Below are 72,089 nucleotides of genomic sequence, written 5' to 3'. Positions count from 1 at the left end.
GCACTGTAAGGGTGGTCGGCTGCCTATAGCAGAGCTGTGCGCAGGGCATAGTTATAGACCTTGCTCTGCCCTGTTGTGCCCTGGAGTAGCTTTCTAACCAAGCAGACCTCATTTGCAGCATCCTTCTTAACAGAAAGTGGTATCACTACAATTATCAGAATCTACCTCTACAGGGCATGATATCAGATGGTTCCTGACAAAAACTTCTTTAAATAAAGATGCAAAGAAATTGAACCTAATTTTCCTGCATTTATCATAACAGGAAGCCATTTCCAGACGTTTTCTTCTCCATTTCAACAGGAAACGATATCACTACATTTCCCAGCATCCATCTCTACATGACGTGACCTCATTGGTTTCCGACCAAAACCATCTTTAAATTTAAAGAAAGCTAGGAAAGCACGCATAATTTTCCAGCATCCATCTCAATGGAAAGTTATCTTCTCTTCGTCTATCTCTGCAGAATGGCTTCAATATTTTAGCATTGAAACCATCTATAGAAAAAGTAGAGCAAGGCAAGCAGATCTTTTCTTCCCAGCATCCATCTCATAAAGACCCTCTTTCCAGATTTTCAAGCATCAATCACCATAAAAAGTGACACCACTACATTTCCCAGCATCCATATCTACAGGAATTGACCAACTGGTTCCCACCTGCCATTTCCTGCCTCAACTTTCCATTTCCCCAACTTTATCCAAATATTCAGGGTTAACCTCCACAATGGCATACCATGCAAGGAGCATAAGCAGAGGAGAGCGTCATATGTTCATACCTGGGTGGACGTAGTACTAGGGGTGGGCGGAATTTACAAAATTCACTTTCGCAAATTATCGCGAAAATGTTCAAAATCTCCGCAAACACGCAGAAATATCGCGAAGATGCGGAAGTTTTTTTCCCGCCCGTTAGCGGTATTTTCTGCGTGGTCGCGGCTCGCCAACTTACCCATGCGGATGCTCACGGGCGCGGCTATCTTGTTTTCACTTATCTCACGGTGCATGATCGCGAGAAGAAAGACGTGATCGCACGCCGAATGACGTTACTGCGGGCGCGAACAGTCGCGAGACAGCGCAAATGGCTACCAACAATCCAACATCTCGTGGAGAACGCGACCGGATCGGGAAAACTTGTCGGCGAACGCAGGGATTCAGGTAAGACGATCGCGCGCACGCGAGAATGTATTATTTTACAGCGCGAGCAAGCAAAAAATTTCCGGTAGAATGTGGATTGCGGAAATTTTGACATTTTCGCGCTCTCCGCGGAATGCAAAAATGTCAAATTATCGCAATTTCCGCGAGCGGAACGGAATTTTAGCCCAGGCCTACCTAGTACCCGAATCGCTGTTCAAGAAAACCAGCCTAATCCTGATTTAGACGTAAAACTTGTCCCGTGCTTACACAACATTTGACAGACACATGCAACCAATTAAAAAAGCTAATGCTAATAACCTCATTTGCATACCACTTATGAGAACATCCTATCCTTCAGAAACACATCTATGGGTGTGTGAAATTCGCATAATTATGTGAAATTTTGGCCAAATTACGCAAAGTTCAGCATACCAGTGTAAAATGCAAATCCGTTATATAGCACTATATTTTAGCATGAAATGCATCCTGAGGTCAATATCTGACTGTGATTGTGAAAAAAACAAGAGTAACACGAACAAAAGTCACTCGTCTTCTATTGCTCCTGAGCATTCACTATACATGTTTCCTGAAAATGGTGCAGAATGACGCATAATAGCGTAATTTTAGGAATTTCCAATAACAAGTGTAACGATAAATTCTCAAAATTATATGAATTACGCTAATTTAAATTTTGTCTAGGCCATCAGTGCACACATTGCAGTCACACATGCTTCAGTCATCTTGAACATCATCAGCAAGCAAAAACTAGATGTATTCCTTATCACCAAAACCTTTTACACATTCTCCTCCATGTTCACCATAGATGTTCTTATCCATAAAGGTCATAGCATTCAACACATTGCTCAAACACTCAAAACTCCCGCCCACCTCTTTCTACATTATTGGGTTCCTTCCCATTAATTGACAAAGAACTTACAAGATTATTATTAGGCAAAATTAAGTCTGGCTCTCCACTTGATCCAGCCCCCCCATCTTATTTCAGGGTGGAAATCCTATCTTATCCATGATGGCAGACCTCCTTTTAGTATCACTGAGCACTGGGATAGTTCCTAAGACGTGGAAACAATCTATTGTGAAGCCTCTACTTAAGAAACCCCAACTAGATCCTTTGGTATTGGGGAATTTCCGCCCCATCTCACTACTACCCATTTTGGGTAAAGTATTAGAAATTTCAATGTCAATAGTATCATTTAACAGGTCCTAGAGGAAAAAAATATCTTGCACAAGACGCATTTGGGGTTCCGTCCAGGACAAAGCAAAGAGATAGCCCTTTTAATTCTAACTGAAAAACAAAAAATTATACTAGACCAAGGGGGCTCCGCCGCCATTCTTCTGTTGGACCTAAGTGCGACTTTTAATACTCTGGACCATAGTATCCTAATTCAGAGACTAGGCGACATTGGGATCCAGGACCAAGCCAAAATATGGCTTACCTCTTTCCTAAGAGAAAGGTTGTTCCAATGCATGGAATCAGCCAATTGTTCTGCCATGGAGAACCTCAAGGCTCGGCTCTTAGCCCACCCTGTTTATTATCTACCTGACTTCTTTAGCACAAATTGTGCAAGAGTTCAGACTTACCATTGTATGTTACCCTGATGATACACAATTGTTAGTCTTAGTGTCAGAGGAAATTAACTCTAATCATCTTCAGCTGGTACCATTCCTGGAAAACATAGTCAACTGGGTGGACAACTCCAATCTAAAACTGAATGGCGATAAAGCAGATCTGATGTTCTTGGGCAACTGCCCAGGGCCATGGTCTAGGATCAGCTGGCCAGAGGACTGGGGTCCCCCCCATTCCAAAGTCTTCCATAAAATACTTGGGGATGTGGCTAGACCACAACTTTTCGGTGGAACTCAAGCCAAAAAACCTTCTGTAGTCTATTTTTCTATTTTGCGGATGATCCGTAAGATCATGAGCCACATCCCAGAGCAGGCATGGAGAACAGTGGTCCAGGCCCTAGTGATCTCAAGACTGGAGTATGGTAATTCCCTGTATCTGGGTTCACCCAAATACGTGGTCGACAGGCTACAAGTTGTCCAGAACGCCGGGGCGAGAATGCCCCTGAAGATCCCTAGACAGGAGTCAGTCAGATCCTCGTTAAAAAAACTGCACTGGCTCCCCATCCAATTGAGGGTCGGGTTCAAAGCTCTATGTACTGCTCACAGAGCTATGTGTGTTAGGGTTTCAGCCCTGTTAAAAACCATGGTCACCCCTTTTGTCCCTAATCGATCTCTCAATTCCTCATCCAACTACCTCATGAACACCTTAAGGATAAAGAGATCCAGATGGGGAGGGAGATCATCCTCATACCTTGCTCCAAAGCTCTAGAATTCCATGACCAACGAACTGAGACTGACCAGAGACCACAGAAGTTTCAGGAAAAAACTTAAGACGTGGCTACTTCCTTAAAGATCCCTCTTCCACACTTTGCCTTCTCTCTGTAGCGCTGGGAAGCCCTTGGGCAGCCATACGCTTTATAAATTCCATAAACAGGAGAGAGAGTTGCAGTCATATACAGGATATCTTGGCCCTGCATGCTTACCAACTCAATCACATCTAATTATTTTAAGCTCCTCTTCTGCTACATCCCTAACTTTATTTTGAAAATAGCCTCCTTCTAGCTGATCTACAGACCACCTTGGCTAAACAAGCACTTCATTAAAGAACTCTTACACCCTTTCACCTCTGCCTTCATACAAAACAGCGATTCAGAGATTTCAAATGCATGAAGGAAGCCTTTTACATAACTCAAGACACTGGAAACAAAACATCTCCTCAATAACTCCAAGAGTAACGGACTGGACCTCATCTTATCAGCTTCCCTAATAACCAGTGCTATACATGTATACTACACGTCAGCATCAAGTACAACCAAAAAGAGGAAACATATCCTTCCACTCCATCAAGAGATTAATCTGGAAAAATCCAAGAAGAACTAAACAGCCTGTGATAACATTTTAAGCCCACCAGTGGATTCAATACTCCCCTCAATATCTGCAATGCCACTATGAGAACGCACGTTGAAAGGTATATTCTTTTAAAATCCCAATTAAAAACGCCAAAACCATCAGCACCCTTTTGCACTCAAGAGCCTTACAAAAGAGCATACTATGAAAAAGGAAAATAATTTGACAAGAACAAAACTCAGAGATAATCTCACCCAACTCAAAACAACATCTCGAATCATTGTTCCAGCAACATTCCAGCAGGTCTGGACTGGGATAAAAAAATAGCCTCTCTCTCATCTTCCTCTCCCCTTGTCTTGCTTCTATCATGCCTGCTGTAAATACCTGTGGAAATGGGTGAAAGTCCCAGAGGAGTCAGCAGCAGCCCTCTCCATTTCAAAAATGGTCTCCGGTGGCTACAGTTTCATACTATAAGATCACCATTGGTGGGCAATTAACAAAAGTAAAGTCTTAAAATGCATGCCATAAACCTCTTCTGCACTGAGAAGATTGAATAAAATCAGATTCAACTACATTACTACTTCTATAGCCCCCTGCATCCAGCTACTTTCCATTGCCGCGCCACCAAATGTACCTGTTTTAATCCATTCTCATACAAGCATCTCTCTAATATCTTGAACTCTCCAAAACCCCATTAGATATCAGGGATAATGTAAAGAAAATTGAATTTTCTCAGCACGTACAGACATCTGGGGTAACCTCCACTCCTAAAGCCCTAACAGTCTTTCTGCCCCTGACAACTGGCCGTCGATTGGGTTTGGTTAGAAATTGGGTTGTGGGTTTACTGGGGTTAGAGCCCTAGTCAAGCAGCAACCACAATCCTAGTCAGGGTAAAAAAGAACACAAACCCTAAATTAGCCTGTGCCCACCCTTTGGTAGCTGGGCACAGAGCAGTCAAGCTTAACTTCAAAGAGTCAAATAGTGAAAACAGCACACACACATATTTCACACCGGCCTAGAAACATAGAACTTAAAGTAGTCAATAAAACAAGACCAAAACAACAATATTAGAGGCATAAAGTGTTTTACCATAGTCTAGACGGCTCTTGATGAGGGCCTGGGATACCTGTTTCCTGCTGTTGATGGGGAGCCACATGAAGATCTTGCGAAGCATGAGTAGCGAGTGGAAGCAGGCTGAAGAGATAGTGCTGACTTGATGTTTCATGGTTAGTTTACTGTTGAGGGCGATGCTGAGGTTGCTGGTGTGGTCTTTTGTAGTGTGGGTGGGTCAGAGGTTCGATGGTCCCCAGGATTTGTTCCATAGGTTGGTGGGCTTGCTGAAGATGAGGACTTCGATCTTGTCTGTGTTGAGTTTAAGACAGTTGACCCTCATCCAAGCTGAGATGTTCTTTATACAGTTGTGGAAGTTGGTTTTTGCTGAGGCGGGGTCAGCTGAGAGTGACAGGATGTGCTGGGTGTCCTCGGCATAGGAGATGAGCTTGATGTGGTGAGATGTTCTTAAGTAAGATTAGGTCAGCTTTGCGTTTAATGTAAATATAACTTTCCCTGTATTAGGAATTAATTTTATTTAGTTGTACATCTGTATATTATGAATTAGTCTGCAATAGGAAGCTGAACACTGAAGTTGAAGAGGCTTCAACAAAGTCAGGTATACTGGCCCTCAGAGCAACCAGTGAGGAACAACACAGATCGGGTCAGAATTTGATAAGCAAGTTTCAACAGAAGGCTTTCACTTAGTATTACAGTGCTACACAGTTGGCCTTTTTACACAGCATTCAAAACGTATGTTATTACTTGCAGGTTACCAGCTGAACAGCTACTGTAGATGCTTCTTTTGGTTTAGGACTGTTAACAAATAGATCAGATAGTTTAGACCCCAGCCCAAACCCATTTTGATCGAGGGATCGGAATTATGAGCTGTGCTGACTTTTTCACAACTCATAAATACCAAGTGTGATACAGTTTGAACCTCCTTAAATTTCGACAGATAAATGTAGTGGAATTTAACTAGAAAATCATCATTTTATTTCCCAGGCGATGAAGATTTGGTGTGAGAAGCACCAAGTCCATATGTTATTTGTTATCACTCAACATGCTATTTATATCACCCAGTAAATTAAAAAATTCAATGCTTTGGCTTTTGTCAGGTGCAATAAGTATTGAATACCTCTGGGGAGCATTCAAAGCCATGCCATTAATATTCCCAGACTTTCATCTTGATTATGTTTAGTTCATAGTTTCTGGTTCTACCAAGGTTCTTCATTTCCGAGTAGAACTCCAGGGTTGTCGGTTTTCGTCTCAAATTATAACATAATACAAAAGGCAAAGGTTGTTTCTTGTATTAAAATCCATGTACAACTAGCACTGTGCACAGTGCTATACCCACAAGGACAAGATAAGCCTCTTATGCAGGTATATTACCAGATAAGAAATTCAAACATTGACTGTGTACATGTAAACAGATCATTTTTAAAGAAGTAATTGTTGCATATCTTGTTAACATTTTCACTGCAACCATCTCAAGTCCTCCTTTACATCATATACAGCTCACTAGCAGCATAAGAGGCAAGGTCTGTTTCTGTCTTTCTCATTCTCCATTTCCCCTGCTTATCAGTGTTGCTCGCTGCCTGTTAATTAGCGGTGCCATTTGCAAGTGGGTGAGGGTGTGAAGGATCCATGTTGTTCCTGTTGGACCAATGATGGTAGCACGCAGGGCAGTGCATCTCACACCCTAATACATGCTCTGATACCAGCCTATTCAAAGATGTTTCTCATATAAGCTAGACAAGGCACTGCTACTGTCTGGGAAGGCTGTCTATTTCTTATTATAGCGACATTGGAAAGAGAACTTCACCTTCTATCCTTGTCATGATGTGCTACAGGTGCTCACCTCCACTCTAGTTCAGCTATGGTCATGTCCATTATTGGCTCACCCTTCCACCAATGCTCAGGATCAAGCCAATCAAGATATTACCCACTCTGTGGACCCCAGTTGTGTGCTGCCCAATAGTGACCCCATTCATCAGCATACATTAAAAATGCCCCAATGCTGGCACAGTAAAAGCCTTGTCAATAAGCCATATTTAAGTGGCAGACTACAGTGGGAATCAAGGGTTTGCCTCTGGACTCAAGGACCCCTTGCAGGAATTAAGGATCTTACAGTCTATGAAAACCAATCCCAGGGCATGACCAGGTACTTTACTTTTCCCATAGTTGATTAGAGGAAGCCTCTGCTTGGGCTCTGCTCTTCATCTGTGCTCCTATTCTTGGTTTCTCCTCTTCATTGGTGTTCCTGCCTCTCAAGCTGACCACCTTCAACCCAGATGCTGTGTTCCTCCTCTCAAAATTCTTCTAATTGAGCTTCACTTCAAATTATTTTCCCAAATTTTGGGAATTCTTTAAAGAAATTTCTAGCATACGTGGAACTATTTAATCTCTTCCAGTGCTGCCTATAGAGAACCCGCAGGCTTTTGATTAGCTAGGGAGAGTTAGATTTATTGAGAACAATTTGTATCTTGATCTGTCTTTGCACTTACACACTACATCTCTGCTTTGCCATTGCACTGTAACAACAGTCTCTCTACAATGCATCTGTTGCGAGAGTGGTTCATGGGCATTTATTTAGGTTTGGTAGAATGGTACCATTAATGTGAGTGAAATTCTGTTAAAAAAAAGAAAAAACTGCATGTGATTAAAATTGATGTAAGGGCAAAAATGTTCAGTAGTCTTGTGCTATGTTTAGTATAAAGGAAGTACTACTCAGGAGAGGCACCAGAACACCAGAACTCCAGAAATCCATTTGATGAAACAAACTATGCCTACACCTCAATGATGTCTCTTCTGTGACTTCTCCCACATCCCTATTACTTTGTTCCCTCATTGCCATCAGCATTGAGCATTGTCTTGAATGTATTCAGAACTGCTGATGAGAAGGGAAATGGACCGGTGGGTTTATCCTCACTATTGCAACAATGTTTGGATCAATCGATTAGTGGTAACTTCAGTCTGAGTCAAAAACCTAAGCCTATAGAACCTTGATGCCTGAGCGATAGGGATCCACTTCTTCTTGACCATACATCACATGTTCATGACATGGCCTTAGATGATGACAGTAAGAACTTTCCTGCCATAGTCATTCAAGTAATCATATAGACATTGACCCAGACCCTCTGCCTATAGAACCAATGCCAAAGGGTAAAACTGGAAAGATAATGTCTGGGGAAGAGTCCTGGTCTTCATCAAGTTCAGCTGTACCCGAACCTCCACATAGACCTCTGTCGCAACCAGCTCGCCTCCTGACACCTAACCATGTGCCCTGTCTTACTATTTCACACCCCACGGGAACTCCTCCTTTGGCTCCACCTGCCTTCATTATGGCTCTACATGAGCACTTCCAAGACCTTAGTAAGAAGTTCACCAAAATGATGAACCAATGTCATTTACAGTTCTAGTATCTACTAGCTGCATTAAACCAACAACTCATCCAAGGTAGCCTTTATACTGTCACATTTGGGGAGGGCAACATTACTTGGTCTAAACCCCTATTCGAGTGACATTACCTTTTGCTGTCGAATGCTACCACCCTCAAGGAGGGTATGAGAAAGGTTTTTTCAAACACATACATATATGCAAAAGATGGATAATGAAACATGTACTGTTAAACAAGGGAATAATGATCTCTTTTCTCAACTACCCGCTTTCAGTTCAGCAGTTGCAGCAATTAACTGTCCGGAACTGAAGCGTTCATCTCATTTATCAGGGCCTTTGCAATGTCTTATTAGACATCATGGCACAGTCTGTGGATACTCCCAACTCCTGTGATGACTTGTTCAGCTTAGTAGTGAAACTGGGTCACAGGCTTGGAATGAGGAAAGGAGACAGGACTAGGAGTGACCTTAAAGTAATTGTCATTCATCAGGACCAAATGGATAATCAGCTGCACCCCTTCACTATTGGGTCAACGCCTTCACAAATTCAAAGGTTGAGTGGTCAACTGACCAAGGAGAAAGAAAGAGAAGCATTGGAAGTGAGACTTGTGCTTATATTGTGGCAAAGCAGGACGTTTTGTTAAGGAATATCTAGAAGTGCCTAAATCAATCAAAGAAGCAGCAATGACACTCGATATGACCCTAGAGGTTCAGGAAAAAAACAACGCCCAATGGTAAGCGAGACTCCTCTGTCAGGTCAAGCCCACTATCTTCCTCTCATGTTCAGGGCAACATTTTGACCAAAAATAATGTCAACTGACTTACCTGTTATCTTGCCCCTGTCTACTCAATTTTAATAGTCATACAAGTCCTTCTGGGCCCTGAAGTAACTTAGAACTTCATGGATATTGCCTATTCTATCTCCTTAGACAGTCATATTTCTAAGGAACAGAAATCAGACAAATGTCACAGGGGATAATGATTTAATACTGTGCATCTTACTAAGAACCAGATCTTGAGAATTTGGAGAGGGAGAAGACCACTGATTGATGGTCAAATTGGCTGAGATGTGATCAGAACAAAGCAGGGAAGATGGCTCGGCATTTTGGATACCCTGATGGATGGAAGGCCAGTAGTAGACTGAAGCTGAAGGGACATATTACGTACCTTCTGAAGGTAGTGAGGCATATTGCTAGCATGTAAGATGTTTACCCAAAGAAGTAAGCCTTCGCTTTGCTAGGAACAGTTTGTAGGATGCTTTCACATTGTTAGCGCTATAATATCTGCGCCATTTCCATTGAAGCTTACATGTTTTTAGTTCTATTTTTAGTGCTTCAGAGAACCGCGGGTATCTGAATTTAGTGCGCAAAGACTTTATAAATACTGTTTCAATTGCCTAAACAAGGACGGTGTCTCTTTCACTTGGTGAAAATGATTTTGAAAATGTAACTGCAAGTGAAATTGAAGCCTTGGGGCTATCTAAATCTACTAAGGGGCAAACAGCATTTTTTTTGGTGGGGGGTGGTTTTGTGTGATGGGCCATCCTCTTACTGTGATGGTTTCAAATTTGCTTGAGATTTTGTTCAGCTGAACTAAAACACAGAATCTGACAAACAGAAGACTCCCAAAATATGAACAATAGATACTTGTGGCTGACAATGTCACACTTAGGCGATGCCGCATACTGAATCAATCAACAAAATAAACAGTGAAGTGGCGAAACAAATACACCCAAAATAATCATGGGATACATTAAATTACTCCTATATTGTGGTACATAGTCCCATCTCATTAATATATAGTTCAACAAAGTCGCATACCAACGCTTATTCCTTGTCATAACTAATATTCATTTCTTTAATTAGTTTACTGGTTGAGACCGTATATTCATTTTTCTTAATTAGTTCTTCATTAAATCAGCATAGAAAAATACAGTACAACATAAACAGAGATACATACATCATTATACAAAAAGATCATTTCTTAACCCCCTAAATACAAAGAAACTGTCCGCTTTCAAAGTTCACTGTGGTCCACTGTGAGGTAATCCTTTGCACACTTGAGGTACCGTATACACCTCTACATCCTTTTCCTGGTATGCATGTCCATTTTTAACTCAATATTTATAATTTAACGGATTCCTCCTTCTTCCTCTGTCTAGCCACCCTTTTTCCCTCTCATTATAATGTGTTTGATGGGGATGAAGTTTGGCATGATTGTCTGGATGTCACAGATTTATGCGCCAAGACCAACCCTAAAAGATTAACCTCTTGATGAGCCTGATTATGTACTTTTTGTGAACGGCTCATGTTTAAGAAAAATTGAAGGAACTCTGAGAGCAGCCAATGTGGTTTGCATTATTCAAGATGTGGCGGATGCTTTATGTCTTCGAGGTGTTACCTCTGCACAAGTGGCAGAACTGATTGCCCTTACGAGAGCATTTGCCTTTCAGCACAAATGAGAGTGACTATATTTACAGATAGTCAATATGGCTTTGGTGTTGTCCATGATTTTGGAACATGCAAAAGTGACTCATGACTCTATTCAACATTAACAGAACTGTTCTGAGTAATATCCATGATTGGTTATCCTGTTTTCATGGCAGTGAAGGAAGCCACTCTTGAGGGTATGTTTACTAGCTCAATGTAGTATGTATATATATATATATATTACCTACTGGCGGTCGCCAGTAGGTAGTTATAGTTAGGACCGTGTTTCCATAGGAAATCTCAAAATTCTATTTTGAATAACTTTGGCACCGGTTGACGAATCCTCGCACAATTTTCAAAACTAATGGGGCGCTACGCTCCGCTCCTACCCTGAAAGTCTCGGGGTGATTCGTCAAGCGGGGGCTGAGAAAAAAGGGGGGTCCCAAAACGCATTTCCCCATGCATTTTTCCATAGGACCTTTAGACACAGCTACAGCCCGAACGGCTGAACAGAGTTACTTGAAATTTGGCAGAGAGCTAGTCTACAGGTCAAGGATGTGCCTTTTGTAGGTTTGGTGTACATCTGTTCAGTATTTCCTAAGAAAATAGCATTTAAATCAATATATATATCTGTAAGCGCGCTCCGAGCGCGCACCGTAAGCTTACCGTACGCGTACGGTGCCGTGCGCGAGCGTGATTCTGATTGGCTGTTAGATCTTAGTAAACATTCGAATCGGTCGAAACCAGGAAGTGTCGGCCGCCATTTTCTCTCTCGCACTCTGAGGGGGGGAGGAAAAACAAAGTTGGATAACATGAAAAGGGGCAGGCTAGACAGCTCCTAACCACCTAGCCTTGGTCAGGGTGTCCCAGAAGGACCCCCAAGGCCAAAAATTAAATTTTTTTTTTTTTTCAAAAAACGCCGAATGCGCTTACCGTACGCGTACGGCAAAAAATTAAATAAAAAAAAACAAACTCCACATACCCCCCCACATATGTTATTACGGAACATTTAATAGATAACCTTTCACAACGAAGCGCATAATATGTCCTCCGTGTGCGGACGGTGCGCGAAGCGCATCGTGCGTACATGGCCCATCCAGCGTAACATGGGCACGCGGTGCATGTAGCGCACCACGTGCCCACCGTGCGTGCACGGCACTAACTGCGTAAAGTGGGCGCGCGGTGCGCGAAGCGCACCGCGTTCTCACTGTGCATGCACGGTGCTTGAAGCGCACCGTGCGCGCACGGAACGAACTGCGTGAAGTGGGCGCGCACGGCACGAACGGCGTAAAGTAACTTAGCATTTAAAAAACCGTACAAATTCACTGAAAAAACCATAGGTTTCACACACGTTATAGTTAGGAATTAGCATTTAAAAAACCTTGCAAATTCACTGGAAAAACCATAGGTTTCACACAAGTTATAGTTAGCTGTACATTTCACTCGTAAAAAAAACCAATGAAATTCCACGTTATAGTTAGTGCAGGCAACTATAACTCACGCGACCGCAATCCTCTGCTGATGCTAATACTGTATTTAGACACTTATTTGCCCATGTCTTCTTCCATTACATTTTAGCTATGCATATATTACAAATATTCTTTTTTCATAAAGACACATATATCATCAGCGGTCGCGTGAGTTATAGTTGCCTGCACTAACTATAACGTGGAATTTCATTGGTTTTTTACGAGTGAAATGTACAGCTAACTATAACTTGTGTGAAACCTATGGTTTTTTCAGTGAATATATATATATATATATATATATATATATATATATATATATATATATATATACTCCACACTTTCGTTCGCGGTTAATCTCTGCCACTTACGTGATGGCGGGCTGCCGGCAGGGTCGCGACCCCTCAATATCCAGAACAATAACAATCCTTCTTCATTCAAAGATTGCGCCGAGCCCCAATTTTCATTCAAAGCGTGCTTTATTAATTAAAGCAAGGACAAACAATATCCCCGACGCGTTTCAGAACCGTAGTTCCTTGGTCACGGGTCGTAAGACATTTAACGTGCAGCATGTGATATAGTGCAAAACATAATAATGGTAACAAACAAAGGACTACGGTGTACCTCGAGGTTTATGGTTACATGCGCCACCATTTTGGAATGGTTAGTAAAACACATTCAAATATACTGTTTGAGAAGCTCAATGTCATTAATAAAACAACAAATCACTGTAAATACGTACAGATTGAAACATTGATAATTTTTGAGGTACAATTCAATGAATTAAATGTTTAGCCAAAATAAATGTATTATTTTTGCATACAGTTAAAGAAATAATATACAGTTTTCTCGTTTGAAAAAACCAACCATACCCAAGTGGGTTGAATTAAATTCGCTGTGCTACCACCAATAACTGTAAAAAAATATTACATGATAAACTAACAATTGATATAGCCCAACCTCAAACGAGCATAGAACTCCATTAGGTGTTTATACAATCTCTAACCCAGTGGGTCCACGTGATATTAATGCTAATCCAGCCCAAGTGGGCTATTTATGTGATATATGCTTTATACAATGACTATTTATGCAGTATTACCCCAGTGGGTCGACATACTGCTAAAGATAAAGCCCTAATGGACTCCAATTTTAATTTCTGCTTCAAACAGTGATAATGATAACTGATGTGTCGCATAGTAATTCATCTCCATCAGCCATACACTCCGTCTCCTATTAAAATAAACCAAAATGCACTAATCAATACAGTGGTTCTCATAGACCTGTTAAAAGCACCACAAATATCATACAAACAGAATGAAATGACGAGATATATACAATTAAAAGAATATTTCTCTTTTACAATTAAAATACCACCAAAACAAAGATAATCAAAACAGATCTGCTAACATTGAGTTTCAGTTAATGGAAATATTAGAACCTACGGTTGTTTTAACCAAGATGGACTGATAATTCTTCATCTTTATTGATCCCACCAGGGGACATAGTTCCATATTTGATTATCAACCGTGATTCTAATCTGCGCAATTCTTGCGTTCTATTTCCTCCTCTTTCAGAGATCTCAATTCTGTCAAGAGCGCAGTACCTTAGTAGACTAATATCTTTGTTATGACATTCCTTGAAATGTCTAGCAATAGGGTACTGTCTGTCCTCATTGGTTATCGCTCTCATGTGTTCCAGAACTCGCAGTTTTACTTTGTTGATGGTGCTCCCTATGTAAATCAATTGACACGGGCATATCAATGCATATACACAGAAGTCAGACTTACAACTCAGATGTTTTCTAATTATGAATGGTTTCATAGTTTTAGATAAAAATATCTGTTTACAATTGGTACTGTATTTACATGCCTTGCATGTAGTACAAGTAAAAAATCCCTGAATCTTCGGTCTGCTGTCTGCGTCAAGTAGAGTATTCTTGCAAAGGACATCTTTTAAGGCAGGGCATCTGCGAAAAGTGATTTTGGGAAAATCATCTAGGTGTTCTTTTAAGGTTTCATCAATTTTTAGCACCTTCCAAAATTTATTCAGACATTTTCTCACATCATTTGCCTGATTACTGAACGTGGTGATGAATCTTATTGTTTCATCTTCTACTTCTATGTTGTTCTTGGTTTCAAGTAAGTCTGCTCTTTTTATTTTCGTAACTTTTTCACAGGCTTTTTTGATAACTTTTTGGGAATAACCTCTTTCCTCGAATCTCTTTTTCATTGTGTTCATCTCATGTACAAATGTGATTTCTGAGCTACAATTTCTTCTAGCCCTAAGCAATTCCCCGTAGGGTATACTGTTAATGAGATTCGCTGGATGACAACTTCCCGCATGTAAAATGCTGTTTCCAGCTGTTACTTTGCGGAATAATTGACTTTCCAAACGGTTTCCCACTGCCTTGACTTCTACATCCAAGAACTCAATCACGTTCCTGTTCATTGTGCTGGTAAATGTGAGATTTACATCATTGTCATTAAGAGATTCTACAAAAGCCTCTGCTTCATTTTCATCTCCTTGCCAAATGCAGAAAATATCGTCGATATATCTAGCCCAGAGGACGACCTGATGGTTAAAGGCTGTGTTGTTACTCGCCACCTGCTCCTCCCACCAGCCGAGGAAAAGTCCTGCATAACTGGGGGCAAAGCAGGTTCCCATCGCCGTACCTCGGGCTTGACGATATATCGTATGATCAAAGATGAAGAAATTGTTTTTCAGACATGTTGACATCATGCTTAATATCATCTCCGTGTGCATTAGATAACAAATTGGGCGGTCTTTTAAGAAATACCTGCAAGCTTCTAATCCCAAATCATGTGGTATGCAGGTATACAGACTGTTTACGTCTAATGTTAATAAAAGGTAGTTTGGTTCCCAAGTTACCTTCTCAATCAACTGTAAAAAATGCCCTGTATCTTTGATATAAGAGGGTAAAGCCTGTACAAATGGTCTCAGAAAGTAATCAATGTATTTAGAAGTGTTTTCAAACATGCTTCCAATAGAGGAAACAATGGGGCGACCTGGAGGAACATCCTTGTTTTTATGCACTTTGGGTAATAGGTACATCGCTGCTAGTTTAGGAAATTTATTATATAGAAATTTGTACTCATCAATGGAAATTAGATTGTCATTTCTCCATTCTTCCAATTCCCTAGCATATATTTCGTTACTACTTTCATAACATTTTCTGTCACTTTTGGTGTAACTGTTCACATCATTAAGTTGACGTCTACCCTCTTCTAAATACATGATCAGGGGCCAGACAACAACATTTCCACCTTTATCAGCTTTCTTAATAACTATCTGTCTATTGTTTTGTAGTTCCATGATAGCTATTTGCTGTTGCCTAGTGAGATTGTTGTTATATCGGATTTTACTTTTGGCCAATTTCTTAAATTCATTGAGTACACCTTTTTCAAATACCTCTATTGAATCATTATAAATCTGAGGTAAAAAAACAGATTTGGGTTTAAATCCGCTTTTACACGAAAGGTCAATCAATACTTCCTCCTGAGCTAGGCTGTACAAAGGGTCATCTACCCAATCATCATCCACCAATTCTCTTATCATGTGCAAATCCTCTATATCACCAATGGATAATATAGGTTCTTTAGCATGGGTTGTATGCAATATAGGTTTAACCTTGTTCTCATGCCATTTTTTTAATTTCAATTTACGTGTGAAAAAGAATAGGTCAATCCTACTTGTGGTATAATTAAACTTCATAGTTGGACAAAAAGTCAATCCTAGAGAAAGTACATCAATTTGTTCGTCAGTTAACAAACAATTAGAAAGGTTCAATAGCGTGAAGGTGTTCTTCATGGTGTGGCCGTTTTGCCCCTTGTCACCATTCCCATAAGGCTCTGTATATTTCCTTGTTGCTTTGCGCCCCGCTTGCCTCCTCTGGCGCCGCGACCTCGACCTCGACCTCTTGATGCCTGGGGACTTGCTGATTCTTGTCTTCCCCTGGCAATGATGTCGTACTCCCTTAAAATGCTGGATTTTACTCCCTCCGGGGTTTTACTTTGTATCACTTCTGGGAGTTCTGCTTCTTGTAGCTGTGGTGACGTTGTCGCATTGGTTTGAACTACATCGCTGACTACTTCAGTAACAGTGATTTCACGTACTTGGCCAGTGTTTGATGCTGTTTTCTCACGCAGATGGTCGAATTTCTTACCAAAAGTCAGGATTTGACCTAGTTTATAATCCATTTCATCGCGGTAAAATTTCCGCTGTTTTTTTATTTTAATTTCTTCCTCCGCTTTTGTTAAGCGTATTTTCATTTTCTCCATTTCTGTCTCTAATTCGTTGGTTGTGCATTTGTTTTTCAATGCTTCAGATAGCTTTTCTATTTCCAATGCCAAACGTTCTGTGTCTCTTAGTGCATATTTAATCAATAATTTGAGCATTACTGTGGAACATTCATGATTATTGGTCATCCATTCTTCAATTAAGTTAGGATCAGGGTCTTGGAAGGTAGGGGTGATAAAGATTCGTAAACCTCTTGGCACTCTTCCAAAATCCACATACTTTTGGAGGGCAGTTGCCTCCCACCATTTTGCCTGTTCCATTTTGGCTGTCTTCCAAAGTTTGTCCCATAGTTCTTTTTTATTTCGTGATTCATTTGTAATTGCACTCACTCCATTGGACACACCATCTTGACCATCTTTGGTGGGAATGAATAGCAGCTATTAAAACGTGACGGGCGCGTCACGTTTCTTTAAGCGTGCGAAGAAATTACATCTTACGGAACTGTTCGTATGACTCGTTCCATACTATCTAAGCAAGATGTTGGCAAACAGGGATGTGAGACGACGAGAAGCAGCGGAGCTGCTATTCATTCCCACCAAAGATGGTCAAGATGGTGTGTCCAATGGAGTGAGTGCAATTACAAATGAATCACGAAATAAAAAAGAACTATGGGACAAACTTTGGAAGACAGCCAAAATGGAACAGGCAAAATGGTGGGAGGCAACTGCCCTCCAAAAGTATGTGGATTTTGGAAGAGTGCCAAGAGGTTTACGAATCTTTATCACCCCTACCTTCCAAGACCCTGATCCTAACTTAATTGAAGAATGGATGACCAATAATCATGAATGTTCCACAGTAATGCTCAAATTATTGATTAAATATGCACTAAGAGACACAGAACGTTTGGCATTGGAAATAGAAAAGCTATCTGAAGCATTGAAAAACAAATGCACAACCAACGAATTAGAGACAGAAATGGAGAAAATGAAAATACGCTTAACAAAAGCGGAGGAAGAAATTAAAATAAAAAAACAGCGGAAATTTTACCGCGATGAAATGGATTATAAACTAGGTCAAATCCTGACTTTTGGTAAGAAATTCGACCATCTGCGTGAGAAAACAGCATCAAACACTGGCCAAGTACGTGAAATCACTGTTACTGAAGTAGTCAGCGATGTAGTTCAAACCAATGCGACAACGTCACCACAGCTACAAGAAGCAGAACTCCCAGAAGTGATACAAAGTAAAACCCCGGAGGGAGTAAAATCCAGCATTTTAAGGGAGTACGACATCATTGCCAGGGGAAGACAAGAATCAGCAAGTCCCCAGGCATCAAGAGGTCGAGGTCGAGGTCGCGGCGCCAGAGGAGGCAAGCGGGGCGCAAAGCAACAAGGAAATATACAGAGCCTTATGGGAATGGTGACAAGGGGCAAAACGGCCACACCATGAAGAACACCTTCACGGTATTGAACCTTTCTAATTGTTTGTTAACTGACGAACAAATTGATGTACTTTCTCTAGGATTGACTTTTTGTCCAACTATGAAGTTTAATTATACCACAAGTAGGATTGACCTATTCTTTTTCACACGTAAATTGAAATTAAAAAAATGGCATGAGAACAAGGTTAAACCTATATTGCATACAACCCATGCTAAAGAACCTATATTATCCATTGGTGATATAGAGGATTTGCACATGATAAGAGAATTGGTGGATGATGATTGGGTAGATGACCCTTTGTACAGCCTAGCTCAGGAGGAAGTATTGATTGACCTTTCGTGTAAAAGCGGATTTAAACCCAAATCTGTTTTTTTACCTCAGATTTATAATGATTCAATAGAGGTATTTGAAAAAGGTGTACTCAATGAATTTAAGAAATTGGCCAAAAGTAAAATCCGATATAACAACAATCTCACTAGGCAACAGCAAATAGCTATCATGGAACTACAAAACAATAGACAGATAGTTATTAAGAAAGCTGATAAAGGTGGAAATGTTGTTGTCTGGCCCCTGATCATGTATTTAGAAGAGGGTAGACGTCAACTTAATGATGTGAACAGTTACACCAAAAGTGACAGAAAATGTTATGAAAGTAGTAACGAAATATATGCTAGGGAATTGGAAGAATGGAGAAATGACAATCTAATTTCCATTGATGAGTACAAATTTCTATATAATAAATTTCCTAAACTAGCAGCGATGTACCTATTACCCAAAGTGCATAAAAACAAAGATGTTCCTCCAGGTCGCCCCATTGTTTCCTCTATTGGAAGCATGTTTGAAAACACTTCTAAATACATTGATTACTTTCTGAGACCATTTGTACAGGCTTTACCCTCTTATATCAAAGATACAGGGCATTTTTTACAGTTGATTGAGAAGGTAACTTGGAAACCAAACTACCTTTTATTAACATTAGACGTAAACAGTCTGTATACCTGCATACCACATGATTTGGGATTAGAAGCTTGCAGGTATTTCTTAAAAGACGGCCCAATTTGTTATCTAATGCACACGGAGATGATATTAAGCATGATGTCAACATGTCTGAAAAACAATTTCTTCATCTTTGATCATACGATATATCGTCAAGCCCGAGGTACGGCGATGGGAACCTGCTTTGCCCCCAGTTATGCAGGACTTTTCCTAGGCTGGTGGGAGGAGCAGGTGGCGAGTAACAACACAGCCTTTAACCATCAGGTCGTCCTCTGGGCTAGATATATCGACGATATTTTCTGCATTTGGCAAGGAGATGAAAATGAAGCAGAGGCTTTTGTAGAATCTCTTAATGACAATGATGTAAATCTCACATTTACCAGCACAATGAACAGGAACGTGATTGAGTTCTTGGATGTAGAAGTCAAGGCAGTGGGAAACCGTTTGGAAAGTCAATTATTCCGCAAAGTAACAGCTGGAAACAGCATTTTACATGCGGGAAGTTGTCATCCAGCGAATCTCATTAACAGTATACCCTACGGGGAATTGCTTAGGGCTAGAAGAAATTGTAGCTCAGAAATCACATTTGTACATGAGATGAACACAATGAAAAAGAGATTCGAGGAAAGAGGTTATTCCCAAAAAGTTATCAAAAAAGCCTGTGAAAAAGTTACGAAAATAAAAAGAGCAGACTTACTTGAAACCAAGAGCAACATAGAAGTAGAAGATGAAACAATAAGATTCATCACCACGTTCAGTAATCAGGCAAATGATGTGAGAAAATGTCTGAATAAATTTTGGAAGGTGCTAAAAATTGATGAAACCTTAAAAGAACACCTAGATGATTTTCCCAAAATCACTTTTCGCAGATGCCCTGCCTTAAAAGATGTCCTTTGCAAGAATACTCTACTTGACGCAGACAGCAGACCGAAGATTCAGGGATTTTTTACTTGTACTACATGCAAGGCATGTAAATACAGTACCAATTGTAAACAGATATTTTTATCTTAAAACTATGAAACCATTCATAATTAGAAAACATCTGAGTTGTAAGTCTGACTTCTGTGTATATGCATTGATATGCCCGTGTCAATTGATTTACATAGGGAGCACCATCAACAAAGTAAAACTGCGAGTTCTGGAACACATGAGAGCGATAACCAATGAGGACAGACAGTACCCTATTGCTAGACATTTCAAGGAATGTCATAACAAAGATATTAGTCTACTAAGGTACTGCGCTCTTGACAGAATTGAGATCTCTGAAAGAGGGGGAAATAGAACGCAAGAATTGCGCAGATTAGAATCACGGTTGATAATCAAATATGGAACTATGTCCCCTGGTGGGATCAATAAAGATGAAGAATTATCAGTCCATCTTGGTTAAAACAACCGTAGGTTCTAATATTTCCATTAACTGAAACTCAATGTTAGCAGATCTGTTTTGATTATCTTTGTTTTGGTGGTATTTTAATTGTAAAAGAGAAATATTCTTTTAATTGTATATATCTCGTCATTTCATTCTGTTTGTATGATATTTGTGGTGCTTTTAACAGGTCTATGAGAACCACTGTATTGATTAGTGCATTTTGGTTTATTTTAATAGGAGACGGAGTGTATGGCTGATGGAGATGAATTACTATGCGACACATCAGTTATCATTATCACTGTTTGAAGCAGAAATTAAAATTGGAGTCCATTAGGGCTTTATCTTTAGCAGTATGTCGACCCACTGGGGTAATACTGCATAAATAGTCATTGTATAAAGCATATATCACATAAATAGCCCACTTGGGCTGGATTAGCATTAATATCACGTGGACCCACTGGGTTAGAGATTGTATAAACACCTAATGGAGTTCTATGCTCGTTTGAGGTTGGGCTATATCAATTGTTAGTTTATCATGTAATATTTTTTTACAGTTATTGGTGGTAGCACAGCGAATTTAATTCAACCCACTTGGGTATGGTTGGTTTTTTCAAACGAGAAAACTGTATATTATTTCTTTAAGTGTATGCAAAAATAATACATTTATTTTGGCTAAACATTTAATTCATTGAATTGTACCTCAAAAATTATCAATGTTTCAATCTGTACGTATTTACAGTGATTTGTTGTTTTATTAATGACATTGAGCTTCTCAAACAGTATATTTGAATGTGTTTTACTAACCATTCCAAAATGGTGGCGCATGTAACCATAAACCTCGAGGTACACCGTAGTCCTTTGTTTGTTACCATTATTATGTTTTGCACTATATCACATGCTGCACGTTAAATGTCTTACGACCCGTGACCAAGGAACTACGGTTCTGAAACGCGTCGGGGATATTGTTTGTCCTTGCTTTAATTAATAAAGCACGCTTTGAATGAAAATTGGGGCTCGGCGCAATCTTTGAATGAAGAAGGATTGTTATTGTTCTGGATATATATATATATATATATATATATATATATATATATATATATATATATATATATATATATATTCACCGAAAAAAACATAGGTTTCAGGGGTGTTATAGTTAGAAATTAGCATTTAAAAAACCTTAGAAATTCACCAAAAAAACCATAGGTTTCGTGGACGTTATAGTTAGTTGAACATTTCACTTGATAAAAAAACCAGAGAAATTCGAACGTTATGGTTAGTAGAGCTAACTATAACTCGCGCCCCTGCAATGCACTGCTGATAGTGTCACATATTACATCACTTATGACATGGTCAGTGACATCACTGATGAAATCTCAAATGACATCACTGAGGACACCATCCAGTGAATGTGTGTTTCTGTAAAGTTTAAATATATTTTATATATGTTAATGCCAAGGTGTATTGAAGAATGAGTTGGTGTATAAGTGTGTGGGTGGAGGATTTAATAGGTGTGTGACTGACTGTATAAGTTACTGATTAAATGTGTCTTACTGAATGCATGTGTTAGTGACTAAACTGTGTGAATGTCTGTATCAGTCTCTCAGTTGTTGTGTAAGCTACTGCATGGGTTCATGATTAGGTACATGACTGTCTATATGTGTTACTTATTAGTTGCATGAGTATCTGTATGGGTGCCTCGGTGTTTGTGTGTGTGGGTGGGTGGGCAGTGTGTGACACTCTGCCTACAGGTGTGAGTAGATAATTTACTGGGTGTATGGGTTCAATAGTGCATGTGGAAATAGCTGTATAGGTGAGTGAGTATGTGTATCAGTGTGTTGGTGAATGAATGCATGTCTCACTGGTATATATGTGAGTAACTACAAATGTGAAAGGCAGTATATGTGAGTGTTGGAGTACATAAATGACTATATGTGAGAATGAGTAATTGTGAGTGTGGCTGTATAAATGAGTGTGTGCTTTTGTCAGTGATTGAATAAGAGAGTAAGTATATGTTAGTATCTGTATGAATAGGTTAGATGGTGAATGTATAACTGTATAGCTGAGTAAATGGCAGTGTTATTGATTCTTTACATGACTAGCTAGGTGTGTCAATAACTTTATGGATGAGCGATGGTGTATGAGTGTTTGTATAGGTTATGGGTACATATAATAGTGCTGTATTGATGAATGACTGCATGTATGAGTAACTGTATGGGCGAATGAATGAATGTGTGTGTATAGCTAGGAATTAGTTAGTGGGTATATAGTAACTGCTATTGATTTGTCTATGGTTTCAAAAATGGTAGTCTGTATTTTAGAGTGGGTGTATCAAAGGTCATATTAGGGTGTGAGGAGGTGCATCAGATTATCACTTGGATGATGTCATCAGTGATGTCATTTGAGATGTCATCAGTGATGTCATCAGTGATGTTCTGACCATGTCATCAGTGATGTAATATGTCACGTCATCAGCAGTGCATTGCGGGGGCACGAGTTATAGTTAGCTCTACTAACTATAACGTTCTAATTTCTCTGGTTTTGTACGAGTGAAATGTTCAACTAAATATAACGTCCCTGAAACCTATGTTTTTTTCGGTGAATTTCTAAGGTTTTTTAAATGCTAATTTCTAATTATAATGTTCATTAAACCTATAGTTTTTTCAAATTATCATTCCATTCTCAACCTGGTGAAAACAGCCGATACGGCCAGTTTTCCAGCAATAGCTTCTGCAAAAAAAAATTGCCACAAGTGAGAGCAACAACTAACGCTAATAGTATGCAGAGTAGGCATTCCTATGCAAAAATAACACGAAAACCCCACTTCAAGATATTTTCAACGAGCAGCCAAATTTGCTGTGCGATCCACAAACAGGCGATAAGCTGCGTTAGCAGAACGAATGTAACATCTGCCTTTTACTGGTGTAAAGTAGGACGACTACCTACAGTGTGAAAGGGAGCCCAGCCCAGAATCACATCTGAAGAACAACACATGTCATAGAGCTACTGACCATGCACCTCCCACACCCAAGAAGGCCACAAAACCCACTGCCACCACCCTCAGGATCTCCCCCCTGGACCCCCTTCCCTATTACCACCGAGGCAGCGCACAACAAGACAGCGAACCTTCCAAAAACGGCATGGCCCCTCAGCCATACAATAGCTAAATGTTGCTATATGTGCCAACCAAACATGTGTGAAGGACACAAGTCATCCACCAATAATAATGCACACAATACCAAGTGTAGCGGTGATGAGCTGGACATACCTCACTATGCAGATCCCAAACCTCTCCATGTGTACATATACTGCTGGTGCTTGTAGTGTTGTGGACAGTGGACCTATACTAATAAACAAAAGAGGGCCCCTGAGTATCAAATTATGGGGATAGGAGGGCAGGGGAAATCACTAAACAATAACAACAAACCTCCCCCTATTCATTAATTAATAGGTAATACATCCTACATCCAAGGATAATTGAAAACATAATTGTCCCACAGACAATATTTTCATCTTAATTTATTTTATCAAAATAGTTTTTGGGAAAAGTTATATCTATTTACATTCAATTATAACAATTCCAATAGTTTCTCTACATAAAATCACAAAAACAGCCCCACCAAAACATAATACACGATAAACACAAAAATAACAACCTCACTATTCACAGACACAACATGCATACCAGACGTACCTAAATAAAGAAAAAAGAAAAATACATCTGATGAACCATTATAACAAATATCACAATTTCAATCTTTTCAAAAATGTCAAACTGAAAATGGCAGACAAAAAGCGCCGACGCGTGTTTCAGAGTGGACATAAAGACCAACAGTTCCTTCGTCAGGGCACAGGAGGTACAAATCATCAGGCGGTCAAAAATCCCATCCAAAATTTCTTTGTATATAGATATATACATGTAGTATTGTTGGGGGCTCCTTAATAACAATGTTTCTAAATGCAGATATATAATGTGTGGACAAATTATGAGAAAAAGAGCATATATAAATATAAACACACTACCAAATGTATCTCGGAGCTTAAATAACCATGTAAGACACCCGAATGGTGAAATCAGAATCAAAAATTGCCAATAGGATAGCCAAGTGAGATATATAGACAAGATGTGAATGACTAGCTAAAGTAGCCAAGTGAAAAAGAAAAAATAAACAAGACAATATAGAGAACCAACCTACCAGAATAATATTTTGTGGTATTAAAAAGGCACGATAAAAAAGCATAAATTGTGCATTGTGGTGAGGAAAGTGGGCATATGAAGTCCTATGTCTATACCTACTTTGTTAATACGGACAGGCAGTAATAAGCCAATGGTTCAATGATAAATCAAGTTGACTTCAGGCAAATCAGAAATAAAATGCAATGCAAGTAGGGCCCACTGAAAAGGACACATAAAAAAGCAATATAAATATCAGGAAGTACGTGTGAAAAAAAATAATCTAAACAATTTGATACTTGTTGAGTAAGTTTACTAAGGAGATAAAGTTCTCTCCCATCGATATATTATTCCAATGATTCACTATTCTAGTGCGGAGGCCACTAACTAGGGTCTACCATGGACACAACCATTGAAAATAATAGTAAAATATCAGCATGGAGATCAAATGACAATACATAGAACAAATTATAAACCAGAGAAAAATAAACCAAGTCTAAAAGACGGACTTACTCAAGCTCTATGGGCCATCGAAGAGTGGAAGTTTCCAAATGTTGGATCATGCGCATACTGCCTATCAGACCCATGAATGAATTAAAATAACCTTAAAAAACAACAACAAAGATAAAAATGGGTTTCGGTATCTTTTTAGGGAGTCTGCCGTTTGTGCATTCTTATTGTTACGGGGCTAATGCCATAACTCTAATGGAGAGGTAAAAGCAGGTGAAGATGCGGAAATAGCGTTAAGGTTACTTACTTCATATATATATATTGGAGTGCCAACAAAACACAAAGTTAGATAGGGGTCATTAGGTATAAGGGCATCTAGAAGAAATTCAAGGCTGGAAACAAGCGTAACATGAATTAACAATAGTGTCTAATGGAAAACATATCACGATCTAAAGAGACATTTTCTAAGTTTTCGCTGTGTCCCGTATAGACAATCACATACCTGGTGAGTCCTTATAGTAACACGACGCGTAGGGTCCGAACGCCAGTCGGGAGATCAGTGACTACGATGTCGCGCATGCGTACATAAATACAAAACTAAATAGAACACACCTGATATGGGTGTTCACAAGTCAACGCGGGATGCTTGTCCACATCTCCATAGACGTCATGTTGGGAGTATGGCTAAATATAGTAGCGCAGGAATTGTTCAAAGCAATCTAATTGGAGGTGTAAATAACAGTACTGCAAAATGCATATGCAACAAACCATTAGTAAAAAAATAGACACCTTAGTCTAGATACCGATAAATAAAGTTGTATAACTGAATAGGAAAGGCTGTCTGACGTAGATCAGAAATAGAAAACAGACAACCCAGAAAGGAAAAACGATCTGTGAGGAAAGAACCAAACGGGACTCCCAAAGCTTTTAAATGTGCAGCACCCGGCATAGTAGGGAACAAGCCAATTCAAAAGCCTATGACTTATTTGGTCATTTAAAAAAAAAAAATATATGTATATTCCACTATCGGTCAAAAAAACAGAGAAAACCACTGAACTTAGCAATACATCCAAAAGAAAATATCAAAGATTGCAATGACAAGGTACCGATAAGAACGGTCAGCTGACACAAAGAGTTCCCTATCATAAGTCATAAAGATCTAAGAAGTAATTAATGCAGGTATCCATAATGTAGATCAAGCTACACTCCCAGAAGAGGTTGGCAGAGGGTAGATAGCAATAAATAAACCATTTATAACAAGGCATTCTGCCAGTGGCAGTGTTCATTGAGTCCTGTAATCGAAGTCTGGAGAGTGTATAACCAAAACACTTCTCTTTTACCCCTCAAGCCATTAATGTTATTGTCTTTGGGATTGTGCCTCTTCGTTTATTCTTAATCGCTGATTTATGTTCACAAAGACGAATTCTGAATTCTCTACCAGTTTCACCTACGTACCCTTTGTTGCAGGGGCACAGAATTAAATAAATGACATTGGCAGATCTACAGTTCGTCATTTCTTTAAGATGGAATTTTTTCTTGTCCCATAGGAGTTCCGTAGAGACAATCGCCGTGCTGCAAGCGTGGCAATTGCCACATTTATGGTTGCCACTCACTGGTGAACTGCCCATAATGGATTTCTGGATGAATTGTCTTGAATCCTCAATCTTAGTGTTAACCAAAATGTTAAGCAAATTTCTATTTCTGCAAAATGCAAACATTGGTTTGGGCAGCAGATTAGACTGCTGTCCAGAATTTAATATATGCCATTGAGAGCATATCGCTTGACGCAATTTGTTATTGAAAGTAGAATGACGTGTCACGCAAATTAATTTATTGCTCACGGTAGTGTGTTTCTCCTGGAGTAGGGCATCCCTATTATAGTATTTCGCCCTCTTGTAGGCATCCCTCACAGGCCTGTGAGGGTATCCTCGATTGATCAGTTTGTTGCGAAGTTCCTCCGCGTGAATCTCAAAGTTTCTTATGTTGGTACAATTTCTCCGCAGCCTTAAGAACTGGCTGAATGGAATGCTATCTTTGTGGCTGCGGGGATGGAAACTTTGGTACTGGAGCAAAGTGTTCCTGGCGGTGGGTTTCGTATACAGGGATACCTCGATAACCCCTTCCACCACTTGGATCCAAATATCAAAAAATTCGATCTTTTCTTTACCAGTGTTTGGGCTAAATTTGAGATTAGGGTCACACAGATTGAGCCATAGAATAAATTCGACCAGTTGCTCTTCAGGTCCGCTCCATATAAAAAAGATGTCATCAATGAAGCGATGCCAATGTTGGATATTTTCGTCAAATGGTGCGATCTCATTGAAAACAAACCAAGCTTCAAATTGCCCCATATAGATGTTAACCACATTTGGGGCACATGCCGCGCCCATGCTGACGCCCAGAATTTGTTTAAAAACTGATTTATTAAATTCAAAGTAGTTTTCTTGAAGTACGATGTCTAGACATTCAAGGATAACTTGTCATCAGAACTATTATTTCTTTCCAAGGAGTTTTTAACTGCCTCCAAGGCACCCTTTTGGGGGATGTTAGTATATAATGCCTCTATGTCAATGGATACCAAAATATCAGTATGGCAGTTAAACGGAAGACCTTCAATAGTACTGATGAGATGGCCTGTATCTTTTATGTATGCTGGGGGGACACTGACCATGGGTCTGAGGAACTTATCCACATACTTAGACAGCGGTTCCGTAATAGATCCTATGGTGGAAACTATAGGTCTAAAAGGTGGTTGTGTGACACTTTTGTGCGTTTTTGGCGCCCCATAAAGTATTGGGATACTGAGATAGGGTCCATTAAGGTATTCAAACTCATATTGGCAGATAGAGCCTCTTTCCAGAGCTCCCTGGATAATGAGTAAGATGTCCTCTTTAATTCTTTTGCTGGGATAAGAATTGACTTTAAGGTAGTGTTCCTGTACACTCAACATAGTTTCAATTTGATCTTTATATTCTGAGCTATTCAGTGCCACGATACCGCCGCCCTTGTCACAGGGCTTGATAGTAATCGCCTTATTGGCTGAAAGATTTTTGAGGGCCATGTATTCTTCATGGTTAAGATTATATAGAGGCTTGGGGACAAACTTCATCATATCGTTGATTTTAGATGTGACAATTCTTTCAAATATACCTACTTCAGGTCCAACATTGTATAGCGTGGGACTAAAAGTAGAATCTGGGCGTAATCCTGACCTATTGACAATTTGAGGTGGACTATGATTGTCAAAGAATTTTTTTAGTCACATTTTCCTAAAAAATGACTGCAGGTCCCGATTAAATTCAAATTTATTGAGTCCGGTACTGGGCACAAAGGATAGTCCATGTGATAGTAAGCCCAATTCCTGTTTATCCTTAGGGGTATTAGACAAGTTGAAAATGGGTATAAGGTCACTGGAGGTAGAGGTATTCATTTCCTCCAATATTGGTTTCTTCGTGTTTGCAAAATTTTTTTATGGTTCTCAGAGTATGGGTGCTGATATTCTTGATGTTGGTACTGACCTCTCCCTTGGGTTCTGAATCTCATTCGCGGTGTACCCTGTCGGTCCCTAAAAAACGGTTTCCTCTGCTGTAATTTTCATAGGGGGGTCTCCTATAGTTAGTGTTCCTAGACGTACCCGCTCCTACCTCGCCCTCAGAATCAGAGGAGTCAGAAAAAATGAGGATTTTCTTGTTGGGCCAGTGTTGATAATCACTTTGATAGGTCTGATCCCTGGTTGAACTATAGTACTGAGCTCCCAAATATGGGTATATCTTTTCCTCAGAAAAATAACGTATATCTTTTCACAATTTATCTGTCTTCTTTTTTACAAGGTAATCGCTGAAAGAGTTAAATTCTGTGTTCACCTCGTCCAGTTTTTTCTTAGCTTCTTCGAGTTATTTTTCCTGAGGGTCTCTTCAATTTCTGCTATTTCTTTTAGGAGTGTCTCCACTACTTCACGTGCTGTCTCTATGATAAGGATCATAAGATCCCTAGAACAGCGATTAGGTATAAGTGACCATTTTTCTAAAAATGTCCTAATTTCAACAAAAAGCCCAGGGATGTTCCTAATTCTTAATCCATTGGGTATAACTCCAGCCTTTAGATGTTCTAGCATAAACTCAGCATGTGATTGTGTTCTCCTGGTTTTCTTTTTAAGGTTCAATAATTTGAGCCATTCATCGTTATCAGTTTTGTTAAGGGAGATAGGACGGTCAGTAGAAGTACCTTGCCCAATTAATCTAGAAAAATCCTCATCGCTAAAGCCAAAAGTTTTAATACTCTCCATAGGTAGGATGTCAAGAATCACAGGGTCTGCTTAAGACCGAACCCAACCAATGTATAAACAAGTCACCCACCAATAATAATGCACACAATACCAAGTGTAGCGGTGATGTGCTAGACAGACCTCACTATGCAGAGCACAAACCTCTCCATGTGTACATATACTGCTGGTGCTTATAGTGTTTTGGACACTGGACGCAACCATGTTACCGCAGGCAGTGGGGAAGATCTCGGTCATAAACCTGTGTTGTCCTCCCCTGTAAGTGGAAGCGCAGTGGGATGGTCCAACGTACGCCACTCCAGCGTAGAAGTGTGAATAAATAGGCCGGGCTCTGGGCGTGGTTCACTTGTTTGAAGGCCAACGCGTCTGCCAGAGCGACGGCCCTCACCCTGCCACGTGGCTGCCGCCATGACCGCTGGCCTCCTCGACACAGGCCCCCTGCAAACACAGCGGCACAGTACCGCAGAGTTATGTCTGTACACACTACTGCCTTCGATCTACACTGCGGACAGCAGGGCTCACAATTCAGACGGAGTTGCGATTGCAGATGATGCTGTCCAGAAGGCAAGACACATTGCTCCCAGTGCGGCCCACCCGGACCACGCATCATCGCAGGCTGCATACATGCTGAGCGCCAGAGGTACCACTACCTCAGTGCACCACAAGTCAACGCCATGTGAACTTATTAAGGCAGAATTCATTAGACACAAGACATTGCTACCAGTGCGGCCCGCCCGGACCACGCATCATCGCATTGTGCGCACACGCTGAGTGATTCAGGTGCCACTATCTCACTGCACCACAAGTCAGCGCCACATGGCCTTTCTAAGGCAGAATTCATTAGACAAAAGACATTGCTAACAGTGTGGCCCGCCTGGACCACGCTTCATCGCAGGGTGCGCACACACTGGTTGCTTCAGGTGCCACTAACTCACTGCACCACAAGTCATCGCCATGTAGCCTTATTAAGGCAGAATTCATTAGACAAAAGACATTGCTACCAGTGCGACCCACCCGGACCACGCATCATCGCAGGCTCTGCACACGCTGAATACTTTTGATGCCACTAACTGTGGAGCTCAACTCAATGCCACGTGGATGTGGGCCCTTGCTGACCACTGCCTCTTTCTTACACTGCGGTCAGCATAACTCACAATTAAAATTGAGTCTCGATTAATTAATTACAGAGTCCAGTAGGCAACTAACTTCAACGTCCCTGAAACCTTCACAATATCTTTTTAGTATCCGTGCTTCGAGAACTTTTTTGATATCAATTATAGCTTTAGTACAATGACCAAATTCATCTTGCATGTCCAAACGAACACTGAATGGCAGTCTACACTGCGGCCAGGAGAGCTCACAGTTAGAATTGAGTCTTGATTCATTACTTTCAGAGTCCAGTAGGCAACTAACTATAACATCCCCGAAACCTACATTGCGGTCAGCAGAGCTCACAATTTACATTGAGACAAGATTTATTAATTGCAGACAGAATTGTACTCTATGTCCTCGGATTTTGTCACGAGGAAGTGACAAAAAGCATTCCTCAATGTCTGTGCTGACTACTGCCTTCCATCTACATTGCGGACTGCAGGGCTCACAATTCAGATCGAGTTGCGATTGCAGATGACGCAGTCCAGTAGGCAACAGACATTGCTACCAGTCCGGCCCTCCCGGACCACGCATCATCGCTAGCTGTGCACACGCGGAATGCTTTTGATGCCCCTACCTCAGTGCACCACAACTCATGGACCCTTTATGATAGAATCTTTTGTGTAGGATTTCAGATCCGCTGTCCCTACCTCAGTGTACCACAAGTCATGAACCCTTTACAATAGAATCTTTTGTGTATTATTTCATATTTGGTGCCGCTAACTTAGTGCAGCACAAGTCATTGACCCTTTATGATTGAATCTCTGTGTGTGATCCAATGATTACTGTTGTACTTGTTACCAGCACCAACAATTCCCTGAGGGCTGGCTTACACTCACCCCACACGCATCCAGCACAGACGTCACAGGACATGTGACCCTGGTATTAAAAAGGGGCCGAGCACACATGCCCGTACCCAGTTCCACTATCTATCTAACTGTGTCCGTGTGTTCCCCTTCAATAGTACTGATGAGATGGCCTGTATCTTTTATGTATTCTGGGAGGACACTGACCATGGGTCTGAGGAACTTATCCACATACTTAAACAGCGGCTCCGTAATAGATCCTATGGTGGAAACTATAGGTCTAAAAGGTGGTTGCGTGACACTTTTGTGCGTTTTTGGTGCCCCATAAAGTATCGGGATACTGAAATAGGGTCCATTAAGGTATTCAAACTCATATTGGCAGATAGAGCCTCTTTCCAGAGCTCCCTGGGTAATGAGTAAGATGTCCTCTTTAATTCTTTTGCTGGGATAAGAATTGACTTTAAGGTAGTGTTCCGGTACACTCAACATAGTTTCAATTCGATCTTTATATTCTGAGCTATTCAGTGCCACGATACCGCCGCCCTTGTCACAGGGCTTGATAGTAATCGCCTTATTGGCTGAAAGATTTTTGAGGGCCATATATTCTTCATGGTTAAGATTATATAGAGGCTCGGGGACAAACTTCATCATATCGTTGATTTTAGATGTGACAATTCTTTCAAAAATACCTACTTCAGGTCCAACATCGTCTAGCGTGGGAGTAAAAGTAGAATCTGGGCGTAATCCTGACCTATTGACAATTTGAGGTGGACTATGATTGTCAAAGAATTTTTTTAGTCAAATTTTCCTAAAAAATGACTGCAGGTGCCGATTAAATTCAAATTTATTGAGTCCGGTACTGGGCACAAAGGATAGTCCATGTGATAGTAAGCCCAATGCCTGTTTTTCCGTAGGGGTATTAGACAAGTTGAAAATGGGTATAAGGTCACTGGAGGTAGAGGTATTCATTCCCTCCAATATTGGTTTCTTCGTGTTTGCAAAAAATGTTGATGGTTCTCGGAGTATGGGTGCTGATTTTCTTGATGTTGGTACTGACCTCTCCCTTGGGTTCTGAATCTCATTCGCGGTGTACCCTGTCGGTCCCTAAAAAACGGTTTCCTCTGCTGTAATTTTCATAGGGGGGTCTCTTATAGTTAGTGTTCCTAGACGTACCCGCTCCTACCTCACCCTCAGAATCAGAGGAGTCAAAAAAAATTAGGATTTTCTTGTTGGACCAGTGTTGATAATCACTTTGATAGGTCTGATCCCTGGTTGAACTATAGTACTGAGCTTCCAAATATGGGTATATCTTTTCCTCAGAAAAATAACGTATATCTTTTCACAATTTATCTGTCTTCTTTTTTACAAGGTAATCGCTGAAAGAGTTAAATTCTGTGTTCACCTCGTCCAGTTTTTTCTTAGCTTCTTCGAGTTATTTTTCCTGAGGGTCTCTTCAATTTCTGCTATTTCTTTTAGGAGTGTCTCCACTACTTCACGTGCTGTCTCTATGATAAGGATCATAAGATCTCTAGAACAGCGATTAGGTATTAGTGACCATTTTTCTAAAAATGTCCTAATTTCAACAAAAAGCCCAGGAATGTTCCTAATTCTTAATCCATTGGGTATAACTCCAGCCTTTAGATGTTCCAGCATAAACTCAGCATGTGATTGTGTTCTCCTGGTTTTCTTTTTAAGGTTCAATAATTTGAGCCATTCATCGTTATCAGTTTTGTTAAGGGAGATAGGACGGTCAGTAGAAGTACCTTGCCCAATTAATCTAGAAAAATCCTCATCGCTAAAGCCAAAAGTTTTAATACTCTCCATAGGTAGGATGTCAAGAATCACAGGGTCTGCTTAAGACCGAACCCAACCAATGTATAAACATGTCACCCACCAATAATAATGCACACAATACCAAGTGTAGCGGTGATGTGCTGGACAGACCTCACTATGCAGAGCACAAACCTCTCCATGTGTACATATACTGCTGGTGCTTATAGTGTTGTGGACACTGGACGCAACCATGTTACCGCAGGCAGTGGGGAAGATCTCGGTCATATACCTGTGTTGTCCTCCCCTGTAAGTGGAAGCGCAGTGGGATGGTCCAACGTACGCCACTCCAGTGTAGAAGTGTGAATAAATAGGCCGGGCTCTGGGTGTGGTTCACTTGTTTGAAGGCCAACGCCTCTGCCAGAGCGACGGCCCTCACCTTGCCACGTGGCTGCCGCCATGACCGCCGGCCTCCTCGACACAGGCCCCCTGCAAACACAGCGGCACAGTACCGCAGAGTTATGTCTGTACACACTACTGCCTTCGATCTACACTGCGGACAGCAGGGCTCACAATTCAGACGGAGTTGCGATTGCAGATGATGCAGTCCAGAAGGCAAGACACATTGCTCCCAGTTTGGCCCACCCGGACCACGCATCATCGCAGGCTGCATACATGCTGAGCGCCAGAGGTACCACTACCTCAGTGCACCACAAGTCAACGCCACGTGACCTTATTAAGGCAGAATTCATTAGACACAAGACATTGCTACCAGTGCGGCCCGCCCAGACCATGCATCATCGCAGGGTGCGCACACGCTGAGTGATTCAGGTGCCACTAACTCACTGCACCACAAGTCACCGCCACATGGCCTTACAAAGGCAGAATTCATTAGACAAAAGACATTGCTCCCAGTGTGGCCCGCCTGGACCACGCTTCATTGCAGGGTGTGCACACACTGGTTGCTTCAGGTGCCACTAACTCACTGCACCACAAGTCATCGCCACGTAGCCTTATTAAGGCAGAATTCATTAGACAAAAGACATTGCTACCAGTGCGGCCCTCCCGGACCACCCATCATCGCAGGCTCCGCGTATGCTGAATACTTCTGATGCCACTAACTGTGGAGCTCAACTCAATGCCACGTGCCAGTCAGCTCACAGCTCTTCATCTACGAGCCAGCCCGCTGGCTCATAAGTCTCTGAGAACAGATGCAATGGAGGCAACGATCATGCAGGTCGGACACTGCTACAACATCCCCCAGCAGCTCCTTGTCTGCCTTCCCCCCTCACCCCCACCCCCCACAAACAAATGTGACAGTCACGTTAGGGAATCTGGAACGTAAAAAACTGGGTAATATTGTTTAATTAATAATAAGAAGATGCTTGTGACGTTGGACAAGTAAGAATCTTAGTCATGTATGGATTTAAATATAAAATTTTTTATTAAAATAAAACAACAACAAATAAAGCTATGTACAGCCATGCCGTGTCATTGCTGGACCATTTGTGAATCACAGCCTGCAAGACAAAAAGAAAGATACGATGGTGCGTCATGCGTCCAGCAAAAAAAGAAAGAGAGAAAGAGTGAGAGAGAGAGAGAAACAAAGAAAGAGTGAGAGAGAGAGAAAGACAAAGAAAGAGAGAAAGAGTGAGAGAGAGAAAGAGAGAAAGAGTGAGATACAGGGAAGAGAGAAAGAGAGAAACAGTGTGAGAGAGAGGAAGAGAGGGAGAGAAAGAGTGAGAGAGAGGAAGACAAAGAAAGACTGAGAGAGAGAGAGGAAGACAGTGAAAGAAAGAAGAGAAAGAGTGAGAGAGAGAAAGAAAGAAAGAGTAAGATACAAGGAAAAGAGAGAGAGAGAAACAGTGTGAGAGCGAGGAAGAGAGAGAGAGAGAAAGAGTGAGAGAGGAAGAGCGAGAAAGAAAGAATGAGAGAGAGAGAGAGAGAGAGAGAGAAAGGAAGAGATGGAGAGGGAGAAGGAGTGTTGACACTGGAGAAAATCTTCGCAGCTCACCTTTCTGTCACTGGTGTGTCTCCAACCACGCACTGGGACATAGTGCACCCTCAAGTTTAGTCATCTAAAAGAAAGTATAGAACTAGTAATTGCAGAGTACATACAACTGCACATGCGTAATTCTCTGTTTCGCTGCTGTGCACTCAGGCTGCTGCACCTCACCCACTCCCACTAGTCGGAGGTGTCTGTGCGCTCTTATGCTCCCAGGCTGCTGCATACTATCCACTCCCACCACCCAGAGATGACTGCCAGCTGCTGCGGAAAAAAGCCTCTCTGCTCACCTTCTGCCACCCGCGTGTGTGTAAGAGGGTCCACCACATGCTGAAGCAACCTTCTCAGGTGTTGCGTACTCGCGGTTAAGCAGAGCGCACAAATCAAAGTGGGTATTGATTGTCAGGATGGCCACGCATCATCGCAGGTTCCATACGAGTTCAGCTCTGGTGGCACTGAGTGGTGGGAGTTCCGTGTTGGGGGGGGCCTCAATTCATGAATCACAGCTTGTTAGATAAAAAGCAAGATAAGATTGTGCATTATGCATCCATCAAAGGAGAAAGAAAGAGAGAGAGGAAGAGAGAGGGAAAAAGAAAGAAAGAGTGAGAGGAAGACAGAGAGAAAGAGAGAAACAGTGAGAGAGACAAAGAGAGACAACTGTGAGAGAGGAAGAGAAAGAGAGAAAGAGTGTGAGAAAGAGGAAGAGAGAGAGAAAGAGATAAACAGTGTGAGAGGAAGAGAGAGAGAAAGATTGTGAAGAGATGAAGAGAGACAGTGAGTGCCCATACTGAGGACAAGACCCTCACAGCTCACCTTTATGCCACCGCTGTCTCCAACCACTTGCTGGGACCTAGTGGAGCCCTCAGGCTCCCACATCTGAAACATAGTACAGAATTAGTAAGGGCAGAGTATAGACAACTGAGCACGCCTAAATCGCTGTCCTGCCACTGCGCACCTAGGCTACTGCACCCCATCCACTCCCGCCGCCCACAGGTGTATGCCCGTTCCTGCGCACTCAGGTCTCACTGCTCACCTTTTCGCAGACAGGACACCCTCCACCTCATGCAGCACTTGCCATTTGGGGCGCCTATAATTACATACGCAGATGACACCCAGTTAGTGGTGGCATTCAATAATAAAAGTGGTCCTTCATCTAGCCTGGGCCCTTGCCTCGAGGAGGTGATGAGGTGGATGTTCCAATCCCATCTCAAACTTAACGGTGATAAGACTGAGCTTATGTTGATCGGCAATCCCTTCCCCCCTCGAGGTTGCTACCATCTGGCCAGCAACTATGGGCCCTCTGCCAGTTTCTAAACCTGAAATAAAGTGTCTGGGCTTCTGGCTTGACTCTGAACTCAATTTCAAAACCCAAGCCACGAAGGCAGTTGCCTCCTGCTTCTGCGTTCTTAAACTTATTCGTAAAGTTCTGCCTCTGCTCCCTTTTTCAGCAAGGAAGCTTGTAGTTCAGGTGTTGACTTCATCTCGCCTCGACTATGGGAATGCTCTTTACCTTGGTGCTCCCGGCACAGTCTTTAAAAAACTCCATAACAGTTTTGTTATGAACTGAGACAGCTGCATGTAGGCTAATCTGGTTTGGCATTGAAACCATGGTAGCAATGAGGACTAAAAAAAAAAAAAACCTCCAAACTATGCAAAATTGTGCCGCCCGATTGCTGGAGGGTGTTCCTTGCCGCCAATCAGCTAAACCCGCTCTTAGATCTCTACATTGGCTTCCTATTCAGGAAAGGGTTCACTTTAAAGCCCTGTGCACCACACATAATATACTTCGAGGTAAGGGCCCTGACATTATTTCATCTTTTGCTCTACCCTACAAAGCTCAAAGACAGCTACGCTCCAGTGATCTGCATCTGGCATTTGTTCCTAGAATCAAAAGGTCCAGAAGCGGAGGCTGTCTTTTTTCTTATCATGCTTCCAAACTTTGGAACACCTTGCCGCTGTGCTTGCGTAAAGAATCTGATCACTCCGTTTTTCGTAAAGGGCTCAAGACCTGGCTTTTCCCACAGTGAGTGAGGAAGTCCATTGCGGTTCAACCTTAGCGCTGGGATGCCTCCGGGTAGCCATGCGCTTTACAAACGTTACTTCATTCATTCATTCATTCATTCACCCTTCCGCAGGCCAACAGGTCTCACATTTGGTGCTGTGTCTTGATTTTGCCATGGCAGAGGACATACCAGTGCACCCATCATCGTCGCAGGTTGCACTCCCGCTCAGCACTTGCGGTGTCACTAACTCAGTGACCAGTGAGGCCACGCTGTTCGATGGCTCAGGCCTACACTGAAATGGAAATGGCGTTGAGCATGTGCGCCTGGTCTTTTTGTTTGGGAGGGTCACGTGTCCTGTGATGCCTGTGCTGGATGGGTGTGGTGTGGGTGTATACTAGCCATGAGGGAGTGGCTGTGGCGAACTGACAACTAGGGTGTGAACAGCAGATCACTGCAATGAAAATCTGGGCCATGTAACGTTGTTTTCCTTCCCTGTAAGAGTAAGTAGAGTGGGCTGGCCTGAGGTATGCCAGTCCTGCGTGAGACTGTGAAGAATGACTCCGGAGCTATGGGAGTGGCTCCATCATGTGCTGTATGAGGAATCAACTGGGCATGCGGGTGTTCTTGTTGTAGTGCTGCCATCACGCGGGTCGCAAGCGTCAATGTGTCACTCTGTGAACCTAGTCCCACAGCATTGCCAACATGGAAGGTACGGGGAATCACTGACCCTACATTCATTCATAGTTCCACACAAGAAAGATGGTGGACATGACACATCTGTGTGGATGTGAATGTTTATTCCACATTCAGTGGAGTATTGCAGCTGTAGCAATACAGGGCCATGCAAAGCCCAAATTTCAGTTTTTGGGACATGAAGGGCAGCCAATTAGAGACAAGCTTGTTGTTGGAGTTAGGCTGCGCCAACATATGTACTTATATATAATCACTCTGCCAATCCCCACGCACTTATAAATTCACTATACACTCTCCTTGCAGTACCTTAATCATCCAGTCTCTACGTACGTACTGGTACAATGACCGAGACAAAGTTACATAACCAAAGTTCTCTCCCACTGTCAAAGGTAAGTTGGTTGCTTACGCTGTCCAGAGCAAAATGTAATGTGGTAGGGCCCAGGGGCAGCATGTTGCATACATAATGAACACATGGACACAGATAGATAGTGGAACTGGGTACGGGCACGTGCACTCGACTCCTTTTTATTACCAGGTTCACATGTCCAGTGAGGTCTGTGCTGGATGCGTGTGGGGTGAGTGTAAGCCAGCACTCCGAAAATGGTTGGTGCTGGTCACAAGTACAACAGTAATCATCGGATCACACATAGAGATTCAATCATAAAGGGTCTATGACTTGTGCTGCACTAAGTTAGGGGCACCAGATGTGAAATAATACACAAAAGATTCTATAGTAAAGGGTTCATGACTTGTGGTACACTGAGGTAGGGGCAGCAGATCTGAAATCATACACAAAAGATTCTATCATAAAGGGTCCATGAGTTGTGGTGCACTGAGGTAGGGGCATCAGAAGCATTTCGCGTGTGCACAGCAATGTCTGTTGCCTACTGGACTGCATCATCTGCAATCTCAACTCGATCTGAATTGTGAGCACTGCAGTCCACAATGTAGATGGAAGGCAATAGTCAGCACAGACATCAAGGAATGCTTTTTGTCACTTCCTCCGAGGACCTAGAGTACAATTCTGTCTGCAATTAATAAATCATGTCTCAATGTAAATTGTGAGCTCTTCTGACCGCAGTGTAGATAACAAAAGATGAAATATGTATGAAATACATTGTCAAAATGTGTAGGGTTCGGCGACCTTATAGTTAGTTGCCTACTGGAATCTGAAATTAATGAATCAAGAGTGAATTTGAATTGTGAGCCCTGCTGACCGCAGTGTAGACCGAAGGCAGTGGTCAGGAAGAGCCCACAGCCAAGTGGCGTTAACTTGCGCTGTATAGAGTTAGTGGTAGGTGTGGTGCTCAGCGTGTGCATAGCCAGCGATGACGCGTGGTGTGGGCGAGCTGCACTGGGAGCAATGTCTCTTGCCTACTGGACTGCATCATCTGCAATCGCGACTCCATCTGTGAGCCCTGCTGTCCGCAGTGTAGATCAAAGGCAGGAGGCAGCACAGACATCGAGGAATGCTGTTTGTGACTTCCTCTTGAGAAAATCCAACGACTCTGAAATAAATAAATCAAAACTGAATTCGAACTGTGAGCTCTGCTGTCTGCAGTGTAGACTGCTAGTCAGTGTTCCTTTGGACTTGCAAGATGAATTTGGTCATTGTACGAAAGCTGTAATTGATATCAAAAAAGTTCTTGAAGCAAGGATACTAAAAGAATATTATTTAGGTTTCGAAGACGTTGTAGTTAGTTGCCTACTGGACTCTGTCATTAATGAATCAAGACTAAATTTTAATTGTGAGCACTGCTGACCGCAGTGTAGGCTGGAGGCACTGGTCAGCAAGGGCCCACAGCCACATGGCGTTGAGCTGAGCTGCTCACTTAGTGGCACCTGAAGCAATCAGCATGTGCAGAGCCTGCGATGATGCGTTGGCCAGGCGGGCCACACTGGTAGCAATGCTTTTGTCTAATGAATTCTGCCTTAATAAGGCTACGTGGCGATGACTTGTGGTGCAGTGAGTTAGTGGCACCTGAAGCACTCAGCGTGTGCGCACCCTGCGATGATGCATGGTCCGGGGGGTCACACTGGTAGCAATGTCTTTTGCCTACTGAATTCTACCTTAATAAGGCAACGTGGCGATGACTTGTGGTGCAGTGAGTTAGAGGCACCTGAAGCACTCAGCGTGTGTGTACCCTGCATTGATGCGTGGTCCGGGTTGGCCGCTCTGGTAGCAATGTCATAGGTCATAGGTTTCAGGCACGTTATAGTTAAGAATTAGCATTTAAAAAAACCTTAGAAATTCACTGATAAAACCATAGGTTCGAGGGGCGTTATAGTTAGCTGGACTTTTCACTCGTACAAAACCATTGAAATTCCCATGCTATACTTAGTTCAGCTAACTATAACTCGCGCCCCCGCAATGCACTGCTGATGACGTCACATATTACATCACTCATGACATGGTCAGTGACATCACTCATGACATCACTGATGACATCTCCAATGACATCACTGATGACATCACTGATGACATCATCCAGTGAATGTGTGTTTTTCTGAAAATTAAATATGTTTTATATACATATATCTCAAGGTCGATGGAAGAATAAATGGGTATATAAGTGTCTAAATGGATGATTTAAAAAAAAAAAATTGATTGTATAACTGACTGATTAAGTGTATCTTAGTGAATACATGGCTTAGTGAGTAATGTTTAAATATGTAAATATCTGTATCAGTCTCTCACTTTGTGTATAAGTGGCTGCATGGGTTGGTGAGTAGCTACATGAGTGTCTATATAGGTTATTAGTTGGTTTTTTGAGTATCAGTATGAGTGTCTGAGTGTCTGTATGGTTCGGTGGGGGGTATTACGTAGTGCATAGATGCATGAATGAGTGACTCACTGTTTGTATGTGTTGAAGACAGCATGTGTGCAAAACTGTATGGGTGGATGAGCATGTGTATGGGTGTGTTAGTGAGTGAATGACTGTCTCAGTAGTGTCTTTATGAGTAACTACATGTTTTCAACTAGTATATGTGACTACTGGTGTATATAAGTAAGTATATGTGAGAGTGAGAGATTGGAAGAGTTCCTGTATGAATAAGTATGTGTTTCTATAAGTGATTGTTTAAAAGACTGAGTCTGTGTAAGTTTCTGTAGAAGTAAGTGTGGTGGTGTGTGTATAACTGTGTATGCACGTAAATGGATGTTTGATTCTTTATTAGCATGAGTGACTATGTGTGTGAGTAACTCTATGGATGAGTGGCATTGTGTAACAGGATGTATAGGTGTATGAGTACATATGATGAGTGAATACATGTATGAGTGACTGTATAGGACTATTGAGGAATGAGTGTATATGTATGTGGATCTTAGAATTACTGAATAGGTTGTTGTAACTGGTATTGGTATGTTCATTGTTTTGAAAGTTTTAGTTTCTATTTTTGAATGTGTGTATCAAAGGTTATATTAGGGTGAGAGGAGGTCTGCCACTCTATCACAAGGATGATGTCATCAGTGATGTCATGAGTGATGCCATTTGAGATGTCATCAGTGATGTCATCAGTGATGTCACTGACCATGTCATGAGTGATGCAATATGTGACGTCATCAGCAGTGCATTGCGGTCGCGCGAGTTACAGTTAGCTGAACTAACTATAATGGGGGAATTTCAATGGTTTTGTACGAGTGAAAAGTACAGCTAACTATAACGCCCCTGAAGCCTATGGTTTTTTCAGTGAATTTCTAAGGTTTTTTAAATACTAATTCCTAACTATAACATGCCTGAAACCTATGGTTTTTTCAGTGAATTTCAAAGGTTTTTTAAATTCTAATTTCTAACTATGCCTACAGAGATAGGACATGTGAAGAAAGAAGAAAAAACGCACAGAAAGAAAAAAAAGAAATGCAGAAAGAAGCTCAGAAGTCCTCAAAGACAAAGAAAAGTGCAGGAAGAAGGATAACGTGCAGAAAGAACAAACAGAAGAGCAGAAAGAAGCCTTGTTGCAAAATCATCCTGTACCCTCAACTTTTTCAGATGGATACTGGTGGTAACTGAGTCTGACTAACCAGTCCTAGAGCCAGTGCTATGTTAAAAGACACGTAAAATACAGTGAAAACACCTACATACACTAGGGAACACTATGTGTTGGGGTCCCCCTGTGATTAGCATGACGTCCTCTGTAAGCCCCTAGTATATAATAGGGCAGGGGGATTAAAACTACCTCTTAAAACGCGCCACAGGGCATGTTTGCACAAGTCACCTCAGGCCCCGTCCCCTCCCTTCCCCACTTTGTAAACACGCCCTGTGGCCGTTTTAAGTTGGGAGATTAAGTCCCCTTGAATCCTGAGTGTCCCTAGGGTCCAATTAGCCCACTAGGTACCTCCAGTAAGCGCCACAGAGCTGCGTTGCAGAGAGATGTAAAAAGGAGCATGGCCTAGACCACCTCTCTGCAACACAGCGCAGTGGCGCTTACTGGAAGCACCTGGAGGGCTAGTTGGCCCCCAGGGTCCCTCAGGATTGAAGGTGAATTATTTCCCCAACTTAAAATGCACCACAGGACGTGTTTGCACACGTCACCTCAGGCCCCGTCACCTCCCTCCACCACTGTGTAAACACGCCCTGTGGCTGTTTTAGTTGGGAGATTAAGTTAATTTGAATCATGAGGGTCCCTAGGGTCCAACTAACGCACTAGGTACCTCCAGTAAGCGCCACAGTGCTGCGTTGCAGAGAGGTGTAAAAAGTGGCACGGCCAGGACCACCTCTCTGCAACGCAGCGCAGTGGCGCTTACTGGAAGCACCTGGTTGGCTAATTAGCCCCCAGGGGTCCTCAGGATTGAAGGGGAATTATTTCCCCAACTTAAAGCGCAGCATAGGGCGTGTTTGCACACGTCACCTCAGACCCCGTCCCCTCCCTTCCCCACTGTGTAAACACGCCCTGTGGCCATTTTAAGTTGGGAGATTAAGTTCCCTTGAATCCTGAGGGTCCCTAGGGGCAAAATAGCCCACTAGGTATGTCCATTAAGCGCCATTGCAGAGAGGTGTAAAAAGGGGCATGGCCTGCACCACCTCTCTGCAACGCAGCGCTGTGGCGCTTACTGGAAGCACCTGGTGGGCTAGTTAGCCCCCAGGGGCCCTCAGGATTGAAGGGGAATTATTTCCCCAACTTAAAACGCACCACAGGGCATGTTTGCACACGTCACCTCAGTCCCCGTCCCCTCCCTTCACCACTGTGTAAACGCGCCCTGTTGCCGTTCTAAGTTGAGAGCTTAAGTCCCCTTGAATCCTAAGGGTCCCTAGGGTCAAACTAGCCCACTAGGTACCCCCAGTAAGCGCCACAGAGCTGCGTTGCAGAGAGGTGTAAAAAGGGGCGTGGCCTCAGAACACCTGTCTGCAACGCAGCTCCCTGGTGCATACTGGAGATACCTGTTGGGCTAGTTGGCCCTCAAGGACCCTCAGTATTGAAGGGGAATTAATTCTCCAACTTACAACTCATCAGGGGGCGCGTTTGCAGAGTGCTGCAAGGAGGGGACGTGGCCTCCTGCACGATGCCGGTTTTTTATTTATTTTAAGAATGGGGGACTGTGTGGCACCCCTTCTTTTTCAAATTTATTGGCCCTGGTAACCCCATTATTATTTTTTTATATATATTTATAGAAACACATAGGACATGCTGGACAAACCGTGCGTACCTATCACCATGACGATTTGCGTGATATTCATTAAAAGGCGACTATGCATACAATGAATCCACGTAGAATGTATTTACACCGCTAGTGAAGCTCTGACGTGTCTGACGCCCTATTGTGCCTAATCCCGGCGCCCCCGCCGGTGGGTACTCTCCAAGTAGATACCCTTGTCGTTTATTTATACAAACATGGGTAGCTATTGACGGGCACATTTAATATACATGCACACCAAGCCATTCAAAGGGGATTCGACAAAAATTCTACCAAACTATGCAAGAAACCCCCATCACGGTTAATAAAACACACATCCACCGCCGGATGTGTAATACTTTTTATTTTACTCTCTGGAAAGGAGACAAACCTCACTTGAGAGTCACAGCATGCTCCTGGCTGAGCCCAATGCTGTGTTACACCCACCAGTGCCCGCCGAGTGCCTCACACCTCTGTGTTGTATTCCACAAGCTAGTGCGTATGCTATGACACTCTCTAGCCCATGTGCACTGTAACACCACCCCGTGAATATGTCATGCCACACTTGTCTTCGCACGGGTTATATTGCCCCATCTAACGTGCCTTCCTCGATGCCTATGTTATAACGCACAGTGCTATGCCATATATATTAAAATATGGGATCCATATCTTTGTCACAGTGCATATGCAACGTTACACTCCCCAGCACATATTTTATATTACAACTTTAGAGACTAGTTAGGTTACACAACACTGCCCTGTGCATATTACACTCCATGGTGCATATCGCATAGCACGCGCTAGTGCCTGTGCTATCTCGGGCTCTCAAACGAATCTGTCATTGCGCACAATGTATTGCATATTATATTTCACGGCCCGGTTCATCTTATATCCCACTTTATGGTGCATAGTTTATACCCTACACTGTATCTAGTTTTCATTTTCAATCGTGCTCTCAGGACTATATTCTATATAACACTGCATTCACCTACCCTTTTCACGGGCATTACATTTTGCGATGGGGGGTGGAGGGTCAGGGGGTGTTTCTGCCAAGTGACCCGGAGTCACAGTCACAAACGTCCTCTTCTTCCTGAATAAAAGTGAGATTATGCTGCATACTTGTTCATATTTTGAGTAGTTCGTACAGACACACATTTTAAAAACAATAAAGTTCCTAATACCCGCCTTCTCTGAACAGTTAGCTTGCTGCCCCATCCACCTCCTCCCTATCCTCTGTTGTCTGAATCCATGGACTATCCTCCTCCCTCCTGCCATGCATGGTCAGATGTGCTACAACTGCCCTCCATTTAGCATGATGTACCAGTCCACTCCTCCTGCCCTCCATTGTCCAATTCTATGCCCCATCTTTGACCTCCTGCTTAGCCTCTGTGCTTAGCTTGTTGCCCCTATTCTCCTTCCCTCTGCCCTCCGATGTCTTTGTGCATGCCCCAGCCTTTTTGCCCACCATGTTCCATGGACCTGCCACTCCTATCTACTCTGAGTGTTCTGTTGAGCTGCCACTCCCCTCCCACCTGCCTAGCATTGTCAGATGACTGTAACCTGACCCTGTCACCTCCACCCTGCCTGTCCACATTCCATACCCCTATCCCCTTCCTCCTGTCCTCCATGGTCCATTTTACTGCCACATCCTTCTGCCCTCCCTGGTCTGTTGTGCTGCAACTGGTCCTCCTGCCTGCCCCGCGTGGTCTGTTGTGAGGCCCCTTCCCCTGAACTCTCTTGTCTGTGCCCAGGTCCTGACTCTCCCTTCTATCCTCCATGGTCCTTTGTGCATGCCCCTGCACCCTCCTTCTTGCCCATCATAGTCATCGTGCTGTCACTAACCCTCCCACTTGCCATGCATGGTCTTCTGTGCTGCCACAGCCCCTCCCACCTTCCCTGTGTGGTCAGCTAGCTGCCCCTGACCCCCTCCCACCTTCCTTCCATGGTCAGTGTGTATGCCATCATAGTCTCACTGTTGCTCTCCATGGTGCGTCTTGCTTCTAGTGCCCATCCTGCCTAACCTCCATGGTCATCTTGCTGCTACTGCCCTGTCCCCTTGCCCCCAGCCCTCTGTTTCCATGTGCAGACCCCTATTCCCTCCCTCCTGGCTTGTCTGTTCCATTGTAATGCCCCTGATCCGTCCCTACTGCCCTTTATGGTCTGTTATGCTGCAGTTTTCTCTCCTGTCTGTCCATTATGGTCAGCTAACTACCATTGCCTCTTTTCCCTCTGTTGTCCATGGTCCTGTCCCCTCCCTATTGCTTTCTATGGATTGTTGTGCTGCACTCCTGTCCCGCATGCCCTGTGTGGTGTATTGTGCTGCTGCAAACCCTGATGCCTGCCCTGTAGGGTCAGTTTGGTGCACCTCTCCATGTCCCTCCTGTCCTCTGTTATCCAAGTCCATGTCCCTACCCCAATTCCTCCTGCCTTCCATGATCCAATGTACCATACTTGCGAAAATTTTGAACTTGGTAAGAGGGAGATTTTGAAAAAAAACTGGGGTATTGATTTTCCCCTTTGAGTTACACTGAAAAAGAGGAGATTGTAGACAGGAGACAGATCAAATAAAGCCCATTTGAGCTTAAAAACATTGGACGTTTCCTGGCTGAATAGGGTCTGTTGGCATGTATGGTTGCACTACCACTGCCTCTTCCTTCTGCCCACAATGGTCTATTATATTGCCACAGCCTCTCTTGCCAGTCCTGTATTGTTGGTTTGTTGTCCCTGCCCCCCTTTCCACTGCCCTCCATAGTCTGTTGTGCTGCCACTGCCCTTCCTGCCTGCCCAATGTGGTCAACCTGCCTTCAATTTTCAGAGTCCGTGCCCCTGGCCTCTGCCTCTCAACAGTATCCTAATGAACAACTAGATTGCTAACATTCTATATTTATTACAAAAGTGTGGAACGCCTGACGTCATCTTGAGGTAATAAAAACTGCAATACCTAGAGCATCTCCTTTAGAAATTACATATATGAGAGGGTCTTATTTGCATCAAAATTATGGTTAGTGCTCCAAAAAACTAAAATGAGGACATATTTTCTGAGTTTTCAAATAGCGACAAAGCACTATTTGTTATCTTTATGTTCTTTTATCCAGTTGACCACTTGATTAAATGTTGCACTTAGGGGAGAGGATGTGGTGTTACTTTCAGAGCTGCAGACTTTGCAACTGAGGAACCAGGTTGGAGTTTCTGCTTCAGCTCGACATTCTGTGATTCTGGTAAAATCACTTAATCTCCCCATGTCTACAACCAAAATGAATTTGTTCTTGTGTGATGTAACCAATGCTCATGTAAAGTACTCCAATACCTGACAAGTTTGCACTATATAAAACTGCAAAAACACAAAAAATAAAAAGTGTTTTGCACACTTCTGTCATTGGGATACATGTGGGCTACATCTGGGTGATATTTGTGCTGCATTTGGGCTCTTTTGTCTCTGGTGGCCATCTTGGAGATGTATTTGTTGTGAAGTTTCCTAATTCCCTCATTTACTGCAGTCTCCTCAGTAGGAAATGCTTTCAGTTTTTTACTTTGATTCCTTCAAGAAGGTATTCAGATATGTCACACATTTGCCATAAATTCTGAATGTTAGCACTATAGTTGCTTATTAGATCACTGTAGTAAAGCTACTGCTCACCACGGAAGTCTGCTGCTGGTATTAAAAGTGCATGTTTCAGTCTGCATGTCAGACTTTTTTAATGAAATAGAAGAGGATTTGAGAAGTCACTCAAAATGTGCCCTAATTTTTCTTTCTTCAGCACTAATCATAATTTCTATGGCAAAATGAACCCCCTCATTGTGTTCCTTTTTAAATTAAATGTTTTAAGTGTTACCAGTTTATTCCAATCAAGATGGCTTCAGGTGTGCCATACTTTTGTCATAAGTAAGACAGTAAGCGCTCTAGTTGTTCTTAAGAGCACTCTGGGACATTCTGTCATTGGGCTATACTTGGGCTACATCTGGGTGATATTTGTGCTACATTTGGGCTCTTTTGTCTCTGGTGGCCATCTTGGGAGACTTATTTGTTATGAAGTTTCCTAATTTCCTCATTTACTGCAGTCTCCTCAGTAAGAAATACTTTCAGTTTTTCACTTTGGTTCCATCAAGAAGGCATTCAGATGTGTCACACATTTGCCATATATTCAGAATGTTAGCACTCTAGTTGCTCATTAGATCACTGTAGTAAAGCTACTGCTCACCAGGGAAGTCTGCTGCTGGTATTGAAAGTGCATGTTTCAGTCTGCATGTCAGAATTTTTTAATGAAATAGAAGAGGATTTGAGAAGTCTCTCAAAATGTGCCCTAATTTTTCTTTCTGCAGCACCAATCATACTTTCTATGGCAAAATGAACCCCCTCATGTGTTCCTTTTTAAATTAAATGTTTTAAGAGTTACCACTTTATGCCAATCAAGATGGCTTCAGGTGTGCAATATGTTTGTCATAAGTAGGACTGTTAGCTCTCTAGTTGTTTTTTAGAACACTCTGGGAAGCTGCAGTAGAACACACAGGAATCAACTGACAGTCTCTGCCCTTGTTGGATGTACATGTTTTACTGAGAATGTCAGACTTCATTCTCACATGACTGAGAAAGATAATGTGAATTTACAGAAAATATACTCTCAGTTTAGCTTCTAGATCACCTTCCAAACCTCTATGGGAAAAGCATGAGAAAGTAGTTTTCTCTCAAACATGTTTCATGATATCCCAGCAGAAGGCTTTTTCACAAGGTAAAATCACCTTAGAACACACCACAATTCCTAAAATGAGTATGGTACCATCAACAAATGATTTATAATGTAACTAAAGTCTTAAAACCTTCTATTAACTGCAATGCTTTTTAATGAGGTGCTATCATGTATATTAGTCCCAAGATGGCTGCCAACACTTCTTGGATGAAGTGCTGACAGCCAATCAGATCTCACAATGAGATGTGTGGTCAGGCTCCGCCCAGATTTATAAGTGATTTTACGTTTGATTTTCTCAGGATCTACTGAACGGATTTACACTATTTAGCAAAAGGCACGACTCTGAACCAAGGGCTACCTTTTTGCCAAATTTGGTGTAATTCCGTTCAGCAGTTCGGGCTGTAGCTGCGATTAAAGGTTCCTATGGAAAATTGCATGGGGAAAACATGTTTTGGGATCCCCCTTTTTTCTCGGCCCCCGCTTGACGAATCACCCCGAAACTTTCAGGATAGGAGCGGACCAGAGCACCCCACCAATTTTGAATATTTCACGAAGATTCGTTAACCAGCGCCAAAGTTATTCCAAATAGAATGTTGCAGATTTCCTATGGATAATAGGTCCTAACTATAACTACCTACTGGCTCTCTTTTATTTCCACCTTCATTTCCATATTTGGTTAGTTCCGCCCTCCGTGGTCTTGGATTAAAGTGTCCTCCATTTCAAGGCATTATGGGACATGTAGTCCCTGTTGGAGCCTACTAGTAATTCCTAAATAGGTTTCTGTACCCAATCTGCTCCTAAAGCTTAATTATCTTTCCTAAGTGGGATTCACGATGTTTTGGAAGCCTTTTAATTATTTTTGGCCGCCCGCGCTGTGCGGTCAAAGGAGCAGTTCCTATGAGTATGATGGAAACATTGAAACGCGTCAGGCAACTTCACTACTTGTCACAAACTAATCAAATATGGAAATGAAGGTGGAAATAAAAGAGAGCCTTGTCTGTTCACCCGCATCCAGCAAGTCTATGAGTAAGATGGAAACATTGAAACGCATCAGGCAACTACACTTCTTGTCACGATGTCAAGAAGGCAGAAAATGGAAATCCGAATGGATGGTCCCCCCTGCCGAGTGCATCGCCAATGCTTTCAGGCGTTGTTAAAATACATATATATATATATATAAACCTCACTTGTGCGTCTCAACTTCCAGTGTTTCCCCACCACCCCCACCAGAACGATCCTCTGAGCGGTACTTGCCTTGAGCCAGGACCCGTCTCCAGGGCTGTGGCATAGGGACCCGGGGCGTCTTCTCCCTGCAGCAGCCCACCGGGTTCTCGCATTGCACAGCCGATGTTCCCTGGGCTCCTCGTGGTTCCGCTCACTTCGTCCTTGCCTGTCTCCTCTGTCACTCACCTTCACCTTCTCCGTCTGCTTCCTCCTCCGGATCAGATTTCGTGCCTCCTCCGGTCCGCCTCCTGGGATATCCATTTCCGCCGACATCACCTGCCCCTCCACTGACGTCAACGTCTCCTCCCCATTGGCTCAGAGCGCGACTAGATCACCCAATGGCATCGGCTAAGTGGGAAGGGTTTGCCTGTCCGACAGCTGTCTTCGGTCGGCACCGCACTTGTCCTCCTCACAGACCTCCCCCATAGGAATGTACGTTGCGGCCATTCAGTAAATGCATGCCGGGACAGGTAATCCGTGCTGACTTGCCTGGCACCAGAAATGTGTAGTGTCTGAAAATAAAATGGCTTTAAAGGTAAGAACCATCGGAGGATTCGCGGGTTGGTGTTCTTGTTCCTTGCAAGCCAGGTGAGAGGGGTGTGATCCATGAGTACAATGAATGGTCGTCCCAGCAGGTAATACTGTAGGGCTTCTACGGCCCATTTTATCGCTAGGCACTCTTTCTCTATTGTAGAGTACTGCTTCACTCAGGGGAACAGCTTCCTGATGATGTAGACGAGAGGCTTGAGGTCACCATTGGAGTCAGGCTGGTATAGCACGGCACCCAGCCCTAGGCCAGAATCATCTGTTTGCAGGATGAAGGTTTTATGAAAGTCAGGGCAGTGTAATACGGGGGCTGAACAGATGGCTTCTTTCAAGGCCTGGAAACTACGTTCGTGTTTGGGGTTCCAGGTGGATATATGTGAAGGGTATTTTTTTGTTAGCAGGTCGGACAGGGGACTGGCTAGGGAGGAAAAGTTTGGGATAAACCTAGGGTAATACCCTATGAAACCTAGGAAGGAACTTATGTCTCGTTTGGTAGTGGGGGCAGGGATCGACCTGAGGGCTTCCAGTTTACTGACTTGCGGTTTTATGAGGCCCTCCTGTATCGTATACCCTAAGTACTGGATAGAGTTGGTCACCAATAGGGATTTCTTTGGATTTATAGTGAGACTGGCGGCTCTGATAGCAGAAAAGACAACGGCTAAGTGCTTCAGGTGGTCTTCCCAAGTAGGGCTGTAAATGACAATGTCATCAAGGTACGCAGAGGCGTATTCCTGATGAGGCCTCAGTATCCTGTCCATCAGTCGTTGGAACGCCGCAGGGGTCCCGTGTAAGCCAAAGGGAAGCACCTTGCACTGATACAGACCCGAGGGGGTCGCGAATGCCGTTTTCTCTCGAAATTGTGGGGTCAAGGGTATTTGCCAATACCCTTTGGTAAGGTCAAGGGTTGACATGTACCTAGCTTTTCCTAATCTTTCAATGATCTCATTGATCTGGGGCATAGGGTAAGTGTCGAATTTGGTATTCTCGTTCAATGCCAGAAGTCTATGCAGAAGCGCAGGCTGCCGTCGGGCTTTGGCACGATCACAACCGGGGAGCACCAACTACTTTAGGAGGGCTCTATTATGTGGGCCTGCAGCATGGCAGTCATTTCCTTTTCTATGGCACTGTGGCCAGGGCGACAGACTCCGGAAACTGGGGATCACCGTTCGATCCCCGGTGGCAGATTAGCCCAGCACCATGTGACTCTGGGCAAAAGCTTGCTTAATCTTCCCGACGGCCCCCAGCGCCTAGAGACCCTTACGGGTGATTGTTCGCGCTTTACAAATTTGGATTATTATTATTCTTGCTTCAGGGATGTGATACGGTTTTTGTTTTATGACAGTTCGATCCAGTGATATAATGTCGTGTTGTACCAGAGTGGTCAACCCGGGAGTGGAGGAAAAAAGGCCTGGAAATTCATTTAATAGAGAAAGCAGATGTGGTGTCTGTGAAGGGGACAGAATGTCCCCAGTTGGTACTGCCTCGGTCTTGGGTTCTTGAGAATGTGCCATGGAGATATCTAGGTATTTGTCTGTACTCACAAGGAGGGCAGGCATAGCTCTTGCCATGGGCAACACGGGTTCTTCCCATTTTATAAGGAGGTTCACGTGATATATCTGTTCACCACCAGCTCTTTAGGGTAGCAGGACACTATAGGTGACCGGGGTTACCTTCTTTTCGATAACATAGGGGCCCTGCCATTGGGTCAACAGTTTGGCTTCAGAGGATGGGAGCAGAAGAAGCACCTTGTAGCCGAGACTGAATTTCCTTACTTGACTGTTCCAGTCATAATACGTCTCTTGTGTTCCCTGTGCTTTTTCCATATTGTCATGCACTAAACCCCATAGTTGGGTTATCGTGGACTTAAGTTCGGCTACGTAGAGTGTCAGGGTCTTGCCTTCTTCCTCCTCCCCCTCCCATTGCTCTACTGCCATGTCCAGCAGTGTTCTGGGTTTTCTTCCGAACAACAATTCAAATGGAGAGTAGCGGTGGACCTTTGCTCGTGTGTCTGGATGGCAAAGAGGACCAGGGGCAACTTTAGGTCCCAGTCCCTTCCTGTCTCCCAGATGACCTTGCAAAGCATTCTCTTAATGGTCTTATTGTAGCGCTCCACAAGGTCATCTGTCTGGGGGTGGTACACCGTTGTCCGGATCTGATCTATAGCCAGGATCGTACAGACCTGCGCCATTAGGTGGGACATGAAAGGGGTCCCCTGGTCTGTTAGGATTTCAGACGGGAACCCTATTCTTGAAAAGGAAGATCTTATGGCCTGTGCGATGGTGGGAGTGGTCATGCTGGATAGAGGGAGTGCTTCTGGGTACCTACTAGCATAATCGACTATGACGAGGACGTACTTATGACCTCTGGCTGAGGGGGCAAAGCGCCAACCAAGTCCATACCTACCCATTTAAACGAGACGTCTATGATGGGCAAAGGGTACAGGGGGGCCTTCTTTACTGCTCTCGGGTTGGTGTACTGACACCGTACACAGGCTGCACAGTGTCTGGCTACATCCCTATAGACGCCTGGCCAATAAAACCTACCCAACAGGTACTTTAGGGTGTTTTCTTTTCCATAGTGTCTACCCCCGGTTAGGTTATGTGCCAAATGTAGAACATGTTCGCGGAAAGGAAGGGGAACCAACAGCTGGTTGGCAGTGTGCGTGTCCCCTTTCACGGCCCTGTACAATAAGCCTTTTTGAGTACAGATATATAGGTTCCTACCTGGTTTGGCTTTCTCTCTTGGACCTGCTCACAAGCATGGGTAAGGGTGTTGTCTTCTCGCTGGGCTGGACGGAAACTAACTGGAGCCGTCTTACTTGTGTCTGTAAGAGAGAGAGGAAAAGCAGAGCGTGAAGGCGTTCTTCTCCCTCCGTTTCTCCTGTTTGCTCTTCTTGTACCTTCCTCTTGAGTGTTCAATGTTGCTTGTGCTAAATGGAGCATAGAGGAACCAGGCTGTGGTGTTCTCTTTAGTCTCGTTGAGGTACTGCTTGAATCTAGGATGATCTGTACCTATGAAAACAGCCTCGGGAAGAGAGGGAATGACACCAACTTTCCACAGGTGGGGATGATGTGCTACGTCCAACAGTACCTCGGCTACTGGGTAGGTGTTAGTGTCTCCGTGTTCACATGTGACGTTCACATGTTCAACTTCCCTTATCTGTGGTTGGGATACCAATGCCTTGTCTACCACCATGACGTGACATCCTGTGTCCAATCTAGCTTGTTTTTTTTTCCATTTAGGAGTACCTCCCTCCTGTACTGATGTGGGCCTTTCCCTGTTAGACATATACAGCCTCTGGAGTATCCCACTTCCATAGGTTCTGCTGCCGGGACCCGATGGGGACACTGTCTGGCTATATGCCCCCATTCTACACAGTGATAGCATTGCGGTTCGGGTCCGTTTGGACCGGGGGCAGGGAAGGTGTATCTATGAGGCATACGGGGAACTGTTGGTGGTTTGGGGTCCGGTCGAGGAGTAGTCCTCAGAGGGTTATGAGGGACTCATGGTGTACCAGCCTTAAATTGGGGGACCTGTGAAAAGTGCTAGTCAGGTCCACTGCCATTGTGGAGTTAACATTGGGGGTGCTGTTTCACCCATGCACGGGTGTTCATTGGTAATGCCTCCAGTAACCGTTCCAGGTATACCTTTTCGGTTAGCTCTTCCAGAGTGGAAGCATTGAGCGCCAACCATCTATTACCCAAGTCCTTAATCCGGTAGAAGAGGGCGCGTGGGTTGTCTCCTGCCGTCCATTTTTCTTTTTGGAAAATCGTCTTGTAGAATTCTTGGTCGCAACCCAGGCGCTCCAGAATAGCCCTTTTGACCTCTTCGTAAGCCGTAGTGTCGGCGGGATTGGCAGCTTGGTAGGCTGCCTGTAGTTCTCTGGATAGGAGGGGCACAATGTACGGGCTCCATCGTTCTGGGGACCAAGCAGCAGTGGTTGCCACCCTTTCAAAGTTTATGAAAAAGTAATCGGGGTCCTCTCCTTCCTGGAATTTTTGTAATATGGACCACGGGACGTTGGGACGCACCTTGGTGCTTATAATAGTGTCTGTGAGCCTCAAGGTTGCAGTGTCCTGCACCTGTTGATTGGCCGTGAGCAGGGCAAAGTGTTCTTTCAATGCATCCTGCAGGGCTTCTCTTTCTCTCCGTGCGGTCTGGACCTGCTGTTCCAGCACTAGCTGTAGGTGTCTTTGTCCCTCCACTAGCTGAGTGATCATGCTCTCCACGGGCATGGGTTGTGTCATGATGTGACACTTGGGGATGTGAATCCCACTTCTGACACCACTTTATAGGGTGTGGATCACCCCAGAGGGGAATGGAGGGACCACAGAAATCAATAGTGGGGTAACCGGGCTTTTATTAAAGTTAGGCTGTAGGTCTTCCCCTAGGGAGAGTACTTGGCTTCACAACAATTCCACTGTGGTACTTCAGGACAGGTAAAGAAACAAAAGAACATAAGGCACTAGGGCGACTTCCTCCCCTTTCCTCTTCTTCAGGGGTCTTCTCTCTCTCTCCGGGTCATGTAACGCCTCCTGGGCTCTGGGCCTATCTCTTGCTTTTCTCCTTCTCAGGCCGGGCAGAAAAGGGAGAGAAAAGAGGTTGGGGTTACAATCGGGCTCTCGGGGTTTCTTTACTGATCTGTGATACCGTCACCAAGGGAAAGGGACCATGAGGGAGTAGTGTGTGCTCAAAAACCTCACTCGTGCGTCTCAACTTCCAGTGTTCACCCACCACCCCCACCAGAATGATCCCCTGAGCGGTACTCGTCTTGAGCCATGACCCGTCTCCAGGGCCATGGCGTAGGGACCCGGGGCGTCTTCTCCCTGCAGCAGCCCGCCGGGTTTTCATGTTGCACAGCCGATGTTCCCTGGGCCCCTCGTGGTTCCACTCACTTCGTCCTCGCCACTGTCTCCACCGTCACTCGCCTCCGCCTTCTCCGTCTGCTTCCTCCTCCGAATCGGCTTTCACGCCTCCTCCGGTCGGCCTCCTGGGATATCCCTTTACGCCGACGTCACCGGCACCTCCGCTGACATCACCGTCTCCGCCCCGTTGGCTCAGAGTTCGACTAGACCACCCAATGGCATCGGCTGGGTGGGGGGGTATGCCCGTCCTACAGCTGTCTTCGGTCGCGCTGCACACAAATTAATGAAGGAATCACCTGTCACCCTGCTTATTTTAATTTATATTTTAGATCATCCAAAAGTGTTAGCTTCTCCTCGAATTTTTTCTCAAGATTGGGATGCTGGGAACAACCAATCCAAATGTACAGAGAATATCCATGTTGTTTTTGTATAATTTCGGTGAAAAGGATATGGTCCTGTTCAATTTCCCCACTCTCTAGTTGTTTACAATTGATACGACAGCGCACAGCTGTGAGAGCTTTGTTCTTCATTTTTCTTCTGGTTTGACACACGGTAACGACAGCGCATTCCGTGTGAAATCACTTGAAACATGGCAGAAAACCTGGGACTTACTTTTACTGATGAAGATGTTAATAACATCTTATCAGCTTCACCACTCATGACGGACTTCAATGTGGCTCAAACAATTGCACAAAGTGCAGACTGGGAAAGTCTTACTGAAAAAAAGAAAAAACGCATCAGAACCATACTACATGGAGTAATACTAACAGAATATCTATGCTCCAATACAGCTCCTAAAGGATTGATAGTCATTAATGCTCTTCGCATATTCTTAGACGACGCAGCAATCTGCAAAGACTGGGCCCAGATCACCTGGTCTTGCACCAGGGACTGGATCATCTTAATCATCCAGACGGCTTAAAGACTATCAAATGCCATCCTGATAGACATTCAAGCCACAGAAAGCCATTTTAAGACCACACTGACATCTTTTAAAAAAGACAGGGTGAAGTCAATAAAGAGATAGGGGAATATAAAGAAGATTTAACCCAGTCCAAAATCCATCAATTCCAGAAGGACTTAAAAAAAATCTCTTTTGTCAAAACCAACCCTTATTCAGATGCAGATTACAAAGCCACAACCTGGACTGCTCACTCTGCATCCTCTGATGACAATTCTTCCGTTAGCAGTGGGTCAAGCAATGGAAGTTACCGAAATAGACAAAGAGGTGAAGGCCAAAACACCAACTGGCAACAACCATGGCCAAATACACATCAAAGTGGCCAAACCAACTATCATGGCCCATACCCGCCAATGCCGACACCACAGATGATGTACGGCTGGAACCCCCCATTTGCCCAACCACCAATACAATATGGGGACCCCAACCAAAGTTTTCATTTTTTAGTAGCATGCCGCAGGGGACGAGGAAGAAGACAACGAAGAAACCAGGTGCACTGGGAAGAAGACACAAACCCAGGCGCAAAGACCCGCAGCAAATCCAGGGATCAACAAGCGGGATCCAGCACAAACAGGCTCTAGTCACAAACCTTTCAGACCACATCCTCACAGATGTAGAAGAGTAAGTGCTAAACAAAGAACTTGGATTTTCCCCCGCTGCAAAGCTTGATAAATTTAAGCTTCATTGCGAACTTTCAGAATTTTTCCGGAAGTTGAAGTTAAAAGGATTCTTTGAAAATCAAGCACCATCACATACATCTAATGAAGACAAAGGAAACACAAATCTTAAACTCAAATCGACCTTTAAACCTCCTCCACACACAACACCTGTGGAACTTATAGCATTCGAACAAGCTATCTACAAATAAAATGCAAACACCATAGAGGACCCACTATTTAGAAACACCAGTGCTAACCAATTCGCTGCAATCAACAGTCTGAAAACAAATGATAAGATTATCATAAAACTGGCGGACAAAGGAGGAGGCATAGTGCTACAGAATAAAGAAGCGTATCGTACAGAATGCCTACGCCTCCTAGATGACACAAAAAACTACAGAAGACTTGACCATGATCCCAGCAATGCCTTAAAATCTAAAATACACATACTGGTTAATGAGGCTGAACTAAATGGAGACATCAGCAAACAAGAAGCATCATTCTTGACCTCAGGTGGCGCAAAAATTACGTACTTTTATACAATCCCAAAGATTCACAAAAACAAAATTCCACCACCAGGATGACCAATTATGTCCGGAATAGGTTCTCTACTAGAACCACTCTCCTGCTTTTGTGATTTCTTTCTGCAACCACTGGAACAGGCAACTCCAACCTACCTAAAGGATACTAAAGATCTGCTGTGTCACCTTAACAACTTAAGTTTCAATCCAACTACCTCCATCCTGGAAAGTATGGATATTGAAAGCTTGTATACAAGCCTGCCACAAGATGACACACTAGAGGTCCTTAGCTCATCCCTAGACGATTTATAGGATTTTAGATCCGCACTCAGATGAAAAATACAAGTCCATCCAATTAATGTATTTTTAAAATGTTCTTTATTTTCGTATTCTTTCTTTAGGTCTGTTATGAGAAACTGAAGGGCAATCCAATCCCTGAAATTGAGAACAATATAAATATGCATTTAAGGGAATGGCATGAGATATGCCTTTTGTCAGATAGGGAGTATGAATATCTAAAAGCAAACAATTCAAGGTTTCCGTGCATTTATTCGCTCCCTAAGATTCATAAGACACTTATAAACCCCCTGGAAGACCAATAATTTCTGGAAATGGTAGTCCAACTGAACGTCTAGCAGAATATCTGGATGGGTTTTTACAACCACATGTAAAAAATCTACCATCCTATCTGAGAGATAGCAGTGATGTTCTGGACAAACTAGAGGATTTTAACTGGGACAGTGATGATCTATTACTTGTTACCATGGACGTTGAAAGTCTTTATACTTGTATCCAGCTAAGTAACGGGCTGGAAGCCCTAAGATTTTTCCTGTACAGAAGAAGTGCAAGTCATATGGATCACACACAAATGCTAATAAAGATGGCAGAGCTGATACTCACAAACAATGTCTTTCTGCATGACCGGATATGGTTTTTGCAGAAACAGGGTACAGCGATGGGTTCAAAGTTTGCTCCATCTTATGCAAACTTATTTATGGGTTTGTATGAGGTGGAGCAGACTTTTGATAAAGGGGCCCATGCATGGTTGGACAAAATCATCTTTTATGGTCGTTACATAGACGACATTTTGATGATTTGGAATGGTAGTGCTGAAAGCCTAGGAGAATATCATGCATATCTTAATACCAACAGATTTAATGTTAAGCTGACTATGGCCTACAGTAAATCGGGCATTGACTATCTTGATCTCAGCTTATATATCAAACATGGAAAAATTGAAAGTAAGATCTTCAAAAAACCTACGGCGTGCAATAGTGTGCTTCATGCACTTAGCTTCCATCCTCGGAGTACCATCAATGCCATACCCTATGGTGAGATGGTTCGAGCTCGCAGGAACTGCAGTGAAGAAACTGAATTTATACATACTGTGGATAAAATCAAAGCCAATTTTATAGCACGTGGATATAAACATGAGTGTTTGGAAAATGCCGAGAGAAAAGTCAAAAAGCTGGATAGGAAACACACACTAAAAGGCAATGTGCATAAACTAAATGGTAATAAGAAAGATATGAAATTAGATAAGAATGTATTATTTATTACACAATACAACCAGCATAGTAATCATATATACAATGTACTGAAGAAAAATTGGTCGATGTTGGGTATGGACACAAGCCTCTCAAATATTGTGCCTAACAGGCCTAAGGTTGTCTATCGGAAGGGTCCAACCATCAAACAGAAGCTCTGTCCCAGTTATGTAAGAACGAAGGATGTGAATAAGACTCCAATCACATGGTTACCGAGCAAACCTAAAGGTTTTTTTGTATGCGGCAACTGCTCTGTTTGTAAAATAGGTAAAAATAGAACTAGCGAGTTCACACACAATACAAGCAAGACATATAAGATCATGTCATTTATTAACTGCAATACTACCTATTAAATTTACATTATAAGGTGTGGATGTGGAAAAATTTATGTGGGCAGCAGTATACGTTGTCTAAAGGTGAGGATACAAGAGCACGTGCGAGCTATCAAAAACATGGATGAAAGATATTCAGTTGCTATGCATATACAAAATGCTCATCCAGAAAACAAAAACATCTGGTTTTATGCAATTGAACATGTGTTTGCAGATGATAGAGGGGGAAATAGGGAACTTTTCCTCAGACAGAAAGAGGCCAAATGGATATGTGCTTTGAGGACCATGCACCAGGGACTGAATGTGAATTTGGAAATGCATTATTTCTTGTAAATAATATCATTGTACTCTCTGGCCTTTAAGATTCCGGTAATGGTACATTTTTCTGTGAGATCTCTGGAACATACCAGTTTTGTTGTCAATGGCTTATACAATCTGATGTCCATGTTGATTCTGGTAATGGTATTTCTTTCCATGAGTCTTTTGGACATACCAGCTTTGTTCGTAACGACATATATAATCTACTGTACATGATGAGCTTTTTGTAATGTGTTTGGGTCACTGAAGGCCAAACTATTGGTAGGATAGATTCTCGGATGTCAGAGATAGACACTTCTCTGACAATTATGTTCTTCGATTGAGTAATGATGAAGCTAGGTCACTATGGGTCTCACACTATATGTTTTCTTGTGAGTACGCTGCATTGGTAGTGGTGATCTTGCTCTATGATCACTTTGGCTTTTAACTTTAGCTCACACTCTATTTTTGTTTATCACCTCATTTTCATTGGCATCATGGGCCACGGTATGGAAATAGACCTGTAACTGTGATCGTGTAGTAAGTCTCTTACTCTCTTTGTAGGATATTGACATTGACTGAGAAATGATGAAAACTCTCAAAAAAAGGTTAAAATATTGTTGGGTTATCATGCAATTGCCACAAAATCATTTTAATAATGAATTTTCACTAGGGGTCTCACACCATATGTCTTCTTGGTAGTACGCGGCATTGGTAGTGGTGACCTTGCTCTATGATTACTTGGGCTTTTAATATTGGCTTATACTCTAATCCTGTTTATCGTCTTATTTTTATGGGCATGATGGGCCACGGAATGTAAATCGACCTACAACTTGATCGTGGTGTAAGTCTCTATACTTTTTTTGTAGGACATTGGATACTTTGGAATAAGAGAGACATCGTTATTTGGTTATTTTGAAATAGGAAATACCACATGGACACCGTGAAATACGTAGTAAGATGTTGTAATTACAAGTGTTGCCTGGCTCACTAAGCCCTATCAAGATGGCGATCTTATTTATATTACACACCTTAGATAGTACATGTATCCATCAGGAGGGTGGCAGACTTTAGATAGTACATGTATCCATCAGGAGGATGGTCGAGATAATTTTTCCTAGTTCACTCTTGGGAAACAAAGGCGTGATTTCAGTTCTATATATATATTCCGGGCATTAATTTAAATGCTTATTTATTTCTTAAAAATATTGGCTATTAATATTAGCACTTCATATTACGGACTATGTCTTGTAATTAAGACGTCTGTACTTGTGTTCGCTCTGGAAGTCCGTCTAAGATGGCTGATACTTTTTACATGTGATTGGAGTTTGTCGTGGCAATTTTCCCTGGTACATTCAGGACTAATGAAGGCGAGATTCCAGCTTTGCCTTTCTATAGACGCACATGACCGTTTATTTCCCAAAGATTTTGTCGAACATTACCAACACTTCGCATTGGGATTAATTCTTGGTTAGTGTTACGTCTATACCTGCGTTTGCTTTGTAAGCCACTCTAAGATGGCGGATGCTTTCTACATGTGATATTACTCACGGCGCATGCACCAATCTTGTGATGCGGCGTTTTAAGCCCGCGGTTTTGTAAACTCGTTTTGCCTATTCAGCAAGAAGATGGAGTGATAGCGCTTACAAACTGACGCTTACGGTAAATTAGGCCGAGCAGTTCTTAACTTATATATGTATGTGTGCGCTGTGTGTCACTCGAATTTCTCGCATACGGGGGTAACATATATTCATCTCTTTAATTTATTCCTTTCTGGGTTCTGAATAACACATGGTAGTAATAATAGCCTCTTGACATCTCGAAGAATGTGTTTCGTGCGTTTTATTGTTGGGTTAACACTGTTAAATAGCAACTGAGATTGTCTCTCCTACTCACATAGCCTTTTCCAAGTTGGCGGTTCTCAGTTGCGCTTGCTTGCTTTCAAGTGGGCCCTTCTAGGATACTATGCGCAAAGCCCGTAACATAGTATACTGGTATATCTCTTGCTGCTTGCGGAAACTACTGCTTGGCACTGAGAATACTGTGCTTATTATCTTCCATACTTTCAAGTAATTAATGTTATTAGCTTGACGTTATGGTTCAGATTGGAATGTGTACTGTCCACTGACGTAATTGTTTTGGTTATGAGTGCCTTTTAAAGATGGCGGTTACCGTTACATTTTCGCTTGAGTGTGCATGTTCCGATCTTGTCCTATTAGACTAGTTCGTGCTGATGAATTTACGACTCTTGTGAGATCAGTGACCCCTTTCCATTTGAAGTGGTACATTTAGCTAGTGAATTTGTTTGCTGATAAGGGGGGGACCCTGCCATTTTGTTGTGCGATAAAGAATGTATATTAGGGCTAGAATAGCCTCGTTCTTTGACTTCTTGGGGTTGATGGGGGCAGTTGACTCTTTTTGAAACAAGCGAATAGGAATGATATTTGTGGAACTGTGACAATATATATATGTCAGTCAAACATAGGAGGGTTCTCTTTTACTTTTATCTCCTTCTATTAGATGCCTGTAATAGTGATTACCTAAAGAAAGCTTTCAAAACACATGTCGTCCTTTACCTAGGATGGTCGTCTACCTGTCGTCATATAACTTAACACGAATGAGCATTTTTTAAGGTATGATGTTTTGAATTGGTCTAAAATGTATGTAATTTTGCATAAACAAATGCTGTGAATGCTATGCCCTAGCTCCGAATATCTTGTATGCATATGAATAAGAAATTTGAGGCTGTCACTGAGATTTTTTTGTTATGATTAATATTTTAATATATGCAATGTATTGATATATGATTGATATTTAAAATATCACTAAGGAATAGATGCAATTATTGTAATATACCTTTATAGAGAGAAAAATGAGGTACAACCAGCGAAAGGAGAACCATTCAGACTCTCATATGAAGAACATGGATTGAGGTATTGAAACTAGAATTCTTGTTGGATGCAAATGCAAATTAAGGAATATATAATGATGTATGGGAGTAATGTATAAATAGACATAAAAGAAAAGGCACAACAATTATCTCCCTTTCTCTTTAGAAGCAATTTGCGTCTATATGTGATTTTGTGCCGAAATGGAATTTGCCTAATCTCAGTGTGATTTGTGCATCTGATACTAGACAGTACTCAATGAGCTTTCCCATATTGTCTGATGTCCACACTGGTACATTTTGAATAACGTTTTTTTATATTTCGCTATGATGGATTGTGTGTCTGGTTAAATTGGATCTGTGAATTCGCATGATTTTGGAAAAAAATTCATTGATCTAACTCTATTATAACTATAAACCTGACTGTATTTTAAGTAAGACAAAAAGTTTTTATGGTTAATGGTTTTTAATAATAGTTATTATTTATGTTGTAGCCCTGAAGAAGTCCCCAAATAGGACGAAACGCGTTGGCTACTAAAAGAAAGAATACGAAAATAAAGAACATTTTAAAAATAGATTAATTGGATGGACTTGTATTTTTCATCTGAGTGCGGATCTAAAATCGTATAAATTGTTTGGAGTGGAAGTTTCTTCCACCTCTTGAGGAAGCGAAGGGGTCTTGCTTCCTTGATCCTTGCACCTTACTTTGACGGATATTCCCAAGACTGTGATAAGTGCTGTTTCTATATCCTAGACCTCTTTTGTAAATCTCATCCCTAGACGACACCAAGTGGAACTACAGGACACCAAAATCATTCGTCCTACAATGTGCAGAAATAGCCTTGAAAGACATTATTTTTAATATGAAGGTACGCTGTTTTTACAAACATATGGCACTTCAACGGGCAGCACCTTTGCTCCTAGTGTAGCTGGACTATATGTGTACTATTTTGAAAAAACACCTATTCCGAACCCAACTGCACCATTCTTTAAAGAGATTAAATTCTACAAAATATACATAGATGATGTCATCCTCATATGGGAAAGCACAGAAAACAGACTACAAGAATTCTTGATTTGGATTAACACTCAAGACCCTAATCTGAGGTTCACTCACACAAACAGTTGAGAAAGCATCACTTTCTTAGATCTTGATATGAAGGCACATTTCATTTCAAGCCTACAGCCAAAAATTCTTTGTTACGCTTTGAAAGTTTCCACCGCAGGCCATTACGAGAAAACTTGCCCTATGGTCAATACCTGAGATTGAGACGCAACTGCAGTGAGAGCACGGACTTTAAACCCCAGTCTAACTCACTGACTGAAAAATTAAAGACCAGAGGCTATCCTGACAAGGCAATCAACAAAGCACAAAAAAGAGCAAGAAACCAGAATCGTGACAGCCTACTGGAAAATGTTGAAAAATTTGCACCTACAATTCCACTCACTTGCGTAACCACTTATAACTCTATTTCAAATAAAGTGACCAAAATCATTCAAAGCAACTGGAAAATTGTAACATCAGGCAAACTGCAATGGGAGAAGCCATTATTTTCCTACAAAAGAGCACAAAACATGCGAGACAGCCTGGTATCCACACGCCCCAAGCAACATATTAATACTAACAATACTGTCTTGAATGCGGGGGGGTTACTGAATGTAACTGGTCACTTCCCCTGCGGCAACTGCAGTGTGTGTCACCTCACCAAAGCAACAAAAATGCTAAATCTAGAAATGGGCAAAACATGGCACATCAAAAGGCATACAAACTGTAACTCATCAAATGTGGTATACTAAATCACATGCCCATGTGGACTCCGATATGTGGGTATGACTAGCCGCAAGATAAAGACAAGGATTTGCGAACATAAGAGCAACATTCGCTGTAAGCGAAACACTACAAAAATGACTGATCACGTCCTAACAACAGGCCATACGATCAACAAAATGACCTGGGTGATTATTGAGCAACTAGGTACGAACACAACCAATTTGCTAAAATTACTCCTAGAAAAAGAGCAACGTTGGGTATACAGACTATCTACCCATGTAATAGGGCTTCATTACAACGTCCCGTGGAACGTCCTACAGAGAACATAAAACCACTAATCACTGAATAGTACAGAGTAAAATGTCACCACATACTACGAGGAGGGTTTGTGGCCAACCACTTGTTATTAGTAACACTGACCGCAGATACACATGAGTGTTGCATTCGCATTATAATGATTAATCCATCTCTTACACTCCTATTCAGGAACACCCGCCTTATTTGTAACAAGTATGTTATGAGTGTTTCATTGTTTATCCGCGCTTGAGGCTTCATAAAGATCTAATCACGCTAATGAGGCTTTTTCCATTCACCCCCTATGCGTAAGTGTACCGTCGCGGGAACCACGTCCATGTGGTTTACCGTTCTAGCCTTTCCAGACACCATGACGCATGCCTAATGACGTGACCACACGCCTAACGACGTGGCCATACCCCTATAAGGAAACTACTTCCTTGTCTAAATGCCGGGATCCTGTCCACACCGTAGGTCATAGCGGATGCTATCCTAGACAAAAGTTTATTCTCTTCGATATGGAGTGACTTTGTATCCACAAAGCCCCAGACCTCACTGCCGTAGAGAACTTTTGCGGAACATATTGAATTGTAGAGAATCAGGATCTGGTCAGGAGCCCAACGGCCCAGCCTAAGTGCATGATTCCTTATTGCCCCCATGCTTCTGGTTAGTGAACGACATTTATCCTCCAGCTATGGTTTAAAATTAAGCCTGGAGTCAACCAATATCCCTAGGTATGAGAAGGACTGAACTTTTTCAATACAGTGTGCCCCAATCGTGTATTTATATTTCTTTTGGGGCGCCTCCCTACCTCAATTATGTAGGATTTGGCTAGATTTACTGACAAATCCAGGCTCTCCATGAAGTGGATAAAACCGTCTAACAAAGTTTGTAGGCCACGCGGGGTTCAGGCCAGAAGTACCGCATCATCTGCGTAGAGCAGAACCTGAACCTCCCTGTGACCAATTTTAGGCTAGTCCACTCCCAGCCCCGCCAGTGCTTTCTCTAAGCCGTTAATGTAGAGGGTGAATAAAAAAGGTGCTAAAATACAGCCCTGTCTAACTCCCCTCGTACAGAACTGATCTGTCAGACTTCCCTCCTCGTTGTACCTAACCTGGGCATGTGTATTCATGTGTAGGGATCTCAAAATATTTACAAAGCCCTGATCCACTCCCAGTCCCTCCATAAGTTCCCACAGTTTGTTCCTGTTCACCCGATCGAATGCGGCTGTGAGGTCCATGAACGCCAAGTACACAGTTCCTTGGCTCGCTATCGTGTAGTTGGCGGTCAGGAGATACAGGTTGAGAAATTGGTCCGTTGTAGACCGGCCAGCCCTGAAACCATATTGTGTTCTTCTGACCAATCTAATAGCCGGTTAAGTATAACCCTGCCGAGAACTTTCACGGACACATCTATCAGGGAAATGGGTCTGTAACAGGACGGGCTCTCCCTGTTACCTTTTTTAAAGATTGGCACAATTATGGCTGTTGACCAAGATTAAGGCATGCCCGTGCACACTGCAGCATTTATAACCCTAGTTAAAATCGGGGCCCACAACTCTGCATACGCTAAGAACAAGTCCAGGGGGACGCCATTTGGACCCGGCGCTTTATTTCTGGTCAATCCTTCTATGCCGGCCTTAATCTCATTAAGAGAGAAAATTATATAGACCTTTAAAGTGCTCATGCCAGGTCTCCGCCAAGATGTGGTTTACAATCTTGGGTTTATCCCTGTCTTGGAAGCAAGGGTCATTTATGATTTTCAAAAATGCCGTCATATTTTTAATATCTACTGCTTCCCTCAGGTTCTCCCACGCCTGCTGTTGCATCAAAGATTTACGGCGCTTAACCGCATCTTTGTATAACCCTCGACATGCCTTAACCCTGGTTTTAACCCTCGGGCAGGATTTCAAAGCCATTTTCAGCTCTCTCAGAGCCTTAGAACAAGCCTGGTCGAAACACCCATGTTCCCTTGGTTCTTTTTTTCCAGTTTTGACCCTGAGGAGTCTATCAATGTGCAGTGTTGCCCCTTCATAGGCCTTAACCAGCTCGACCCCTGTCACTTCAAGATTCAGGCACCTCCCTATATGATGGTCTTTGGCTGCCATTAGTGCTTCATAAAAGGCATCAACGTCAATTTTAGACCATCTCAGCCTTCTACCCTGATCAGTCGCCATTAGCTCCCCTTTCGGACCTCTTTTGTCGAGGGTGTTGGTAGTGTTTGGCTCCCTCAGGACAATAACTAAGGGATTGTGGTCACTAAATGCACTAGATTGTATTTCGAACCCCAAAGGCTCCTGCTTCATTATGTGATATACAAAAATACAATCGATGACTGGATCACAGCCTCTTCCTTTAAAAGTTGGTTTTATCCGCCCTTCATCAACTCCATTTATTAAATCCATGGTGTGATGGAGATCATGCCTTTCCAGCACCTTATTGAGCTATTTTCCCTCTGCCGTGTGTTCTAAATAGGGGCCCTCTTCCAACGGACAGGAGTACCAGACACCCTGTGTATTTTTCGCATTTGGGCAAAGGTGACAATTAAAATCACCTGCGAGCACCCAGTCGTACTTGCATCCCTCTTGATCAGTCTCTCCCTCCAGCCTTTTGCCCAATTCTCTAAAATTTATGAGTGATGACCCTGGAACTATAGCATTATAAAAGTTCAGGAATAATATGTTCTGGCCCCTCATACGTAGTTTTAGCCCTTGTACAACATCAGAGTTCCAGCTCAGGTCTACCCATGTCCCTTTCAGTTTTAAATCCGCATAGATCATCAGCCCGCCCTTAGCTCTTCCTGACCGCCCTTTCCTTGCCGGGACAAAGAACATCTTAAAGCCTTCAAGAGCTAGCTGGTCTCTGTTCCATTCCCATGTCTCTTGTAAACATATGACCTGGAACTTTTTTATATAAGCCACCCATTCGTAATTTTTAAGTTTTGCTGACAGCCCCGCTACGTTCCATGATAAAACTTTTATAGTGCCTTGAGTCATGGTAATTGTGCTCGGCAATGTCTGACCTCCGCGGTTAGTCGAATGGGCTCCTATAGTCTGGCCTTTGTCCTCTTTAGGACAGCTAACCATATCACTTTCCATGGGAACGGGTGTTTGTGTGCAATCTGGGGTTACTGGGAGGCCTCCACTAGAATATATGCATGGAACAATCGCTTCGGCGAGGACGTCGCCGCGGCGAGAGCTCCATTCATGTCAATCAATGTCTTCTAATCCCCGGCTATTTGCCAGAGGAGCAAAACGATTTTTTGTAAGAGACAAGGGCCCATTTCCAATCACCCCACTATACGTTTGCCTATCAAACTCTCTTCGGGAACTTGTCCATGGGTCCCTATAAAAGAAACCTAGCGGTAACATTTGGATGAATGGGTCATTCTCCCCCCTGAGGCCACCTCGAGGATAGGCAAGGAGGTCCTGTACCAGCCCTGGTGATCTAAAATTTACGATCACTGTGTCTCCTTCAAAACACTTTCTGCTCCGGCCTATCCAGGACACCCTTCTTGCCATTCAGATTTGCCTATAGTGCTCCAATTTAAAAGGTGTGTTTTTACTTAACCAATGTGCTGCCTTGTTGATTAACATCTGGGGTGATTCTTCACAGATTTCAGTAGAAGCAGGAACCCCTGTCAGAACTATAGTATAAGGGCTCGCGGCGGGAAGAAGATCTATAACAGGCAAATTTGTCGTGCCCTTGACAAACTCGTTCCCTACTGGCTCATTCACTACAATTGCACCAGTCCCATCCCCCCTGGCCCCCTGAGCCCTCTTTCCTGTTGTCCCACTTTGTTGTGGCATTATATGCCCTACCTACCTAGTGGGCAGAATGCTCTCCTTCCTTCTGGTGTCTTTGTTTCTGCCAGTCCCCGGGTGTTCTGCTTGCGCACTACCTGAGTGGGTACTATTCCTCTCTCTCTGCAGTAGGTCCCCCTGTGATACTCCTCCCATGCCCTCACTACCTCGGATGTCCATATCCTGAGCTGCTATGGGTCGGGGAGTGACTAATGTGGATGGGCCCGTCCACTGTGCTGCCAATCTGGCCATATTTTCTTCGAGCGCGCTAATTTTCGTGTAGAGGGGTGCTAGTTGGTTAGTGATTAATAATTCCAATCTTAACCATAATGGTGAGTCCTCCTCATTGCCCAAATCCATCCCTCTGCATTTAGAACACTGCGAGAAGCCTGTGGCTTCTGGTGTCCCTTTGGGCCTATCCTCCTTTGATGGTTCTTTCTTATTCACATTTCTGGTAGTCTTATTTCATCCTCCCCCTCGCCCTCCCCCTCGTGCGCTCTTGGCTGAGGCTGTAGGGACACTTACGGGCATGACATCTCTACTAGACATGTGTTGATCTAAGCGCGCCCTTTTGGATCGTGTTACAACCTCTGCGGGTTCCATAGGTGGCAGCCCGCAGGTCTCTGGTGCTTCTGCCCTCTCCGCCCCCTCTTCCCCCGCTCCTTCCCCCCTTGATGATGACGTAGATGCCAACATGGATTGGCCTGATTCTCCCTCCTCCCCTCCATTTATTACAATTACAGATGTCATTTCCTTGATAGGTGACATAATTACTCCTGCCTCAGCGCAGGCTTTATCTGCCGATCTGTGGGAAGTAATAACAATGTCTGAATTTTTGGGGGGAAACATACTTCGGATTCTCTGTCTTGGCTAAACCCCCCATGGACAGTCTTTTCTGGGCTGTGTTGGAGTCCAAGGAAAGTCTTCTTTTGGCAGAACAAATTTCTTGATCCAAGGCTGTTCTGCCCTGATAAAGAAAGCATCCAGTGTCCCTTTTAGGCTCCCTCCCACATTGTCTGGTTTGATTCTCTCTTTAGTCATCGCGTCTCGGGGACCAAAATCCCAACAGGATCGGCCTTAAACTGCACAATAATGGATAACCAAGTCAACAACCCTCTGGATGTATAAGTTCAGCCGCAATGTACTGTTTTGAAAAGAGGGCAAGTTGCGAATCAAAATAACCCAACTGACTTGAGTCACCAATTTTACTTCCTTTTGCGGGCATCCAGTTTTCCTCACCTGCCTTCTGTAGCGGTGTGTAGTCACCAAAACGGAGTAATCATATATGTAGGTGGCGATGTTAGAGCCCTGGCCCAGCCCTACCTCCTCCTGGCTATGGGAGGCGCTGCGATGTTTTAAGCGCTTTATAGTGACGATAGCGGTGTGCGCTGCCCAGGGGACGATGGTCAATGCAGTCCCTGATGACCGTGTCAGCCGTCACCCTTGGCAAGGGTCCGGCAGCGTTCAACACCCCAACAGCAGATTAGCAAAAGATCAGCCCGCCAAAGTCAAACAACGCGCCCCATGGTGAACCCGGTGAACCCGGTGAACACTGCAAGGTGAGTGAGATAAAGTCTTACTTTTCAATCAGTATTAGACTCACTGGTAATGCCGCCCTCCTATCTCTCTCTTACCGTAGTCCACACTTGATTTTCTTGGGTTTCAATACTTGAAAAATTCTCATGCGGCACTTTCCCGTATTTTCGCAGCCCAGCCTGCTTGTTAGAGCCACACCGCTGCACTTCTCTGTACTTCGCTGCACTTATCTGCCTCTCTGCCTGCGAAGCACAAAGCACCGAAACCTTCACTCTGCAACTGCTGTCAGGCTGTAAAGACGAAGAAAGACGAAACCTCTACGAAACCTCTACACTCGGGGCAGTCCTCAGCGATCGGCTGTGGGAGATATGAGGAACCGGAGCCGACTTTCAAACCCTGCACGCTCTCCAGTGCCAGAGAATACAGTTCCGTAAAAGACCGTGAAGGATTGTGTGGGTGCCGGAAAACAGCCGGGGCAGCGCGCAGTTAGATTTCAACCCGTAGCTCCTTAGCGTCTTCTCACACCGCACCGCGCCAAACCCAGAAAGCCGCCATCAAATGAGGGGGAGGAGCTAGCATGCGCAGTTCCTTCCTCTCCCGGCTCCCATTTGAATAGTTACCCAAAGAGAGGAACAGAATTGTGGTAATTGGAGATCCTATACAATCAAAACCTAAATAGTTCACCTCATAGATTTCAAAAGAGAGTCTGTGCTCTTTTTTTGTAATGGACTTCTTCGTCTCTTTTTTAAAAACAGACAGGAGGTTGGTGGACACCCTGCACTAAATAGTAAAATGCATTGATAGAAGCAGCCATGAACGTGGTTCCTGAAAATGCTTCATAAATAACCACCAGCTTTGTGGTTATTGATAAATCTGGCAGGCAGTACTTCCACCATATCAACAGAGTAATTTACTCACTTGCCCTGGCAGAACAATGGGCCATCTGCCAGTATATAACTCGGGGAAACATGGCGGCGGCTAATTAGGCTGCTGCGGCGCCCTGAGGCGAGCTCCCGTCGGAGTTGAACCCACCTCGGCATTCGATGAAGCTATAACCGAAACCGAGTTGTAGGGTCTGCGATGGAGATTGTCGGGGCTTTCATCATTTCATTAGAATCAGGAAACACGCATTTCGGATCAGGTTTGTTTTCACCAGGCGGTTGTCCCTTTAACGAACGCCGAACGCCGAAGAAGCAATACTGTGTTTCTCCAATAGACGCCCCGCGTTACGTTGCCTGCCTGTGTTCCGCCTTCAGCTTTCGCCTGCGTGGCTCCTCTCTGGATGGTGCTTGCCGAGTTTTTTCTCCCCATACTGGCTCCGTGTGTATTTTTTCGACTGTGGCGAGAGTGCTTCAGTGCTCCTTGAAGAACGCCCCCCAGGAGCTAATTACCGGCCAAAATTCTTTTTCTTCATCACTGCAAGAGCCCCCGGGGAAGCCGAGGCTGCGTCTGTGGTCAGCCGCGCTGGAGCTAAGGCGTGGGAGAAAGGTGCGGAGCCTGGTTCAGTCACGTCGAGGTACTGCCAATGGGGCTAAATCCAAAGCGGTAGCCACTAAGGACGCGTCAGGTGGGTTGCAGAAGTCTGTGATATCGCCTCCTCGGGGAGAAGCCGAGGGAGGAAGGTTGGCGAAAAGTTTCTATCTCTGTGGTGAGAGTTTAAAGAGTGTTAATACGCTGGCTGAACTGCCGCCTGGGCCTGAGGTTTCTCGTGGGGAGTTTGTTGACTGTTTATTTACCGCTGACGGGGAGCAGGTTACTCAAGAGTCAAGTGAGGTAGTTTCACAAGCTCTAGGTACTGTTCAGCATTCTCAGTTTCTGGTCAGAGGGAAATCTTCTTCCTATCTAAATACAGAAGTCAAGGCTAGAGGGGGCAAATATAAATCTAAATCCAAAGTAAAGGGTCCTAAGGTAGTACAATCTTTGGGATCCAAGATCACTCCATCACTTAGATCTTATTTTAAAGCGGTCCCCCAGATTCTCAATCTCGTGGAAGATCATAATATGGCAGGGGTTTTGATTGTCCCAGACACTCTCCCCTCTCCATCTGAAAATGGGTCATCATTATCATTATCCTCCCGCATACCAGCTAGGGACGAAGCCACAGAAGAGGGATCGGCTACACCGCTACAATGTACCCCACAAGAGAAAGGCCTAGAAGAAGCCGGGATAGGTCAAGAGGTGGTGCTGGGAGCTCAGGCATCAGGGGGTTTGTCTATCATCGAACAGTGTCCTCCCTTGAGTCCCTCTCTAAACCTGACAAGGTCGGCAAGATCTAATTCCGATGTACAGGTGGTAGCGACCTCTGTGGTGGAAGGGGCAGCTGGTGGAGAGTGTCCGGATGAAGTCAACATCAAGGCTCTGCATCAGAATGCTTCTGCTGGTGTTATTACTGCCAACCTTGAGGCGGAATCTTCCATCTCTGTCGCCTCGTTGTTGGGGATGTTCTCTGCGCTCACGATGGAGATCAGGAAGGGGTTTTCTGAGTCTTCTGCAAATCAGTTAGAGATAAGGAAACACTGTGAAGCTCTGGACAATAAGATTGAGGGGTTGAATGTCAGAACAGGAGCTTTGGAAGAGACCTCTGCAGCACTCTCTACTAATATGAAGCAAGTTAAGGATGATATAAAAAAGCTTACTAGAGAGGAGCAAAATCTAAACGAGAGATTGGAGTCATTAGAAAATAATGCCAGGCGGGGGAATATACGGATTCTCAATATTCCGGAAGGTTCTGAGGGCTCTGATATAAAGCAT

The sequence above is a fragment of the Triturus cristatus genome, chromosome 6, assembly GCF_964204655.1.
Source record: "Triturus cristatus chromosome 6, aTriCri1.1, whole genome shotgun sequence".
Classification (NCBI taxonomy): Eukaryota; Metazoa; Chordata; class Amphibia; order Caudata; family Salamandridae; genus Triturus; species Triturus cristatus.
The sequence above is the reverse complement of the archived record's forward strand: the minus strand, read 5'-3'. Positions refer to the sequence as shown.